General features: G+C 37.9%; 1 protein-coding gene across 1 annotated transcript; it reads right to left on the reverse strand.

Annotated features, from left to right (window-relative positions):
• Positions 1-7,458: 7,458 nt before the first annotated feature.
• LOC100728123 (melanoma-associated antigen B3-like) lies at positions 7,459-8,160 on the reverse strand. The gene has a single exon (XM_003466436.2). The coding sequence runs from the start codon at positions 8,158-8,160 to the stop codon at positions 7,459-7,461; it is 702 nt and encodes a 233-aa protein (XP_003466484.2).
• Positions 8,161-72,089: the final 63,929 nt, after the last annotated feature.

The raw sequence follows: 72,089 nt of genomic DNA on the forward strand, positions 1-72,089 counted from the left end.
TGAACTAGCACGGAAAAGGCCAAAGAAGCAATAGTAAATTAAAGACTGAGAGGTGAGAGGTCAAGGATGATCTTAAATTTATTGTGATACAATCTCTCCCACTATCTTGAATTAGTTAAGGAACTGGAGATATATGTCTCTTAATTTAAAAATTATGCTATAATATGAAAACAATCAAGCTGTGTGCTATCACTTATGTTTCATTTATCTCTCGCTTGTTCATGATTATTTACTGTGGTATTTCCTTACATATATATGAAAATAGTTGTTCTATTGCCACGTTTTGGTCACATGAATCATTAAATCAATTGAAGTTTTCTAAATTCACTTCAAAAGTATCAAAAATTTAACATAGAAAAGTAATAATTAGCAATAAATGTGTGAAGCATATGAATTATACAGTTAATTCTGAAGTGAAGGGAAAAGTCAAAGATCTTTGTATGTACAAAACACAACTGCAGGGTCCTCTCGTCCTGAGCTGTGTGTGTTGAGCTTTGATTAGTGTTGCACGCTTGATGGACCTTGACAGCTACCTAATGTTTTACACTTGGAAGCATCACACATCTGTTTGGAGCTGCGTCTTCATTGATAATGACTTGGATTTTCTTCATTATTTAGTTCTGAACCGGTTCCCATGCATTGTGTGAGGCTTTCTTTCCAATATGAACAATTTCATTAATTTTTTTTAAATCTACCTCATGGTTTACATGAATTTTGATTTAGTGGCTTTCTGATCAATAAGAGATGCCTTTAAAGAGCCACTCTTAATATTCTGTCCGTGGTGACTTTCTGTGGCTGTTCTCTTTCAGTCTTTCAGGTGGCATGAGTCTCTTGATGCCCCTAAAAGGACCAAAAATAGCTTGTCCTTTTGAGTGATTATAATGGTACTCACCATGCGAATCTCACACTTTAAACCAAGTGTAGCCAAGTGAAAAGAAAAATACTTGAGATGGACCTGATGATTTGTTGTCTAATTTCTTGTATATAATTGGAAAAAAATCCACTTCCTATGTTGGCCATTGGTACCTGGAAAATCTATGCTGAATGGGGAAAACTTCTCGCGTCAGAACTAAAGATGCTCTTCACTCATGTAATTTCTAGTAGTCTCTTCTTCTTCAGCAACACAGAACACAGTATTATAGTGTGGCAGTGTACTAGTCATTGCTAGATTTCTATCAGAAATATAAAGAGAGTGCGTTATAAAGAACAGCATTTCATTTCTCAAAGATCTGCATATAAGCAGTCCATTATTTAGGGATTGGCCTTTACTGATTGTGTTCACCTTAGAGCATATCATGGCAGAAGGCTCAAAGAGAGTAGAAGGAGGGAAGGAGGAAAGAAACAGAAGCAAATCCTAAACTCAACCTTTTATGAGACAGCTACTCCCACAATTACAGTAGCTTTAGAATCTGCTGTTTATGTTGACACTAATTCACACATGAGAACATCCTTCATAATCCAATCACCTCTAATATTTGTCTTTATGCCCAAGATTGTTCCATCTAAGATTAGGATTACAATTTATGTATTTGGTAAGGAAAGAATGAAACTATAACAGTGAGAAATAAGGTTCATTATGGAGGATTCCTGGCATCCAAAAATGTCCTTATAATCAGAAGACATAAGATAGAAATGATTCATGCTTGAGAACTTTAAAAAATTCTCATTCTGTGTCAGGAATATGTATACATTTCAAGGCTATGACAATGACTGTATATTCCTTGCTTGTGTTTACCTGAAGCTCCATTTGATCCATTGTGAGCTTGCCTGTCATCTGTTCCCCAAATATTCTTCTTTCACTAACCTAGAGAATATATTTGAGTGAAATTCAAACAAAAAATTCAAATTCCTTTGTATGTACAATAGCTCTCTATGAATTTTCATGTCAACGTTTTGACAGCTGGTCATTTGCTGAGTTTCTGTCACTATCATTACAGTAGCTGCATCTCTTTCCTTACTTCACAAAAGCCAGCTAATTTGTTTATTAAATTCAATGATAAAGCTTTGTAAATCAGTGGTGTTAAGAATAACTCAGTGTCACTGAAGACATTCTGTTAGTAGAGAAACTTCTTGGTGTTAGAACATAGAGAAATCCGAAGGAAGTTGACCTGAGCACTTCAGGTTGCTTCAGATATAGGGACCAACCAGATGGGGATGTTTTTCTGAGAAGTAAACCAAACACTATGATTTCCGACAAGGAAGTGTTCCTTGGTAGGTCTCAGAAAAATATAGCAGCCTATAGGTTATTGCTCAGCAGTGACAATAGAAATATTTCCAAGCTAGAGGGCCTAAACTTTAGAAATGACTCTTCTGGTTGAGGAGACACAATGTCACATGGCTGTAATTTAATGCAAAAAAGGTTTCTTTGGCTCAAGTTTCACTCTGTAGTCTCTGGATCCCAAGAAAAGCCAGCCATGGAAAAGTCATGGTGAAGAGAGCTGCTCACAACATATAGGACAGTAGCAGAGAGAGGGCAGGGCGGAGGCCAGGAGACACTAAATATTTCCAGAAGAATCTTCCAGAATCCTGTCACTTCCAATCAGGCCTCATCTCCCAACAGCACTTCTGTTCCAAAGCCTTCTAAGTTTTGCCACCCCAAAAAATGCATCACCTATTTTCACAAGAGGCTTTGTAGGGACATCTAGACCTAAATCATTAAAGCAATTAAGCAAGCAAGAAAAAGAGTAAGTAAATAAATAAATCCCCAGTGTTATTTGTGTAAAGGAGACTTCTTCAGCTTTTCCTAGTTGGCGCTTTTGGGGATTTGTGGAATTGTGCTTCAAATAATTAATCATAATTCTACCAGGTTGATCTGCTACATTAACCTCATTACTAAACTCTAAATGCATATATGGGCAGTAGAACCACACCGAAATCTAAGTACTACTTACTGGTGACACGGGCCTTCTTGGGAGATAGCATGGCCCTCAGGAAGATGGCATTTAAACCAGTTCTTCCCTCCTGGTGTGTCATGGTCCCTCATTCCCCACACTCCAACCCTTGTTGACCTGTCCCCCCCCCCATAGAATAGATATGATCCACTTTGCCTTTTATAAATTAACAATTCAGAATGAATTTTGATGAGAGTTTGAGAGGAAGCAGAAAGGCTTTGTCCAACACAAAATTCTGCCCCCTCCACGCAATTTAAATCAAGTCATCCAAGTGACAGAAAAACATGCAATGGCTTCAGAATGTATTACCAATAGAGTGAGTTTTAAGAATTGAAAACCATAATGTCAGAGTGTAAGAGGGATGGTGTTGCGCAAAAGAATGAAACCTGACTACTAACTCGCCATTTCTAGAAAGGATGCAGATGAATGACGATCTCCTTTTGAAGCACAGAATCCATGCAGTGTTTAAAGAGCATGCTGAAGAAAGCCCCTGTACCTCCAGGCAGGCCAGATCACTGGAGCTCAGTGCCACACAGAAAGTAGGTGAGCATGAGTGTGCGGAGTCTAAGTCATACTCTGCCTGCCTTTGCAGTCACTTTAACTGTACTACTCTCTCTTTTGCCTGAATTGATGCGGCGCGGTTGAAAAACCCTTGTCTGTGCCATGGAAATTAAAAGGTTCTGCGCAGGGAAGCCTAGAAACCAATAAATTTGGCAGCTCCCCTATGCCCACCAAAAGTTTCATTCAGGAGCTACCTAACACTTAGTGCAGTGGTGTTTCACATTAACTAGACGGGCTACTTGTTGAACAACTTAGGTTTCATGCGACATGAAAATAATTATGCTGTTTTCATTTAAAATTTTGAGATTCTTAATTATTTTATTCCACACAGTTTTACAGACATTTAGGGGATCACAAAACAATGTACTTTTTATGAAATGTATTTTGCATTGGATTGTTTTCTAAACCTTACCATCATAATGGAAGTTATATAACTCAAAGATGAAATCCTAAAAATATCTTGTTAAGTGAGAAGGGTGACAGAAATATTCATATCTCCATATGTAGACATAGATACAGAAATCAGAAAGATTTCCTATCTTTTCTTCTGGGTTCTATCTTAAGTTACTTGAGCCATGATGTAAAAAAATGTGAGTTCTGCACACAAGAACATTAGGTCTAAAACTCAATGATGCCACTTTGACTGTAATACAAGTATATAAGCTCTGAAATTTTCACAAAATGACAGATGCACTCATGTTGAGAATATGTTTAAACTATCTAGGAAAACTAATATTCATATTATTAGAAGAAAGGGAGAGAAAAACTGAGGAGTGAAGAATGGACAGACAGACAACAGGCAACTTCACTCTGTCTCATGAAGAAGAATATAAAGACACCTTGCATCAAGGCTGGAGGACATGGCCATCAGGGATTTGGAAAGCTCTATTCAGAGAGAGGCCACAGAAAGCTGTTGTACTGAGAGCAGAACGTAGCCTACTGTGCCAGATGCAGAGAATAGCTGGGCACCAGATCAAGTTCCAGAGTAGAAGCTTACAGGAGAAAATGCTCAGGTGAAAAGGGCTCCAGTTCTGGAAAGGACTCTGTTAGCATAAAACTTCAGCACAGGAGCAATGTTAGATTTAAGGGAAAATGGCTTGAAGTAACAGGCTGAATAAAATGAAAGTCAAGAAAAATTAGTACTTTTTTCTTTACCCACTCTTAATTCATCCATTTCTATTCCTTCACCTTCACATGCTTTTATACCTACTGAGATCCAATTCATAACACTGAGAAGACAATGAATTAAAGGAGAGGTCTGCATCAGGTGGCATTAGTTCAACAATGCAAGTTGGAGAAAATTAGAGATTGGGCTCCACTTCTGCCTCCTACCAGTTGTGGTAACTTACAATAATTTTAAATCAATCTTTTGCCCTTTGAATTTAAGGAGCCGTAAGCCATAATGAGACATGAGTTACATGTACACTATACGGCAAGAAGAGTGGAAATAATTCCTGATATGTAGATACTGATAGAAGTTATTACTACTTGATCCCAGATAAAATTATCCAGCATCTGGATCTATAAATTTGCAAATTCTTGTATTTCTAGTACAGAAGCCTTATTATCTCATAAAGAAAAAAAAATAGAAGTGTAAAGCATTCACACCTGCTGAATAAAACCACACATCTTTCAGTGCATAATTGTTCTCTCAATCTGGTTGCAACTCAAGCTCCAAGAATCATTGTCAAGACACAAATTCTTCAAACCCTCCCTGCTGACCTTACAACCACCATCTATTCTATATTTCTTCTGTATAATCTCGACAAAATCTATCACTCACTTAAAGTCTGGAGAATTGAATGCACCCTAATGAAAAGGCCCTTTTATTGGGGTGGCATGTAGTTCTCCCTCTTCAAGTAAAATGTGGCAATACACAAGATATGCAAGGATCTGGGTTACACTCCCCAGTTCTGGGTGATGAAATGTGCCTGAGTAGTGGCTTCTGTAAAGCTCACCTGAAGGCATTGCTTCCTTCATTTCCTGTAACACCTTGGAAAAAATGTTCAACATCTGGTGAACCCAATGTATTCAGCATCACTGAAAACAGAGGCCAAGATACCTTGTTTTCCTGCTCAGGTACAGATTTGTCTCTTCTTACCCACTATGCTACGCTTACTCCCAGCAGTTTTCTATATTGTCTTCAGTGATCTTGTCATTTTATCACATCTGTTGAAATCCATATGCTAAAGACTTCATCTTCTATACCTGCATGTATGTTTAAGTGTGTAAGGTAGGTAACTATACTACTAAGTTTTTGTTGGATCATTGAACAGAATAGTTTGAACTGTCATTGTTTTACTCTCCACTTTTTATGCTTCAGTTCTGTGACTTGAACAACTATTTCTAAAATGACAATAGGTAACTTATCAACTAATGTTTTCTTAGCATTGATGCTTTTGAAATTCTGTACTATTTCTACCATTTTCCTGTCTTGATTTTTTTCTTTAACAAAAAATGACTTCATTCTTTCTCACCTTATGGTAACTGAAGGTTGGTCCTTTAGGAAGAGAATGTTGGGTTATGAGAATGTGTTCCATATTCTGATTTTTATCCCTTTGAGAGGTGAGGCAATCTCCCTCTTTCTCCCTCTGTCTCCCTCCTCCCTCTCTTTCTGCTCTCTCCAATTTTGTCAGTGCTGGTCCCTACTCCTAATACTTCTTGACGTTGCCTACAAGCTTCTCTCGTTTTTCCCACTCTCTCACTCTCACTTCCCTTCTCCCTCATCTTTTTCCTCCCAATGTCCTCCTGTTTGCCCTTCCCCATTTCTGTCCTGCTCTGTCCCTCCCTCTCAAAATGCTCCATATTGATGTGAGGAAACAAAAAGGAGATAAGTGATCCACTGGTTTTCCACAATCCCTTGAATAGATATGCTTCTCTGTGACAACATTATTGGAAGCATTACTATCTAACTTGACAGTAATTCATGGTGAGGCTTTGGACACACAATTAGAGTTTGATGAAACTTTGGGAATGGGTGGGAGTGCATGCTGTGATTTATAGAACTTTAAGATTCCAAAAGTGCAGTATAAGAAATTGCTAGTCTTCATTACAGCTCTTCTCTCAAAAAATCTTAACAGAGAAGCTAAAACTCCTTTTCTTCACAATGCACTATTAAACATCATGCAAAAAATCAAAGGCATGACTAATGTGTGTAGAAAATAGTAATGAATCATAAAAATAATTCACAAAAATTTTATTTTGACTTTCTAAAACAAGCTGAAACCTCATATAAAAATTCAGTTCCTTTAAAAACACAAACTACTTAGAGAATTCAAGAACTTATCATGTTTGAAATGTTTCCTACACCATATTATTCTGCATACAGTAGGGTTAATTAACATTTTCATGAAAAACTCTCTATAGTAATATTCTATTTCTAAACAGGAAGTGTTAAAAATCTGATTTTTAATTTTTCCACTATGAAGTGTTTTGTCCTACTTGAAACATTCGATTTAGAGGAATGGGTACCACAATCTTGACTCCAAAAGGATGTAGTAGCATTAAATCAGCACCTCTAACTTTAGCCCATCTCATTATTAAACGAAAATTATATCCCCACAAAAACATGGATTTTCCAAAGTCCCACATTGATTCTTTAGGAAATTTCATGTCATTGTGCTCAATGACACCTTTGATGGTACAAAAGAGACAACAAGAAGTTCAACAAATTTACTAGAAGGCTACCAAATCTAGGCTCAGAATTTCTAGTGGAGGAGACTGGGTCTCCATCATGTGAGTACAAGTGGACTAACAGAAAGATTGCCTTAGGGAATACAACTAATATGTGCTAAGTTGCACTCAAGAGGTATAAGGGCAACCTAATAAAGATTTAAGCACAAAGAAACACTTTAAAACACTGAATTCCATAAGTGAATGAGAAAAAAAATGAACATGTCAAAAATGATTTCTATGTGGCATCACACATTACTGTGGGGTTCTTTAACTTTTGCAGGAAAATTTCCTATAGTAAAGCCTACTTTCTTAACCTGGATGTGCTGAAGCTTCAGATATCAAAGGGCTGGAAACCGGTAGCATAATAAGTAGCTGAGGCAATTGGCCGAGTTTTGATAACAGGGATTGGTTTGGCTGAAAGCACCATTTGGAGTTTTACAACCACCTCTCTTCCAAAGTCTTCATAAAAACGTGAGAAGTAGCTAGGGCAATTCTTATTCATCCTGGTCAAAAATTTCATGATTTTCTCCTTGGTGGTCTCTGCACTGGCTTCAGGACCACACAGGAACTCATAGCATGGAGGAACACTGCCAGGCACCTGCGTATACTCCAGGTATTTTAGTCTCACAAAATCTTGTGTGAGGAGCCTCTTGGACCCTCCAAAAATGTCGTGCTTCTTGCCGGGATACACTTGCATCCTTTTCAGGAATTTCCAGATCTCTTCTCCAGCAACACAGTAGTCCTTTATGATGAGCACAGAGAGGATTTTTACCAGAAATCCAGTCTTGTGACAGCCCCTGCTAGGGCGAATCCTCCCATTGTTGGCGAGGCTCAGCATGCTGAAAAAGTTGTAGGAGTGAAGAGTGGACTCAACTTCTCTCACTTCCACTGCAAAGACCACCTCCAGGTGGTCACAGACCTTCTTGAAGATATCAGGAAATTGATATCTGTATGGTAGACTAATGGACTGCACCAAATCTTGCCTGGTAAAAGGCTGCCTCAAGTCAAATTTTTTGAGTATGCACCACTCCATCGCCTCAATTGGTCAATCAGGACCTTCTGAGAAACACTCAATGGAGAGACTGCCCAGAGAAAGGCCCTCCTCATAGTCACAACTGGAAACTTTGTCAGCACTGACAGAACGACCAGAAGAGAGACCACCAGGAGATGGTGGTCTCCTCGGAGGTGTCAGGGGAGGCCTGCAGGAAGCAGCACCACTTGGGCCCTCAGTAAAAGAAGACTCCTTTTCCTCCTCTGGTTCTTTTCTTCCTGCAGCTGCAACTGCTGTTGCTTCTTTCATTGCCGCTTTCTCTACAGCTAGTGCCGCTGCTTTCGCTGCTGCTTTCCCTGAAGCTAGTGCTGCTGCTTTTGCTGATGCTGCTTTCGCTACTGCTGGTATTGCCAATTTCCCTGCCCTTTTCCCTGCAGCAGCTGCTGCTACTTTGACTGCTCTGGAGGTGACTGCAGCTGATGCTACTGTTTTAACTGCTGCTGCTGCGGTTGCAGCTTTTGCTGCTGTTTTCACTGCAGCTGGTGCTGCTGCTTTTGCTGCTGCTGATTTCACTGCAACTGTGCTGCTGTTTTGTTGTCTTGCTGAGGCTGCAGCTTGTGCTGCTGCATTCCCGGCTGCTGCTTGTGCTGCGTTTGTGCTGCTGCTTTCTGTGATGCTGCTGTGGATGCAATGCGTACTGCTGCTTTCGCTGCTGCTGTAGCTGAGGCTGCTACGTCTGCTGCTATGCTACTGCTCTGGGTGTTCTTGCTTCCTGTGCCACCTCAACACCCTGCATGTCTTTGGCCTGTGGGCGTTTCTGACAAGGATGACGTTTGCTCTTGTGACCATAAGGCATGATGAATCTGCTTAGGCCCAACAGGGAGGAACGTGAGGAGGAAAGCTTGTGCTGCAAGCACCTGGAGGAGGGAAAATGAGATCGTGTTATCAGCTTTGGCAGAGAGATCTCTCTGGAGTTAACCGATGCTGCTCATGCAGGTGTCTGTGAGAGTGGTGCTCTAGGAACCAACAGTGAAGCTGTTTTTTTCAAGTGTGTCCTTTCACTGGCGTTTAGGAGTGCTAAAAGGATTGCATATTGGTGTCCTGTGTTTATTGTGTTGGGTCCTGTTTGATCACTAGCACAGGTATAACTAACTACCCAGAGGTCCTTTATTTCTCACTTCTGATTTTCAGAGCCTGACACAATCTCAGCAAAGTAATATTCTGTATCCCACATCCATAGGGAAAGAGTGGAAAATATTCTAAGGCAATCACCATGTGATGCACTCTGCCCACTGAGATTTATGGGTAGCCATCCCTCTCTCTCATGGGCTGAAAATGTACGTACTTCTCATTCAAAGAAATCTCCTCATGTCTAGGAACTGCCTGTTACTGCTGCATAGTATTTGAATCTTCTCACCAAACACGCTTTTTGCAACATTTCCTATGCTGCAGTGACTAAAAGAAATAGCCTGGCACGTGTTTCTTGGGCTTGGGACGCTGAATGTATGGATCAGGGTGTGGTTCTGTGATGCCCACTCAGTCAAGGGAGGTCCTTTCAACCACTCATTTGACCTCTGAAACCTTCCTTTACCTGGGACCTCTGTGGTGCTGCTGTTTTCAGTGAGACCCTCTGAGACCATATGACAGCCACATTTCCTTCCTATATTTGTCAAGTTGGAGTAGGAATACATTGTGTTGCCTTAAGTTCTCTCTTCTCAACTAATTATATGTATTGATATATTACTTCCTATTTTCTCATTCAGCTTCTCACATTAGAGACACTACATTAGGTCTAATTTATTTCTCTTATGAGTATGGTCTCTGCTTCATCCCTTTACCTACAAAAGTTTCAAATTCATCTTTCTCTATAGCTGAGTAGTGCTACAATTCTTAAAATAACCACATCTCTTTATCCATTCCTGAGTTCATAGGATTTTCATTGTTACCAAGTTTCAGGTATTATAAAATAGAAACTGTGATGATGAGGGAAAGGATCAAGTCAGAATTATAGAATAAAAACATATATAAATCTATATATATACACACAAGATTGCTACAGTATGTACACTGCTACTTTCTCTTGCAACATTTAAATAAGGTTTTAACTAATACAGTTTGATCAAGATATGTCTCTATTTTGTACCTGGAGTAATCATTCTGATGACATCAGTGCACCTTGGGTTAATTATTTTTATTGTTAATTTGTCTTCAAATTTTGCATTTGTTTTTTTCTCTTTTCAGAATAAAATAAGGAAAGTATGGATTTTTATATAATGGAGTATTGTGCTCTCATAAAAAAGGATTGGTGTGACTTTTTTTTGTGAATAGATACATCTTGATAGCAAACTGTAAAGCAAAGCATACCACACACTCATATTTCAGTATAAAAATATCTGAGAGAAAAGGACAGATGATTTTGTAGTTAATGCTTGGTTTTTCACACTGATCTCAGCCTATTCCTTCTCTAACTTGTAGGAATGTTGAGAAATGCTCCTATTGTGGACTTCAGGCCAAGCACTTTAGAAAAAGTCCCTCCCCACTATTAGCAACACCCCTATCCCATATCATGGAGGAAATTAGTGTGAGTCACAAGCCTATTTCTCATCCTAGGTTGTCAAAAGCCATAGGTTGCCTGGTCCTCATATGGGTTTCTCAGTGACTCCTGAATAGCTGGAAATCTCCCTCATGCTGACTTGAAGGTCCTCTGCTCACCCTGAGACTCTCATGACCCTGTTACCCTCCTGGTAGCAAACAGTCTGATGGACTGTGGACAAGCTGTGACCATCAATCTGGTTGAAACCACAAACCCTGAGAACTGACAGGTGCTCCTGTCCTCTTGTGGCCTTGATTACATGATGGTTCTTACTGTACTGACCCCAGCCCTGGTCCTCGCTAAAAGGCTTTCTGCTCTTGGATCACACGAGACCTCAGCTCACTCGTGGAGCCCTCCATTTTGACCTCGCTGCTCTGGCACCATAATGGTCTCCTTGGCACCTAAGAGTAGGTTCTATGGACTTTGGAGTTAGCAGAGGCCTCTTTTCCTTTGCTGCACTAGAATACCCACTCGTCTTTACCCTGGTAGGCCCCAGATCTCAGACTGGCAAATACCAGCTTGTCTCAGCCAACCTGCGCTCTTGGGCGCTTCCCCCCCCAACCCCAAGAACACGCGGAGGCTTTGTGAGGCGGGGTCCACACCCCCTTCCCAAGGCAGTGTTTCTCCCCTCTCAGGAGAGTACTCACCTCCTCAACCACAGCCTGGGTCCTTTTGCTGACTTTCCCTGGGCTGGCAGAAGTGCGCAAAACCCCTCCCTTGCCCAGGTCCTCAAAAGGGAGGAGGTGCTAGCACCTCCCCTGTTTAAGGCCCTGGAGAGAGGGCAGCAAGAACAGCTTCTCTGGTGCCCCCTCCCTGTGGGTATGCAGGGCTACCATATTCTGACAGGCGATTGGTCAGAGTCATGTGGGTGAGAGCTTCTGGCCCCTCCCTCTGCCACGCCTCCTATAAGGGCGGACCCACACTATGGAGAACTGCTTTGCTGAATTAGCTTGTCTTTTGGACCCAGTATGCTGAGACCTGTCAGTCAGTGAAGGAAAGACCCTGCCTTAACCCCCATGTTACTGAATTGGGTTTTCTCAAACAGCAGATTTCAAAGTCCCAGGCGTCGCACTTTACACTATAATCAAAGGATTTCTTGAAAATGCAGAATCCCTGAAAAGTTTTAAGTATTGCTTCTTTTCAGATATTAGTACACTAGCTCTGTATCTCAAGTCTGATATTATTTGGGAAACCCGCAATACAATGTTGCATGTTTGGTATCCCATGTGTTTGTCAGAAAAACACATACTAACCTTTTCATTTATTTATCCTCAGGCTCAATGTTTATATTATTTTTGCTCTGCAAGAATTAGTTCCTAGTGTACATTGTCTCAGAAGGGTAATTTGAGACCACATTCTTTTAAGAATTACTTACAGTGCTTAGGTAAATTGCTATATTGTTAACAAACATCTTTTTCTTGTTCTTTTATACGGATTCCCTATATATTTATGAATGGTTTTACAATTTATTGCGATATAATGTTTTAGATATGACACATTTTTGTTAAATCATGTAAGAAAATTAATGTGCATGCATTTATGTATCATTGCATTCTGTATAATAAACATTTGCTCATTGATATTTATGTGTATATTTTAGAGTATTTATACATAAAATGAATGAAGCAGCACAACTACTCATTAAAATTAAAATTTTATAATTATCAATATTTCTGGGATATACATTTCTATATAATATTTTATTACATATTTATATTTATGTGTATATGTTTTAGAGTAGTAAGCAATAAGATAAAGTTGCTCGGTTCATTTTCCTTTATAATTGTGGATTGTTGTAAACTCTAGATGAATGTTCTTTGTGGAACTTTCTTAGCTCTGACACCACCTTGAGAATACGAAACTATTAGTGGTTGTTTCTCAGTCCATTTCTGTTAACCATCTTGTATGTGCAGTAAGTATTCTTGTCATTTGAAATTCCTATGTTCAAATACTTCCACTTATAATGCCTCTGTTATGAAGTAGAATGTTTGATATCTGCTTATCTTTGGCTGAAATCTTCAGAGACCACCCAAGGTAACACAGCTCTTCCGCTTATAGGAAACCAGAAGGGAAGTTTCTCTGTCTCTAGGCTATGAGGACACAGCAGGAAAATACCAGCTTCCAGTGCACACTTCAAAGGGATCCCAAAATCCTGATACCTTGATCTTGAAATTATCAACTCTAAATCAATAAGCAATAAAGTTTTTACTTAACCACCCAGTGAATTTACTTGTCTTCTTTTTTTTAAGTGTACAAGTAATACAGAATTTCAAGAAAAAAAATATACAGTAAGAAATCACTAGTTAGTAGATCACACATTGTCATCTTAGAAATAGTTGTTCAAATTAAAAAATTAAAGCATACAAATTGGACATTCAAACAATGAGATTGCAAACAGTTCTGTTCAATGACCCAACAAAAACTTAGTAATATGTATTCTATCTTATACACTTAAATATACATGAAGTTATAACCTTTAGATCACTTTCTTTTCCTCTCTTTTTTACAATAACCATTACACATTTTGGGTTTTATTACTCCCACAGCTCTTATTACATGTTTTGGAGAGAGAAAAAAAAAATGTGACAAAGCAAAACAAAGTCAGTTAGAAAAGAAGGATGGGCATAGTACATGATGTAAAAACAGAATACCAGGGGATCAACAATAGTTACCGTCATGCCTCTTGCTATCTTTGAAAGAATTGCCTATATCATCAGGTATAATAAAATTGAACAAAACAGTACAGAACAAAACCAATCAAACCTAAACATTGGAGACCTTACAGGATTTCCAAAGAAGATAATACTCAAACCATAATGGGCATCATAGTAAATCGTATTGCCTTCAAAGTGGGTGCCTATACCCTCAAACTTGATACTATCAAATAAAACAGAATCGAGTAAAATCAGTCAAAACAAGATGGGGAGAGCAATACAGGGGTTCAAATCAGGTTATTAGGAAAGCAAAAAAGTTACTGTGATATATCCCGCTATTTTTAAATTTATTTTCCCTTAATTAAAAATAATATGAAAAAATAAATTATCTTTTTAAAAAGGAAGAAAAATAATGGGGAGATTGAGATAAAAGAGGACATAACACAGGTTAGAATAGAACAATTTAAGCATCATAGTATTTCACCACCAGATAACCTGACATAATAGTAGTTACCATAGTGTCTCTTTCCTTGAAATATTTGAGTATATTTTCGTATATTATAGCATCATCAATCAAATTATCTTTTATGGCCATATGTGTGTGTGTGTGTGTGTGTGTGTGTGTGTGTGTGTGTGTGTGATGTGTGTGTGTGCATGTGTGTGTGTATGTCTGTGTGCACATACATAACCTTTTGACCAACGAATATTAAGTATTTCATGAGTTATTTTTATACCGATGTTTATACAAATAATTGCACCCTTCTCTATAGTTATTACTTTAATTCAAGCTGTGTCAAAAAAGAATTATATTCAAAGAAATCATTTAGCCTAAATTCTGCTTTAACAAATAAAATTAACACTTTTCATCAAGGTATCTGTTACTTAATTTGAAATTTGGGTGTCCATTCCTCCTGGATACAGGTCAAATCTGCTAGAATATCGTCAAGTTACATCCCATTAGTGCTCCAAACAGCACTTCCTGCCTAGCTGCCTCTAATTTCATTCATTTCTTCCCCAAATATACAGACTTCCTTCAAGCTTGCAAATTATACTGGAAAAGAATTAGAATGCCCCCTTGCGCTTGCTCCTCCAGTTCAAAGCTGTATACGGCAATACGTGGCTTTTGTGCATCACTTTAAAAACTTCAGTCATATTTTTGCTGGCAGTGCCCACTAGCATCATAGCTGAAGAAGTCAGGCCCAGACATCTCACTGAGGGATCAAAACGGGGTTGCAAAGGAAAGTAGGGAGGCAGAATGGCTTGGCAATTGGAGAGTGATTCTTACAATGTGTGTCATAGTGAGCATCCATGAATTATAAGGACCAGATGTCTCTGGGAGCTGTAAAATAAACTATAGTTTACTGGAAGTCACTTGGGAAACAAAGGCGGAAGTGGGGGTTCTACCATGACTTTAGAAGTTCCAACCACAGTTACATCAGGTTAGGACTGTATTCAGAGGCTCTTTATTTAAACAATATTTGCACAAAGTCCAATATAGCCCTCTCTAATATAATATGAACTGTTAACCCTTTCAAAAAGGCATTACAGTGAACAATGAGACGTAAGAATGTGCACACACTGAGGAAAAATCAGGTAAAGAGAACATGAGAAGACAGCACATGCAAACCAACTAGAGATATCTCAGTGAAACCCACCATAACTAACCTTGATCACAGAACTGCAGCTTGTGGAAGAGTGAGAATCTCGATATGCAGTTTTCAGCTACCTCAGAATAGAGTATTTTTAAAGTATTGCTAACAAAATAATATATGGTCCTTATCAGAAATTTCCTATTCTAGGTCTATTCTCACTACAGATGAATTTTAGGAGTGATTTCTAGAGATTTATGAGGTATGTTGATAATATTTTTATTGGGATTGAATTGAATCTGTATAAAGTTTTGGGAGAATAGACATTTTCACAATATTTATTGTGAGCAAGGGATGTCTTTCCATTTTCTGAGATTGTCTTCCATTTCTTTTTTCAGTGTATTATAACTTCCCTTGTATAGCTCTTTCACTTCTTTAGTGAGTTTAATTCCTAAATATTTCTTTTTTTTTTTTTTTGGTTGCTGGTGTGAAGGGTGTGGCTTCTCTTATTTCTGTCAGTAATTTTGTTGTTAGTGTATAGGACTGTTATTCATTTTTGATTATTGATTTTGTATCCAGCTACATTACTAGGTTTATTTATTATATTTAAGAGTCTTTCAATGGAGTTTAGGGGGTCTTCTATGTAGAATACAGTGTCATCTGCAAACAATGATAACTTAACTTCTTCTTTTCCTATCTTTACCACTTTTATTTCTCTCTCTTGTCTAATTGCCCTGGCTAGTATTTCCAGTATTATATTAAAAAGGAGCGGTGATAAGGGACATCCTTGTCTTATGACTGATTTTAAAGTAAAGGCCTTCAATTTTGGCCATAGATTATGATGCTGGCTGTTGGTTTGTCATAGATGGCCTTTATTATATTGAGATAAAGACTATCTATTCCAATTTTCTGTAAAGTTCTTACCATAAATGAATATTGGAACTTATCAAAGGCTTTTTCTGCATCTATAAAAATGATGTGATTCTTACTTTTGGCTTTATTGATATGATGGATTACATTTATTGATTTACATATATTGAACCATCACAGCATGCTGGGATGAATCGCACTTGGTCATGGTGTATATTGGAAGACAAATTGGTAAAAACCTTGAAGACATTGGTGTAGGTAGAGAATTCATGAACAGGACTCGAACCACACGGGAAATACTTCCCAGAATATATAACTGGGATCACCTCTTAGTAAAATGTTTCTTCATGTCAAAAAAAAAAAAAAATCTCCAGCATAGTGAAAAGAAAACCCACATACTGGGAAAAAATCTTAGTGAACTCTTCTTCAGATAAAAGACTTCTGTCTAAAACATATAAAGAAAAAAATCAGACCCCCAAAATTCAAAGATCCAGTCCAAAAATGGGTATCTCATATGAATACACACTTCTCAGATGAAGAAATACAAACGGTAAATAAATACATGAAAAAAATGTTCATCATCATTAGTCATTAGAGAAATGCAAATTAAAACCACACTGAGATTCCATCTCATTCCTGAAAGAATGGCCGGGATCAAGAAAACCACCAACACCAAATGCTGGAGAGGCTGTGGGGAAAATGGAACTCTCCTGCACTGTTGGTGGTAGTGCAGACTGGTGTAACCACAATGGAGGTCTGGAGATTTCTCAAAAAGCTGGGATTGGAAGTCCTTTTTGTTCCAGCTATTCCACTTCTAGGCATATTCCTAGAAAAACTGAAAGGATCATACCACAGTGATATATATGCACCCATGTTAATAGCAGTACAATTTGTAATAGCCTAATCCTGGAAACAACCTAAGTGTCCATCAACTGAGGAATGGATAACAATGTTGTGGTTTTTTGATACAATGGAGTACTACTCAGCTACGAAGAATGATCACATTGAGATATTTTTAAATAAATGGGCACAGCTTGAGATCATACTCATAAGTGAAATAAATCAAACTCACATGTATGAATACTGAATAATTTCCCTAGTGTAACAAATGATAAGAATACATAAAATATGTGGTAATTATGATTCCCCATTAAATTGGTTTGAAGACTTATAATGTTTTCATTCATTAATTTGAATGGTTTTATTCTGGGGTGTTTGATTTTATTGTCGGTGATAGTATGAACAGCTATTTTGAAGAAAAGACATCATAATAGCTAGTGCTGATTTAATACCATCTTGTTTTGAAGTCCCATAAGCTGTTGTTCTTCTGTCTCCATTGGTTTTATCATGTTGTATCTTATTGGATTTTATTATATGTGAGAGCAGAAATAAAAATTTTTATAGGCAAAGAGATAATATAGAAAGCATTGTTCGTTTTCTGTTAGCTGGTTCTAAATATAATACTTTCATCCTCTTGAATGGTTTCATACTGTCTTGATATGTTTGATGCCATAGTATACAGTTATACTCAAATATTTCAAGGAAAGAGACACTATGGTAACTACTATTAAGTCGGGTTATCTGTGGTAAAACACTATGTTGCTTAAATTTTTCTGTTCTTAACTGTATTGTTATGTTGTTATGTCCTCTTTTATCTTAATCTCCCTCTTTTTAAAAATGTATTCTTTTTTATTATTTTTAATTAAGGGAAAAATTCTAAAAACAAAATAGCAGGATATATTACAGTAACTTTTTTGATTTCCTGTTAACTCGATTTGAAGCCCTGTATTGCTCTCACCAACTTGTTTTGACTGATTTTACTCTATTGTGTTCTCTTTGATAGTATCAAGTTTGAGGGCATAGGCAACTACTTTGAAGGCAATCAGATTCACATTGATGCCCATTCTGGTTTGACTATTATCTTCTTTTGAAGTCCTCTAAGGTCTCCAATGTTTAGGTATGATTGGTTTTGTTCTGTACTGTTTTATTCAATTTTATTATACCTGATGATATAGGCAATTCTTTTTAAGGTAGCAAGAGACATTATGGTAACCATTGTTGGTTACCTTGCATTCTGTTTTTACATCATGTACTATGTCCATCCTTTGTTTTGACTGTTTTGTTTTACCACATTTGGCTTTATTGTCTTCCAAAAAAAAGTAATAAGAACTGTGGGAGTAATAAAACCCAAAATGTGTAATTGTTATTATAAAAAAGAGAGGAAAAGAGAAAGTGCTCTAAAGGACACATCTGCAAGTGTGTTCAGGTGTGTAAGATAGATGACCATATTACTAAGTTTTTGTTGGATCACTGAACACAACTGTTTGCAGTCTCAGTTTTAATGTCCACTTTGTATGCTTAATTTTGTAACTTGAACAACTATTTCTAAGATGACAATATGTAATCTATTAACTAGTGATTTCTTACTGCTTTTTTTGAAATTCTGTATTACCTGTACCCTTTTACTGTTTTTTTTTTATTTAAATACAATTTTAAAAAAAGAAATTTCCTTCTAGTTCAACAGTGATTGAAAAGTGAGGTTTGAGAGCATGCCTCTACATTAATGATGGAAGAATTCCACTATATCTTCATGTGGTATTGAAGCATATGGCCCTTGCAATGAGCAACAGTTTATCACATATAATCACAAACTCACAGCTTTGGGAGCATCACATCATGGTGTTACAGTCAGATCAGAAAGCAAAAAGAATCTGAGCCAGGAAAAATTGTTAGATCTGGAAAGAGAAGTAATATGTCTCTTCCTTTTGATGACCAGATTGTTTTTGAATTTATCCAATGGCTGGATTGGCAGTGATAGTCAAGACATAAATATAAGAAATTACTATACCTAATTACCTTAATAAAATTTATTATTCAATGGAATCTCATGTGAAGGTACACATTACAGAGGTGAGGTGCTAGTTAGGCCATTGGAGGATCTTCTGTTTTTACCTAATGTCATGGCTCACATCATATTGGACATTCCTTTAGGCCTTACCCTGTGATCACTATGATTCAGTGTTCTATTCTAGAGTATTCTTAGCACTCTGGTGCTTCTGAGGCTCTAATTACTGTTAAGGACTGTACATGCCCTCTACAGATTTATTTAGAAAACAGCATCACAGTGATTGAGCTGAAGTTCTCCACTACTCACAGAGCGTTGCCTGGGGAAGTTTTGCCTCCATCTCAGTTATCCTCTCACTTTCCTGTTATACAGGATATGGCTTAGTTATTTTTCTCATTGCTGAATCAAAGTACCTAACAGCCAAAGTTGAAGGAGAATATGTTTATTCCAGAGCATAGTTAATAGAAGTTCCTCTTCATATTCAGCTTGATCCAAGGCAGGTCTAATGGCAAAGGGTCATGAAAGAAGAGAAACTGTCCATGGCAAAGCTGGGCAGGAAGAATGCTGACATCACTGAAGTAGCAAATGTCAAGCACCAAACTGCAAATGATAGCACCAGCCTTCCTTCTGTCCCTTATATTCTGCTCAGGGTACTCACCTTAGCGTGGGTAGCACTCACTCTCCAGGGTGAGGAACCCTTAATCATAACATCGCATTATAAATCCCAGCATCACATTGTTAATTGCATCATAAAGCACACTAGACTCAAACACCTCTAAAAGGTTTCAGCTGTGATCTCAAGAGAGTTTGGAATGACAACTTGATATAAGAAATAATGAGATATATCGTCATTATTTTCATATTAATGTAATTTCCAGATTCTAGTATCCTAAGGGATAATGTAGGTGTTTATCTGAGCATCACCAGTTCTTTCAGTATCCAGTAGCAGTTATAAAAAATATGTCCTACATTTTCCCACTGCTAACTCAGTGCTCATTTCTAAACAGCAGGTACTCAGTGTATATCTGGAGAACAAGAGTGACCATGTTCTTGATGGTCTCAATGTGAAATGTGCTCCAAGATTCCTGTGGTAGTGGTTTGGGTGCCACTGAAGAAAGTTTGGAAAGGAATTGGATGTTGAGTTGTCTAACTTCATAAATGGAATAATCCAATGGCTTTTCCATATTTTTATGGCATCACTGAAAAATAATTGGAAAGTTAGGAAGTAGAGCCTATGGTAAGATGATATCACCATGAAGACACTAAGCTACCCTCACTCTTTCCTTTCTGTCTCTTTCTCTCAATCGGCTTCCTGGTGGCCATAACTTTGGCAGAGCTGTCTTCACACCCCCATGCTGCTCTGATATTCTACCTCACATGAGACACAAAGCCGTGTAGTCAGAAGAATGTAGAGTGTAACTCCTGAACACACTGGGCCAAAATAAGTCTTTTCCCTATACTTTGGATTTCTAAGATATTTTGTCACACTGTAGAGGATAAATAAATAGAGTGACCAATAAGTGCACCTTACAAGTGCACCTTATGAAAAGTTGGTCTCCTGTAGGCTATGAGGAAGTGCAGCACACTGAAGCTTAGATGATTTACTGTATGTCAAAATCATTAAACCAAACTAAATGAAGCTCATCATGTTTTATTGCATTTAACTAAACTATCACCACAATAATTTGTTGTCACATCTTTGTACATTTACAAAAGTACCTATTTTCAATGTCTACATTTCTGGGGTAAAAAAGCCTGAAACATCAGCAGAGATGGAGGCATGTTTGGTTGTGGCTATGAAACATGCATGCCCATGCCAGTAGTGCTGGTAGTAGCCGCAGATCTGCTGTGGGCTCTCTCCATCCCTCAAAAATAATTTATGTCCTGTATCCAAAATACTGTGAAGGTTATCACTGATTCTAGTGAAAAATTCATGGACGTTCATCCTACTTGACTCAGAGTCACTTTGGGAACCACCAAGCAATTCATGGCATACAGGATCAGATTTGGACACTTGGTGGTAAATCAGTTGTTTTCATCTCACAAAATGTTTGGCAATGAGCTGTCTGTGGTCTCCTTAGATGAAATTCTTTTTTAAAAGACCCATGGAATTCCCAGAGAGCTTCCGAAGTAGGACAGGTGACCTTCATTAATTTCACTTCTAGGAAAATGATTAGGTGCCCAGTCTTGGGCCACCTCCTGTGAGGATGAATCTTTGCGTTGTTGGGGAGGTTCACGGAGCTGACAAGGCCACATATGTGACTTCTTGAGCTATCTTCCTATATGTCAACTTCACACTCATTCATGATGAGAGCAGAAGCTCTTCTGAGAATCTCAGTAAAAGGGCACTGACACACCTGACTGAGAGTCTTCAGTATGTCTTCCCTAATAATGGGTTGATTCGCTCTGTGATTCGTGAATAGGAATAAAAAGAGTATCAATAAAGACAAGAGAGGAAGATGAAGGAAGCCCTTGTTTCACTGTTGCACTGTCCTGAATATCTGTTTGATGTCGGGAGTCATTTTGGGCATAGTGGCATTTCTCTAGAATGTGTACATTTGTGATTAACATCTAGGCATGCAGAGAGAAACAGCATGCAGGGTGTAAGAGGCAATGGACGCTCCACTGGAAAAGATAGGGGGATGGCCAAGTGTACTTTCAGTATGGAAGTAACACTATTGGGCTGAGGAAGCCTATATCTACAGTTTTCTGTGAGGGAAAGGCTCTGGGAATCCAATGGACTTATGTGTGTGATCCCGCTGTTCTTCTGGTGGACTGTGGAAGAAGTCAGTGAATGTTAAGCTGGGTGCTGACATCACCTCCTCAGATATTTTGGAAGTGGCACCTGAAACTAAAGTTTTGTTTTCTAATTTCAAAAATATCATGTCCCCTGGTGAGAGGTTATGTAAGATACACTTTCAGTGCCTTTTCTTGTCACCATGCATGAAGTTGGAACCCAATAGAAAGGAAATAAATGGTCACTTCAGTGTGGAACTGCTTTATACCTGTCTTACTACTTGGCTTCTGTGGCTTCTCTGCTCCAGTGTGGACGAAATCACTGAGGCCCTCAGCACTAGGTGTCTGTGTCTTCTTGTCTGACCATAGCTACCCATGGCCCCAGAACCCTTAAAGTAGGTGATGGTTCTGTGGTGTGTCCACTCTCACAATACTCTATGGGAGTGACTGACTTAGTCCTGAGGGTACTCACTGTGGTCTATGGATAACTCTGGAAATCCTCCAACTGCTGCTCTTAGGCCATAACTAAAAATGAGTTTAGTTTGTCCCTTGTGACATCATAGAAGCAAATATATCAGTCATGGCAACAATGCCTAGTTACCCCATTCTGCCAGTAAGTGTGGGGCTTTGAGCGGTTTTCTAAGTTGTAAAAGTGGAGAATTGCCTTTATCTATCCTCAGGACAATACCCACCCTCCTGGCTGGGCTCATGACTCCTTCAATTGATTAAGCACTCACCTATTTAACCATAGCACTCACTTCTCTGAGAATTTTCTTGCTGATTACAATCCAAAAAGTCTCTAAGATCCTTTTAGAGCAGACTGCATGGGTTTAATATGGGGTTTCTCATCCTGTGACTCTATGCTGCTCTTGGTATCACTCATGGCTTTGCATTTTATTCCCTAGCAGTAAGTGTGTCTTATTTCTCTGCTTTCCTATGTGGCAAATGCTTTAACCAATTTCCTACTCCTTATGGTGCACAGATAATTTAAAGAAAGCCACAATGGGGAATGTTTTCTCATTTCTCCCAGGAATTACAAGTTTCAGATAGTTGTAACTTTCTGTACTTGGATCAAATTTGTGGTATCAGTCCTGAATTAGCATTCTAATTAAGATTACTATTAAGACACTGAGTTTCCTTTTTTTGTTTAATTTAATTGTACATATTACACATGCGAAGCATTTTCACTACTTAATATTATTTGGTGTTTTTGACTTAGTGTGATTTATGTCTAGATGTTCTCCTAAAGTATCCTGAGCTCCTGGGTGGGTAATCTCCAGGGTGATGGATAACAATTGTGTGGAACTTCTCAATGGGATTCTCCATCTATCTGTGTACAACAAAATATGCTGCTGAGGTGAGAAGCCTGCTTAGAAAAGATGGGTCACTGAAGCTCTGGACAGGCAGGGTCTATTTCTCTCCATTTTTGCCTGCTCTCTGTAGAAGAGCCATATCATAAGCTGTTTATCCTCTGCCAAGCCACTCTGACCTGGTGCCCTGTGGTGTAGATAAGAGATGTATGGACTGAAACATCTACAATGTGTAAACCACCCTCCTCCTTAGAGCTCTTTTGGTTGAGATTTGTTTCTGACCTCAATAAAGTAACTAAGGTAGATGTATGTATGCAGTATGAAAGGTTTAAATTGTCTTATATGCTACTATCAATTCAAACATAAAGTTTTCTTTGAAAAAATTATTTAAAAGCTGTCCTATGGGCATTTTGTGACATGTACTATAGAATTGCGGCCTGTAGTCAACCTAATGTACCAAAATACACCAGAACTTCTTACTTCTCTCTTACTGTATTAATACTCATTGACTGAAAGTTTGTTCATCCATCCACCCCAAATTTTCCTAGCATCTAGCAACCACAATTACACTCTCAACTTTTATATGATCGTTTTATTAAATATTCTACCTATGAATGAGGTGATTGAAAATGAGCAGGCTTGAATAGGCTCCATTTGGGGATGCCCATGTAGAACAAGTTCCTTATATTTCTGAGAACCCTGTATACAAAGCAACAAGATAGTCTACCCATAGCCTTCATTTAAAATTTGGCACTGACAGCAGTCATGAACTGGTTTCCCTGTTTCCACTTATGGAGACACAATTTTCTGTTCAGTTTTGATCCTTCAAACTCTTCATTTTGGCTCCTAGCCTGTCTACAGGATGCCTCTGGGAAGCTGTTTCAATATTTCAAATCTTATTTCTCCTTTGCAACTTGTGCAGAAGATAACCTGTTTCCCATGAGTGAAGTGAGGTGGGACAAATCATCCCCAAGCAAGGAGCCCAGAGCAAGTACACTGTCCAAGTCGAATCGTGCTGCTCAGTGCCTTCTCTTCATCAGCCAGACTTAGCTCTTGCATTACTTCTGTTCAGATACACATATTTTCCTGTGGCTGTTTTACGTTGTCATCACCAACCTCTTGTGGGAACCACAATTACACTCCCAAAGTTTGTAAGATCAACTATTTAAATTCCACCTTTCAGTGAGATCTGTGGTGTAAGCCAGTCACAATGACTTACTGGGTTTCAGGTTGTCTGTGTGAAATAGGAAAGTGGAACCCTTGATAATTTGAGGTTTAGTAGTCTCAGATTTATAGATAGTGATGATGTCATGCAGTATCTCTTCTTCCTTATTACTACCTCACATTACTTTTGGCATTTTAATTGCTTTATTTTGGCTCTACATATGAAAACAATATATGCATTTGAAGTTTGGATGTAGTCACCTGAAACATATTTTGAAAGAATGAGCAGAAAATGACCGAGTTGAGAGGTTCCTCAGGCTTAGAAGAGAATACCAATATACACTCTATGAGGACTGAATTCCAGTATATAATTCATCTTGTTCCCTTCACTGTCTTCTTTAAGTTGACTAAACTCCAGTTCTTTCTCTGCAAATGAAATGTGATCCATAGCCATGTGTTACAGTTTAGAGAAATCTGTAATGTATGTAAGACCAAAACCACAATGGGAGACAAATATTGGGATTTTAACAAATGATGTTGATAATTATTACTAAAGTTATTTCTGTAGAAATGACAATCATTCCACATATACTTTTATTTTTAAAATATTAAAAAATTTATAGTTCAATGACATAGAGCCATACAAATGAAATACTGCTGAATAAATAATGCTAGTATTTACATACTGCTGCCATAGTTATTTAATTTGGGTGTGCGTTTTAATCCACTGATAGGCAACTTTTATGGCCTATTTCAGTCAATGACGAGCAATCTCCCTCTTGGGTGTCTTTTCTTTTAATATATCCCATTTTTATTCTCTTCTGTATCACAATCTATTGACCTTTCTGCTAGAGTCTAAAAGTTACATCCTGAATAATATTAATACATTATCTCTGTAATGAAACAATATCTGAATCTGCATTCTATGATTAAAATGAAAGTTCACTGGATTCTGGGAATTTCACTGCACAGGAGCAGCACAAATGCTCAGTGGCAGCTGCATGGACATGCTGTCTCGATTGTACATGGGGCTCAACTGCATAGGAAACACCCTAATCCTTCCATTGCTGCTAGTTGGTGAAGATATTTTTGGGTGCATTCACAATTCCAAAGAAAATGTTGAAATCGTTATGCCATTTCCAGTGGAGTCTCTCAAATCTGAGGTGGAGCATGTGAGGGCCTGACACTAGCTCACCCATTCCACAGCCTCATGGAGCCCAACATGCAGCCTGAGCTAAACTGCTATCCACTGAAGGAATTCCAAAATCCTGGTGCACCCAACTACCAAAATCAGATCATTTCTATTAGGCTATCACCTCATATCCCCCCATGTCATTTTCTTGTTTGTCTTTTGTTTTAGGTAAGAATTCACCTTACTGTTTATAAAACAGCTGCTGTGAGGCTGTGACATCACCAGGACAATGGCTGGATCCTTTATTCCCTAACATCTCCAATACTACCTGGAGTCTTCCAGAACACAGATGCTCAATTAATGCCTACTGAACAACCAAATGACAAAAAATAGAATAAAAGAGTCAAAAGTGATAATTAGTTTCAGTTTAATTACTCATATGGCTTGGATAAATAAGTAAATTGAGCTCACTGTATGTCATATAACCATCAAAATCAATGTAATTAGATCCAGCAATAAGTTAATCACAATTTTTTTTCACAATTTGGTGATTGCAACAACTAATGCCTGCAGAAGTTTTTCAGTGATGTTTAGGAAAACCACTTTTCTAAGTCCTTGTATATTTATGTTCTAGTAAAAAAAAAGTGCCAAACATTTTTACATATATTTAAATATAACAAAACTCAAAAATGAAAAATTAATGGAAATTAACACAGTCATATGAAAATATATTAGTGAATAATTTTATATTAAAAGTTCCTTCATCAAGGTTAAACAACTTTCTAAATATTTCATTTGAAGAAGAGCAATAGTATGTTTTCCTTAATGTTAAAAATATGTACTGTAAAACAAAGTATATCAACTAAAGAATGTTTAAAAAACAAAGACACTATACTTACTCAGATCAAAAACAAAAAAGAATTCTAGTATTTTCATTGCGTACAAAATCTATCTACCCCAGTTTAAAGACTGACACTTATTCAGCCTCATGTGAACATTACTTTAGAAAAGCCGGTGTGGGAGGGTTAGGAGAGACATCTGTGAGATGAACCCTATCTTTGGCCACACTACTTGTCACACCTCTGGGATTGTCTGCTACTTGTATTGCTCTTGTCTCTAAGCCCCTATTAACAGAGTCTGGAAGAAACTCAGGATACTATAACTGATCATTGTCTCAACATTTGCAGCTTGCTTCTTGATGGTTATGGCAAAGAGTCTATGTCGCCGAAAGGAATCCATAGCCTGATAAATCACTGTGGGGCAACTGGCAATGATCCAGGTATATTTCCTGCATCAAAACATGTGTGATGAGCTTATGGGGCTTCCCTAGTTTTAAGTGCTTATTCCACTACATATATCCCAATAACTGAGAAATTCTCAGTTTTCTTTCTTAGTGGCATGGTTGTCATTATACAGATCATGCCCATGGGCACCATCCAGAAACCCTTCTTGTACAACACCCTACTTTTGTTCAAGCTTCCCTCAGTGGAAGGCCCCAGCTTGCTCAAGAGGATGTAGCAAAAAATTCTGTAATGGACTTCATTCAGACTCACGGTCAGCATGATTCAAGCATCAGGAGAGCTAGTACACATGTTACTGACAATAGAGGAAGAAAACGCCATCTCTACTTCCTCCTTTGTAATGACCTGCACACTTCTGAGACCTGGGTCTCAACACAGGCTTGCTGGTATTGTTATAGAATTGTAGCTTACTCTTCCGATTTCAGAGAATGGGGGCTAAGGTGAGGGACAGCAAGCAGGAATGTAGGCAGGAAGTCTGGCAAGGCAGGAACCTGAATAGGCAGATAACAAGAAATAAGCATGACCATTAGTACATGTTGAATGAACCCAGAGCGCCTCTGGGAATTTCTGAGAGGGCACTGTCTACTGTCTAAGAACTCCCAAGTCACTCTTGAGAACGCTGTGGAGGAATTTGAAGTCTCAGGTCACTGAATTAGAGCCCAGCTTGGGGTAACTGAGATGTCAGCAGGAACTGGCCTTGGAGCCCCAGGATTCAGGTTTCATAGTCCTCTGAGATCACATGCAGCGTCACAATATCCACTAGTGTAGCCAAGGTCAAGAACACCATTCTCTTTACTCTCACACAGGTAACAGAACTTTCACCTTTCTGAGGAGAAGGAATTCAAAGAACAACTGAGGAGAATGATTTGAGGGTATTTTTTAACAGAGTGATTGGCTCACACAGCCATCTGACTCATCCTTGCTCTCCTTGTGTGACTTGAGAGTATTGGCTCTTGGCAGGTTTTCATCCTATGAGAACCAAGTTCTCGGTCACCTGATTCTGCTTAAGACCAAGTGAGGGAGCCCTTCAGTTTTAAGTCTTTCCCATGTCATGGATGGAGTCCTGGTTGCCCTCACAACCCGGTCTTGAAGAATTCACCTCCATGAAGGTCCTCGCTTTAATTCCAATGGAGCCAAAATTTTCTCTTCTACTGATCTGAGTGCACTTTCTCTAGACCTAGGGCTTCATTCCCTGACATCTCAGGTTAAGATAGGTGACCTGTGGTCCTTATAGCAGGTCTTCTGCCTAATTGCTGGACACTAGACTTTTAGTTAAATGAACTCATCTCTTTAAACCCTGATGCACTCTGTGTCCTTCATCTGACTACCACTTCCTGAAAGCTCCTATACTGACTTCCTCCTGGTAAATTTTGGTGCAGAAAGGAAAGGGGACTGTGGTTCTTGTTTGTTGTGTGGTTTTAAGTTTCTTTGTATTCACTCAGGTTCCCACATGACTGATGCAGGGCTTGGCATTTCAATTGTGTTCCCTCCCTCAAAACATTGCCTATAAAAGCTCTAAGAAGTGACGTATTCATTGATATGAGAAGTATACCTTAAGCCTTCCTTAAATGACTTCAGTGGATATTTATAAATCTGAGCAATCTATTTCTATGCTTACTTCGTGTCATTCATTGTGATATTTACTCTTCTTCATCTATCCACATGTTTTGTTGTACCAAGATAATGATTCACAGTCAACCCTCAACCATTAATAATGTTTGATGTGGTTATGTATAGAATTTGTGGACTCAAGAATGTCTCAACTAATTCATACTTTTTTGTTGTTCTAATATTTCCCCGTGGAACTGGCCATGGCTACTGCTGCCTCACATTAGTTAAATAAAATTGTTAAAAATGCATTGAACCATGAGAGTAGAAGAAAAAAAGGGCTACAGAAATTTTTCTCTACACATTGTTTTCATTTGCCACCATTTCAGGGCATAAACTTGCTTTATCTTCACGGCATGCCTGTATTAAGTGGACAGTAACACAGGGTCTTTTCTTTATGCTATACTGTTTCTTTTTCTTTCTTTCTCCTTAGCTGTCTTAAGCTTGATTTCAGTCATTGGAAAGATCCTGAATTTTGTTGTCATCCTCACACCAATATTCATCTCAACAAAACTTTAAAAATACAATAATATTGAACATTTTCAATATATTTCTCTTTAAAAAAAAAAAAAGAGGATACTGCTCTACTGGAGACTAGGGTTACTTTTCATGAGTCTATTAATTATTTTAATAATTATTTCTATAATCCACTTGTGAATTCTGCTATAATTTTGAATTGAGTACATTTTTATATTTTTAACATTTTCAGTGTTTGATTTCATTGTAAATGTAATCGTTTACTCATTGTCATTTTCTAGACTCCTAAATTTCTTCTGGGCTTTTTAATGCAAATTTTATGAATTTCCTTGCACATATCACTATTTTACACACAAGTCACTTTAAAAAAAGATCAGACCATATTATTAGTAGTTTTATCGCTTTTCGTTTGTCTTTTTCATTTATTTTAATTTTTTTTTTTTTGCAACTTAGCACTATGTTTTCATCCTGCTGTTAATAAAACAGTTTCCTTTGTAGGTCTTTGTGTTCTTCTGCATTGTTAGAGTAATGCTTACAGTTTTTTTTCATGGTAAATGAATTGTAGAAGGTAAAGCTACTAACATAGTACACTTCCATTTATCGTGATTAATTCCAGGAGATGAAATAAATACAGTACCAAAATTCATGAGTAACTCCAAACAAGTTGTTTTGAGTCACAAAACTTTCCAAGTATGCATCAACGTTCAAGTAGGTTGACACATAACCAGCACCAAATACTAGAGTCAAAACAACTTCCAAAGTTCAAGAGTCAAACCAATCACGTGCAACAATATACAATATACAGCCACCACTCTGTAATGTAGTCCTCTCTGCTCGATTTACATATTCCTCCCTTTATGTCCTGAACTCTTTATCATCTAGTATCCTCTTCTTAATTTACGTATTATGGAATATCTTAGAGTTAGAAAAAACACATTATATAGTTTTCTTACATTGCTATTTTGCCAAATAAATTTCATTTTGGTTTTCTCAAAAATTTTTATGTATTGAAACCTCATTTTTTTGCATATACATTATTCTATTGTATGGGTGTGCTATCCTTATTGGTTCATTCATCTATTGAAGGGCCTATTGGTTTCTTCTATGCTTGCATAATTATAAGGGAAGCTTCTATGACCATTTGTGTGAAGGCTTTCATGTGGACATTTTTTTTTCAGATCATTTTGGAAATATCAGTACAATTACTGGATCTCTGCTCCATTTACTTATTCCTGCCTTCATTTCCTGAACTCTTTATCTTCTAATTCTCTCTTCGTAATTTACATATTCTGGAACATCTTAGAGTGAGAAAAATTCAGTATATAATTTTCTTACCTTGGCTACTTTTACAATGCGAATTTCATTTAGGTTTCCTCCATGTTTTTTTTTTTTTTTTTAATGAATTGAAACTTCATTTCCTCTCAGTACATGCATCATCCTGTTGTACAAATGTGCTATCTTTATGTGTTTATTCGTCTGTTGAAGGGCATCTTGGTTTCTCCTGTGATTCCACAATTATAAGTGAAGCTTCCATGAATGTTTGTGTGAAGTCTTTCATGTGAAGATTTCTTTCAGATCACTTTTGTAAATGTCAGTGCAATTACAGGATCACAAGCAACATACATGTATAATTCTGTAAGGTGCTGCTAAAGGATCTGCTAATGAATCTATGTGTTTCTGTATCACTAAAAGTACTCACGAGGCATCTTGATATTTCGTGTCTTCTCTTCCATTTAATGATTTTTTGGTGTGGGGAGTAAGACCAGAAATGGTTGTGTAGGTCAGGCTGACCTTGGACTTACTGTGTAGCTCAGGCTGGGCTAAAACTCAGCGCAGTCCTCCCGCTTCAGCCTCCCAAACGTTGGGATTGCAGGGCTGTGCCACCTCATCCCACCAGTTTCATTTTATCTTGTTTGTGTTTTGCAATTTAGTCATTCTGATAGTTGTATTATCAAGTTCTCATGTGCTAACTAGTAGAAAATTGACATCATCTTTAGTACAATTCATATGATGTATGGTACTGTAGCTGAAATCTCAGACCTGTGAGAGACTCAGGCAGAAGCTTGCACATTAAGGTCAAACCTGGTCAATCTAGTGATTTAGTGAGACCTTCTGTCAAAAAGTAAAATCATTTGAATTCACAAAAATATTTAGTGAATTCATTCACTGGTTTGAATTTTGGGAGATATTTACTATTCTAATTTCTTTCGTAGTTCCAGTGCTACTCAGGTGTACTATCTCTCCATGTGATATGTAGGAGTCTTTCAAACATTTGTTTTATTTTTTCTGGATCACTAAATTTTTGTTCATACAGTTATACATTTTGCTTTATTATCTTATTTGTATTCATGGTATCATATTGATGACATTTCTTTGATTTTTGATGAAAATAATATTTTCCTTTTGTTAATGAGGCTGAAAGTTTTTCAGTTCTTTTAATCTTATCCACTACATCACTTTTCAACATCTATGACATACCAACAACCAACATCGTATCAAATGGCCAAAAACTGAAACCCTCTACCCTAAAATCAGGAATAAGGCAAGGTTGTCCATTATCACCACTCTTATTTTATATAGTGCTATAAACACTAGCCAGTCAGCTCTGTAAGACAAGAGAGAGAAACAAAAGGAGTGAAGAAAGGGAAGGAAGTAGTTAAATTTTCATTATTTGAAGATGACATGACACTCTACATAGAAGGCCTCAAAACACCATTAAAAGACTCCTAGATATAATAAATAAATTTAGTACTGTAGCTGGATACAGAGTCATCACTCAAAAATAAATAACATTTATATGCACTAACAACAAAATCACTGAGAGAGAATGAAGAAGCCACACTCTTCACAATAACATCCAAAAAATGTAATACTTAGGAATCAATCTAATAAAACAAGTAAAAGATCTATTCAGTGAAAATTATAATACCCTGAAAAAGAAAACAAAGGGGATCTCAGAAAATGGAAATACATCTTTGTTTGTGTGTAGGAAGAACAAACATTGTGAAAATGAACATTCTCCCAAAATTGTTACACAGATTTAATGCAATCCCAATCAAAGTATCAGCGGTATAACTCACTGATCTAGATAAATCACTCCTAAAATTCATCTGGGACCAGAAGAGACCTAGAATAGCAAAGACAGTTCTAAGCAACAAAACCAAGGCAGGAGACATCACAATCCCTGAATTGAAGTTATCGTACAAAGCTATTATAATAAAATCAGCATGGTACTGGAATATAAACAGACCTAACGATCAATGGAATAGATTACAAGATACAACTACAACTACAAATTCACTCAGCCACCTATCTTTGACAAAATAGCCATATATGTCCATTGGAAGAAAGATAGCATCTTTAATAAATGGTGCTGGAAAAATTGGCTCTCCATATGCCAAAAACTAAAACTAGACTGATTCCTATCACCTTGTACAAAACTAAAGTCTAAATGGATCCAAGATCTAAATATTAGAACAGAAACACTAAATCTATTGGAAGACAAAGTAGGTGGAAATCTGGAAGACATAGGGGTAGGTAGAGAATTCATGAAAAAGGATCAAACTGCACATGAAATATCGCACAGAGTCCGTAACTGGGATCACATCCTATTAAAAGAGTTTTTGCACTTTGAAAGAAATTTCAAACATACTCAAAAATCTCCTAAAATTGGGAAAATTGTTAGTGAACTCTCCCTCAAATAAAGGACGTCTGCCTAGGACATATAAAGAATTAAAAAAATGGGTATCTGAGATGAATACACAGTTCTCAGATGGAGAAATACAAATGTCAAGTAAATACATGAAACAATGTTCAACATCAATGTTCATTAATGAAATGCAAATTAAAACCACACTGAGATTACATCTCATTCCAGAAAGAATGGCCTTTATAAAGAAAACTACCAACAACAAATGTTAGAGAGGCTGCGGGAGGGGGGGGCTCTTCTGCACTCTTGGTGGGAGTGCAGATTGGTGCAACCACTATGGAGGTCAGTTCCTCAAAAAGCTGGAGTTGGAACTCCCATTTGATCCAGCTATACCACTTCTGGGCATATTCCCAGAAGAACTGAAAACTGCATACCACAGTGAAATATGTTTATAGCAGCACAATTTGTAATGGCCAGAGCTTGGAAACAACCTAAATGTCCATCAACTGAGGAATGGATAAAAAGATGTGTTATTTTTATACAGTGGTGTTGTACTCAGCTATAAAGAATGATCACATTGAAATACTTATAAGTAAATGGATGCAGCTTGAGACCATACTCATACGTGAAATAAATCAAACACACGTGTGTGAATACTGTATACCCTCCCTAGTGTAAGAAATGGCAAGGGTACATAGGATGCAAAATAATAAATACAGTGATAGGACAAGAAACTTCTTAAAGGGAAAAATATATCTCCGGAAAAATGAGGAAAAGAAAGAGGAAGGGAAAAAGACATTTAAAATTATATAAACACACTTAGAATAACTAAGATGATTATTCTATAAATTCTATATGTTCTTGGCACAAAATGTTAACATTCATGGGATTAGAACAACTGTGCATATTATGTATGGTATGGTGGTCTCAGAAACTCTTGAAGATCATTATGTAACATCACAGCAATATTTATGCTGTTACCACCTTGTTTGGAAAGGCCTATACTGTCAGTATTTTGGGCTCTTTGCTATTGTTATGTTTGTCTTTTTTGTTTTGTGTTTTTATAGGAATGTGATTTCTTTTGTTTTGTTTTGTTTTTCCCTCTAATACAGAAATGATAGATATACACGTAGAGACTCATATATTCATAGGACTTCTCCTAAACAATTTATGAAAATACATTATATGATTTAATGATGAAATGAACAGCTACTTTGAAGGAAAAGAGACACTATGTTATCCAGTGCAGATTCCGTAGCATCATGCTGTGCAATCCAGCAATACTATTATTCTTTCTTCAGAGTGATGTTAGTCTGTTATGTATTGTTTAATTTCAACGTATGTGAAGGTATGGGCAGCTATTTTGAAGAAAATGAGAGACTTTATGGAAGCTATTGCTGATTTCCCTATTGTCTGGTTTGGAAGCTCTATAATGCCTTCATCACTGTGTTCTGATCATTTAATACTATTTTGTTTTGTATGAATTCATTGTGTGTGAAGATATGGAGAACTATTTAGAAGAAAAGAGACAATACGATGAGAAATCATGATCTCCTGTTTCGTTGCTTTGAAATCTGTGTTACTTAATTGTTTTCTTCTGATCTGCTTTGTTCTGTTGTGTTATATTTGGATTTATTCTCTTTAAAATAAAATGTAAAAAAAAAAACTTGTTTTTTGTTGTACTATTTTTCTCTATAGCTGGTTTTCATTTAATTATTTGCTCTATTCTTTCTTTGTTTTTATTTGTAGTTTTTCTAGTATTCTAAGTAGAAGTTTATATTAGTAGACATTTTTACTTTTCTAAAATGCATTCAGTGCTCTAAGTTTCTCTTCAGGCGCTATTTTTACTGTGACTCACATATTTTAATGAGCTTTATGTTCATTTGATGTATTTAAAAATAAAGTAGTCTCAAGATTTTTTGTTTGCCATACGTGTACTTTTGAAATTGTTTTTTTAGTTTCTAAATAATTTGAAATTTTATTACTACTTTCTGTTACCAAATTGTAGTTTTACTCCATTATTTCCTTTCAACATACTTTGAATTATTTTTATTCCTTTACAATTTGTAATATGCTTTAAAAGGACAGAATATTATCTATATTCAGTGATGTTACATGTGAGCTCATAAATGAAGTGTCTACTTCTAACGTTCAGTATTGCATAAAAGTCATTTGAATCTTATCTGCTGGTTGTGTTCTATTCAATTATATGTTTGCCCATTAGCTGCCTTTTGGCTCTGTTAAGTACTGATAGAAGTATGCTGATTTTTTCAATCATAAGAGTGGTTTATTCTTATTGATTTTTTACTAATTGACGCATTTTATCACTGTGTATAGTACTTTATTGGCTGCACAATAAAGATCGCTGTATTTCCCTGAATAATTGAACCTTTCATCGTCATATTATGTCTATGTTTCTCTCTGATCAGTGTCCTTAATTTTAAAGCTGTTTTGTCTAAAATAACTGTGACAACCTCAGCTTTCACTTAATTTGTGTTGACTGCTCTACCTGGAAACATCCAGCCAGTCTGCTATCGGTAATTCATGGTGCCAAAAAAAAAAAAAAAAAAAAAAAAAAGAAAGAAAGAAAGAAAGAAAAGAAAACTGTGGGTTCTGTCTGCTCTGTGGATTTGAAGCTCTCTGTATTCACTCAAGCTTTCATTTTGCTCGCAGGAAGCACCTGGTATTCCACCCTTTTCTCCCCTTCCTCCAATCATTGCCTTAAAAATCTATGAGAAGAAAGAGAGATGTTCAAACACATAATCAGGATGACTCAGTCTTCTGTGTTCCTGACCCACAAAACCATAATGAGACATCAGTCTCCAAGAGGGTCCTCATGTTGGATGACTTCAGTGAAAGTATTCAAAATTTTCAGAAATAAATTTCTTCCCTTACTACCTGTTATTCACTGTGATTGTTACTGTTCTATTTCAATACCCTGTGTTGTGCTCCATTAAGACATTGATTTGTGGTCAATCCTCATCCACTAATGATGTTTCCTGTGGATACTAATACAATTTGTGGACTTAAGAATGTATTATCTAAAAAAATAGCATAATTATGAAAAAATCATCTATGACTATTTGTGTGTCTTTTTTGTGTAGACATTTGCAGATCATTTGGCCAAATAGCAAACATTGCAATTACTGGGTTACAAGGTACAAGTGTATATAATTCTGTAACGGGTTGCCAAAGTGTCTCCAATGAGTCTGTGCCAATTCCACTTTGTGAACAGTATTCAGTGAAGTATCCATTGTTCTACATCTTCTCCTTCATATGAGTTTGTCAGCGTTTTAGCATTTAAACTTTCTAATAGTTGTGTCATGCAATGCCATTGTGTTAATTTGTAATTGCCTAATATTGCATGGTCATAGGACCCTTTATGTGTAGTCTTTTGTAGAAAATTAATATCATTTCTTTTGAAGTCTTCAGGGCATTTTAACTGGGGATGGCAGTGAGAAATTCAAATTCTGGTACTCTGAGAGGCTGAATCAGCAGAAGGTAAAGCTGGACAACATATTAACTCAGCCAGATCCTCTATAAAAAAAAAACAAAAACAAAAACAAACAAAAAAAAACAATAGAGTGCATCTAAAGACGTATTGAGTTCAATTGGGAGTCTTGTTTTCAGTTTTTGGAATATGATAAATTATTATTTTAATTTCTTTTACATATGTATGGTCTCCTCATATGCACTAACTCCATGAATTTATGTAGCTGTCATTCAAAAATTTGGTACATTTTGTGTTGTTTATTAAATTTTTTTCATACTTTTACTCATGTACAGTAGTATCCTATCATTGTTTATGAAACCATACTGGTGGACATTCTTTTATTTTTGATAATTAATTTTTCTTTTTTAATGTAGCTGAAATTTTATAAATTTTGTTTCTCTTATAAAAAACTGGAAATATTTTGTATTTATTTTCTTCATAGGTCGTTCATCTTTACTTTTCTTTTTAATTTAATGTATTCTTTTTCTGGTTTTGTACAGAAGAAGTTTATATTGCTAAATTAGAATTTCTTTTTAAAGCCTGCATTCAATGCTATGAAATACTTTCAAGCACTGATTTTGCCATAACTCACATGTTTTAATTACCTGGAGTTTCATTTCATATATTTTTAAAACTAATGTTTGTCTCAAGAGACCTTGTTTGACTTACATATTTTTATGTTTGTTTTTCACTTTTTAAGTATTTTATATTTCACTATTATTTTTTGCTACCAATTTATACTTTAACTTCATTGTGAACTTTGATCATATAATAAATTGTTTATTTATATAAGAACATACTTTATGTGAGGCACAATGTGATTTGTCATGGTGAATGTTCCATGTGAACTTGAAAAACATAGTTTCTAATTTAATATCTTCAGTATCACTTAAAAACCATTAAAATATAGTTCATTAATAGTTATATTTGCTTCTACAGCACATTTATTGATTAGCTGCCTTTAGGATCAGTCTGCTATTGGTAACTCATGTGTTGGAATCCTGAATTGTAACAATAGATTTCCCTTACATTATTTGCCACAGGGAGGTCATTTTAAAATGGCTCATTTCAGCGAAAACACAATAAAGAATGTTAAATTTACTTTCAAAATTAAACCGTTTATCATAATTAGGCCCATATTTATCTGTGATGAATTTCCTTAACGATCACAGGTAGTTAGGCATAATGTGTGTTTTTCTTTGACTGAAATAAATACAACTACTTGGAATTTCTTTCCATTTTTAGTTAGGTTCGTGTATCGTTTCCCATTCATTCTCATTCATTCATTGATTCATTCATTTGACACTGATGGTTGAACCCAACAAATGTTGTGCTATATACTAGAGGTTTGCCAAATTTGTTTATGCTCTCAAAAAACCAGTTTTTTGATTTATTAATTCTTTGTATTTTTTTAGTTTCAATTGCATTGCTTTCTGCTCTAACCTTTATAATTTCCTCTCTTCTATGAGATTTGGGTTTAACTTGCTCTTCTTTTTCTAGAAGCTTGAGATGAAGCATTAGGTTATTTGTGCTCATTTTGTTTTCTTGATATGACAATTTATTTCCAAATATTTCCTCCTTAAGACGACTTTCAGTGCATCCTGCATATTACAGTACGTGGTTTCTGCATTTTCATTGATTTGTGGGTATTGTTTTATTTCTTCTTTAATTTCATCTGTAGCACACTGGTTGTTCAGAATGTTGTTATTTAATTTCCTTGTGTTTATGAAGGTTTAGCAATTTGTTTTGCCATTAATTTCCAATTTCAGTGTGTTATGGTCAGATATTAAACGTGATAATTTAAACACATTTGCAGTTACTTAGGAAAGTTTTATGGAATAAAATATGGTCTATTTTGGAGAATGTCCCATGTGCAGCTGAGAAGAATGTGTATTCTGATGTGGTTGAGTGGAACACTCTGTAAACATCTGCTAAGTCCAATTGCTTGCAGGTATGATTCAGTTCTATTATTTCTTTGCTTATTGTCTAGTTGATCTATCTCTCTGTGACAATGGGGTATTAAAATCCCCTCTTATAAATTTTTTCTAGTGTATTTGGTTTTTCATGTCCATTAATATTTGTCTAATATAGTTGGGTGCTCTTGTATTTGGTGCACATATATTTATAATTGTCAGTTCTTCCTCTTTTTTTCAACTAACAAGCATGTAGTGACCTTCTTTATTTCTTTTAATCATATTAGGTTTGAAGTTCACATTGTCTGCAAATAGAATATTTACCCCTCATTTTTTCTGGGTTCCTGTTGCACGGAATAGTGTTTTTCATCCTTTGAATTTTGATCTGTGAGTTTCCTTTTGGGTCCGATGTATTTCTTGTATACAACATATTTTGGAATCTTGTTTCTTTATCCATTTCTCAGCCTACTTCTTTTGTAAGCTGAATTGGGGTCATTTACATTTATAGATATAACTGATATGTTCTGGCTCGACTTTGCCATGTTATGTCCCAGTTGTTTTCTTTCTGATTTTCCCCCTTGTTTAATTGCTTGTCCTGCCTAGTAGTTTCCTTATGCTGTTGTTATTGAGATTGTGGTCTGTATCTATTATGTCTTTCAATGCTCTTTCTAGAGTTGGTTTGGTGGACATGAATTTCTCCAGTTGTTCTTTGTCATAAAAGTATCTTGTTTCTCCATTAAATTTAAAGAGAGTTTTTCTGGGTACATCACTCTCTGTTGAAAGTCGTTTTCTTTATGGGCTTGAAATACCTCACTCCCAGCTTGTCTTGCCTTAAGGGTTTGTCCTGAAAAGTCTACTGTGATTCTAATGGGCTTTCCTTGATGGTGAGTTGTGTCATTTCTCTAACAGCTTCTAGTGTTCATTTTTATGCTGTATGTCTGAGATCTTAATTATTATATGTCTGATTGTAGAGCTATGTTGGTTATGAATGTGTGGCATTCTACCAGCCTCACTTATCTGCATACCAAAATTTCCCCATATTTTGGAATTTTTTTTCTATTACTTCTGTGAACAACTTAGTTATGTCATTTGTATTGATTCTTGCATCCTCACTGATGAATATTAATCTTATATTGTTTCTCTTGGCATCATCTTAAAGCTGCTGGATTGTCATTTCATGCTGCTTTGTTATTTTTAAAAGTTCTATGATCTATAATTGCAATCCTGTCCTCAATGTCTGATATCCTATCCTCAGCTTCATTTAAACAGTTTGCCAGCTTTCAATAGAATTTTTTGTTTTGTTTTGTTTCTTGGATGTGTCTTTGAGTTTCTTTCATTAATTCTGCTTGTTTTCTATATTGTTCATTCAGTGTTTCAATTACTTTCTCATGCTCCTGTACTTTTTTTCTAATTCTTCTGTAGCTGCACTGGGCAACTCCTTTACTAAGGTTAATTTTACTGTCTTTACAGGAGACCTTACTTCTAACTTGATTTCCTCTATAGCCTCATGGAGTTTTTTTCTTTCTTTAATTTCACTCACTATCTTTTCAGAGATTTCCATTGTGTTACTTTTCAAGTCCTCTATTTCAATGTCTCCTGTGATTTCTCCTGATGGACTACATGTTTGAGATTTCATTTTGCATTTTTGTGTTGCCATTTTCCACTTTTGAGTTTATATTTAGTCTTTCAATCCCAATATTGTCATCTTTTGTTAGTATCTTGGAGTCCTACAGTAGGGTGGATGTTTGTCCAAATGGTGGGTCCCACAATGAAGAGGTGGGACAGTTACCTGACTTCCCCCTGTAGGACCTGTTCGGTGAGTCTTATATTCTTCCTGGGCTGACAAGCCTAGTAGTACTGATGTAGATCAAATTTTAGCTCCTGATGTTACTTTATCTTCAGGTTATTGCAGCTCACCAAATCTCTCTGTCTATAATATTTGTGTCAGCTGAGGCTCTACTGTGTGCCTGTGTGTCTCATAAGTGCTTTTGATTTTCTCCAAGTTGGAGGAGTCATTACTGGCACACTCCTCATCCAGCCTGATGTTCTCTGTGCATAAGAAGGAGTCACCCACACTCTTGCCAGACTCACCAAAGTCTTCCAGTTAGTTGTAGGGAGCTTCCCTACTGGCCTACTTACCCACTGTACACCTCTATTTTGGGGACATATATCCCACACTGAATGAAGACTTCTGAGATCTTCTGTTTGGGTGAGGCAGCTACTAAATGCCCCATCAAGCTAGCAGAGTTAATCCACTACAGTCCAAGGTTATGGGAAAAAGTGTGGGTGCTGAAGATGAAAAGCAGTATTAGGTCCAGGAGGTAGTGAGTGTCCCTTAGGGGCCAGCAGTTTTCCAGGATTTAGGTGTCAGCTGGGCATGTGGGAAGCACAGCACAGCCATGTAGGTGGTCCTAGGCTGAGGGGCAGGCTTGTGGTGTCACTTCAGGCATCTGTGAGGTGTGCAGGAAGCACAGCATAGCAGCGTACACAGTCTTGGGCCAAAGGCCGGACAGTTGGTGTCACTCCATGAATCCACAGGACACTCAAAATTATGGTGCATTGAATTTACGTGGTCCTGGGCTGGGGATGGTGGTGGTGGCATTAGTCCAAGCATCAACAAGGTGCTATCTTGTTTTAAAGTCTTATATCACTTTTGTGACTTTGTTCTGAGTGGGTTCATTCTGTTTCATCCTGTTTGGTCCTATTTTAGTTAGTGACGCTGTAACTTCAACTGGTTGTTGAAATTGTAGGACAAATGCCAGGAGAAGCACAGGAGAATAGCAATTGGACCCTGCTAAGGTCTTCTATTTGGGTGAGAGGTCACTGAGTCTCCCTTCAATTCAGCTTAATCCAATGCAGTTTAAGGTTCTGGGAGGAGGAGTGGGAGCCAAGATCAACTGCTTACTCCAGGAGATGGGGAGGGTTGCCAAGGGCAGTGATCCTTGGAGCGGAATTCCTCCAGGCCAGCAGAAGTCACACAGGAAGTATGCAGTGGCACGGGGAAAGTTCCAAGGGTGGCGTCATTTTCCTAAATGCTGGTGGGTAAGATTCTTGATGAAATTATGTTTGCCAGTATCTTATTGGGAATTTTTCAGCTATATTGATTAGAAATATTGGTATGTAGTTTGTTTGTTTGTTTGTTTGTTTGTTTGTTTTTGGTAGGGTCTTTTTCTGGTTTTGGTAGTAGAGTAATACTAGCTTCCAGGAATAAGTTAAGGAGAATTGTTTCCTTTCAATTTCATTGAATAGCTTTAAGAGTGTCAATTTTATATGTCCCTTGAATTACTTGTAGAATTCCACAGTGAATCCACTGGGACCTGGATCTTTCTTTTTTGGCAAGGATTTAATAATATTTTCAATTTCATTAATTTAAATTGCATTATTCAGCAGTTTTACATCTTCTTGATCCAGCTTTGATGGTTTGTATGTTTCTAAGAATTGGTGCATTTCTTCTGTGCTATCAAACCTACGAGAGTAGGGGTTTTTGAAGTAGGTACTGATAATTTTCTGTATTTCCACGGGGTCTGTAGTGATTTCAACCTTTTCATTTCTTATTACATGCATTAGAGTTTTTTCTCTCCTTTTTAAAATAAGGTTGGCTAAGGGCTTATCTATTTTATTTATTCTTTCAAAGAACCAAGTCTTTGATTCATTGATTCTCTGTATTCTTTTCTTAATCACTATTGTGACGATTAAAACTCTGATCTTTATAATTACCTCCCTTCTTTTGGGTTTGGGCTTGAATTGCTCTTCTTTTTCTGGATATTTGACATGTAGCATCCAGATGTGTATTTGTGTTTGTCCAGTTTTTCTAGTGTGGGAATTCACCACAAAAATTTTTCCTTTGAGGACTGCTTTCATTGCATCCTACAGGATCTGGTAAGTAGTTTTTGTGGTTTCATTTGCATTTAGATATGATTTAATTTCTTCTCTAATTTCCTCTGTGATCCACTGATTGTTCAGGAGTGTATTATTTAATTTCCATGTGTTTATGGAGTTTTTGCAGTTTCCTTTGTCATTAATATCTAGTTTCATGGCACTACAACTGAATAACTTTTATGGCATAATTTCAGTTCTTTTGCATTTACTTAAGCATGTTCTGTGGGCTACTACACGGTCTATTTTAAAGAATGTCCCATGTGCTGCTGAGAAGATTGTATATTCTGGTGTTGTTCAGTAGAACAATCTGTACTTGTTCAATAAATCAATTTGTTCAAATGTGTGATTTACTTCTGTTATCTCTTTGCTGCTTTTTTGTCTATTTGATCTGTCTCTCTGTGTCAATATGGTGTTAAGGTCTCCCATTATGATTGTGTTATTACTTGATTTTTCATTTCTGTTAATATTTGTTTTGTATAGCTGAGTGCTCACAAATTTGGTATATATATATATTTAACATGGTTATCTCTTCCTCTTGAAGTTTTGATCTAACTAGTATGTAGTGACTTTCTTTATCTCTTTGGATCATTCTTGGTTTGAAGTTTACAGTGTTTGCAAAGAGAGTATCTGACACTGCTTGTTTGGGGGGTTTCTTTTACATGAAGTGTTACTTTTCATTCTTTGACTTTCATTCTATGACTTTCCTTTATGTTAGATGGGTTTCCTGTATATAGCACACGTTTGGATGTTGTTTTTTAATCCATTCTGTCCGTCTGCTTCTTTAATTGGTGAATTGAGATCATTTACTTTAATATACATGTATATATATTGATTTCATTTTGTCATGTTATGTTTCTTCTGTTGGTTCTTTACGTTTCCCATCTGTTCAACTGTTTATGTTGCTTAGTGGATTTTTCCTATGTGTATCTAGATTGTCTTTCACTATTCTATGCAGGGTTGGTTTGATGGTCATGAAGTTCTGAAACAGTTCTTTGTCATGTACATATCTTATTTCTCCATCAGATTTGAAGGACAATTTTCCAGGATACCTCAAATATGTGGTGGATTTTCCTTTAGGATCTGAAATACTTCACTGAATGATCTTCTTGATTTCATTTTATTGAGAAGTCTGTTGTAATCCTGATAGAGTTTACTTTATAGGTAATCTCTCTCTTTTATCTAACAACATTTAATAATCTGTTATTATGTTGAATTTTTGGAACATTGATTGTTATATGTATGGTTCTATTTTTATTTTGGTTATAGCGATTTTGATTATTATATGATTCACTATTTTGTTATAGTTTCCATTCTCATGTTTGGGAAATATTCAAGCTATTCCTTCTGAAAATAGTCTTTTGATTTCATTTAAGTTGTCACTTTTTCATTTTTACCTATCAATGTTATGTTGTTTTTCTTTGCATTCTCTTGCATCTGTTGAGTTATTATTTACTTATTACTTATTATTTTTAAAAGATCTTTCCTGTTCACTAGCTGAAATCTTGTCTTCAAGGTCAGAAAGTCTATCTTCACTTTGATTGAGGAAGTTTTGCCAACTTTTGATGAAATTTTTGATTTCCTGAATGCCTATTTGCGCCTGTTTCATGCTTTCTGTTTGTTACTTAGATTGTTCATTCAAGGTTTCCATCTTTTTGCAGTGTTCCTCCAATTTTTAAACTATGTATTCTTTAGTTGTATTCAGCATTTATTTCATTATTTTATCATTCATTCTGTAACCTGTGAGATTATTTCTGATCTGCGTTCTTTTATATCTTCTCGGAGTTGTTTCTTTACCACAGTCACTATCATGGCAGGGTTTTAAGATGTATGGCTTACATTTTCTTCCATGTATCCTAGGCATGCTTGGGATGTGTTGGAGGTTTGAGTTTGCACTTCACTCTTTCATTTTTTTTTAATTTTCCTATATTTCCTCAGGGAAGCTTAAGTTAAGGACTCAATTTTTTTGGGGGGTTGAGAATATCTGTCCTTACTGGAGGGAGTTTTCCCAGTTAAGTGGAGGTTGTTTGGTAGGCATTAAAAGGTGAATCCCAGCGACTTGGTGTCACTGGGTAGGGCCCAACTAGGCCAGCATGGAACTTCTTGTTGGTCTTTTAGTGATGAAAGATGCTGGGTGGTGCCCTACCAGGCTCCAAGCAATGTTCCAGTGCCTTATTATGGAATGGAACTTCTACTGCAATTTTGACTCCATTGGTGGAGTACAGGTGGCTCCAGGATACTTGGGGGTCACTGCGTGTGGCACAACTAGGCCTGCAGTGAACTTCTTGGTGGTCCTATTGAGACAATGCATGCTGAGAGAGGTCCTACTAGCCTCAAAGCAGCATGCTGAGGCTGTACCATGGGATAGAACTTGAAGCACACACTGTTGGCTCACGAGGTGGAGCGCAGGTGGTTCCAGGACATTCTTAGGTTGCTTGACCTTATTACCATGTTTTAAAAATGATCACATGTTTGGAATGAGACAGCACCCACTGAGGAGTGGGCTCTTTTTTCCAAGATTTTCCATCCCTTCAACACAGTTGCCAAAGTTCCCATTTCCAAATTGTGATGCCTTTCATTTTTCTGAGAGCTCCTGCACTTCACTATTGAGTGCATCCTGAATTTTTCTAACAAGATAATTCTGTTGCTTCACTCTAGTGCAACCTGGAAAATACTTCCATGAAAAAAAGTCATTGAACCTGCAAAATTACTTTAAAAAATAACACGATGTGTTCTTTATTTCAGCCTCTGGAGCACTCATACCCAACCCTGTGATAAGTACCTTAGCCAAAATTCAATCAATTTCATCCATAGAGTCCACAAGTTCAATTCACTTTACAACATCAGCTCAAATGTTACATTTCATAATTTAAATCAGGTCACCCTGATAAGGCATCACCTGTGTTATAATTGTTAAGTGTATTAACTGGACAAGATCTTCCTTCCTGTGTAGACCTGTGAAACAAAGACAAATAATCTGTTACAATTATGGGTTCATGAAGCATAACAGCTATAGTCATGTTTGCATAAATATAAGCATACCTGAAGGTACAAGGAATAAGTACACTGCAATTGCTCTAAAATCACAATGAGTAAATATAATCAATGCTTTCATTAGATGTCAAAGCCTAAAAATACTGACTTGATTTCATCCTGCAAGTGTGGCTCCACTTTCCTTTTGATGCTCTCTTCTTTACAGAGAATAGCATTTACTTGTAGTTGAGCACTTAAAATGAATACTTACCAGATGCACTAAGTCACATAACTGGAACTCCTTTCTTGCCTCCCCAAGAGTAAGTTGTCCTCCAGTTCATCTGAGATTCAAAATGAATAGTTAGGAGGCTTGTTGCATTGTACACTTTAGCCCTGAATCTCAGAAACATACACCATATGAGACTGTGGTGCCAGTTTTTATCTGCTACAGCCTAACCTCAACAGCAACACTGCTAAAATGGAACATCACTTCCGTGAAAGGACTGCACCTGCCAAATTTCCAAAAAGCTTACAAATTTCCAGACAGACTTGTCCTAGACACTTACACTAAATTTTCTTAAATAGATTCATATATTGTCATCTTTCAATGTTCTTCTGGATTACAGTTGTGCCCTAATGATTTCCAAGTCATCCTTTCATAGAAATTGTAGCATCACCTACAACGAAAACCAAATACTCCATCACTGCCCATAAAATAAATGAGCTGGGACTGGGGATTTTGCTCAGCGGCGTAAGCGCCTGCCTTGCAAGTGTGTGGTCATGTGTTTGATCCCTGGTACCGGTAGAAAAGAAAAAGACAAAATAAAATAAAATAAAATAGCCAATGAACATTTGATTGAAATATTTGTTTCCACCTCATTTTCATGTGGTGAAATCCTAATGCCAATGTGATATTATTTTGAGGTTAGTACTTGGAAAATAATCTTTGCCATAAGCACGGAGCCTTTATGAATAAGATTAGGGTTTGTTGTGGTTTTGACCCTCAACATTTTCCAAAGATTCATGTGATGAAAGCTTGTTCTCCAATATGGTAGTGTTTAGAAGTAAGGAAGGTGATTGGTCAAGACAATTGCAATCTAACCAGTGTGTTTATCCCTCAATGAATCCATAATTTGATGTCATTCTTGGGAGGTTGTGGATACTTTAATAACTGGGCTCCACTTGGGGAAGTAGGTTCTGGTGGTTTGTTGTAACAGCTGCTTTGTCACCTGAGATTTCTCCTTTTTCTCTTGCTGTGTTTACGTGCTAGATGTTGTGAGGGGGAAATTTTGCTCCACCATGCTCTTCTCTAGGAAGCAATGCCTCACTACTGGCACCAAATCAAGCAAACATTCACTGAAACTTCAAATATGAAACAAAATGACCAGAACATTCTTAAAATATTTGGCTCAGATTGTCTGATGCAGCAGTAGGAAGGTAAAAAACGAGTGGCCTATCATTTGCAATGTTAACATGAGGCTATCCAACAAAGTATTAGCAAATTAGAGTGAAAGTGAAGAGAAATTGAGGCTTTCATTAATTTACACTGATGTCCTTTTTACCTGAATCTTAAATATATTAAGAAATCCCATGTATATGACTCTTAATTTAATGAAAGTTCTATAAGAAGAGAAAATATCATTTACAATTTATTTATGTTCTTAATTGCTCATATATTTTACTGCATAATTTCCTCACATTTATATGAAATACTTCTATTTCTAAGTCATTGAACCCCAGAATCCTTAAAAATAGGTTGATATTACTAAATTTGCTTTATGAAATATTAAAAATTGGAATGATAAACCAGATAATTCCCAATAAATGCATGATATAGTCTTTGTTGTAGTTGTGCAGAGAACATTTAGAATCAGGACATGGAGTTTATAATATTATTTTTATAATAGTTACCCAGAGTTAACACAAGAAAATGCAAGATCTATCCACAACACTAAAGACATTGAATATTTAGCCAAGGGCCTGAATTCCACAGCGATGTCCCACATGAGTCCAGATGAAAACTCAGAGCTTATGACAATGCCTCCCACAAGTTCAACTGGAGGTCTAAAACCCACAAGAATTTACACTAGTCTCTTTTATGGATCCATACTGGGAAGGCCCAAAGGTCAGCAGTGGAAGCCAGGAAGTCTTTTCCAGCAGGGTGAAGGAGCTTTGCTGGTAGGTTGAGGGTTCCATGCTGGAAGTGAGAAGTCACACTCATAAAAAGGCCAGGTCAGTCCTGAAAAGCACCACAGCCATCCTTAGCTACACAGAGGCCCCAAGTTCCTCTGACAACAAGCATAGTTCAGTACATCAGGAGACCAGAGTGTTTATCCTGGAGACCAAGGTGCACCCATCTTCCTCTCTGGAGCCAGGAAGCAATGCTCAATATGAGCACCAGAGCTTCTCCAGGAGAACCAACGACTCAAAAAGCAACTTGTAGGAGAACCCACAATGCCTCAATGCCTCAAGAAAATAATGTTTCAATGCATCTCCTTCTCCTTCTTGTCTTCATTTATGCTGGCAGCCTTCTTCAGTTGAAACATCTATGCTCAGCAGCGTGATGATTCAATTCTGCTGGTGTTAAGTTGACTACCAATTTTTAATCCAAACAGTTTTACCATTGAAGTAAGTCAATATTTAGGAAAAGTCAAAGATGATAAATCAAATTCTGAAATATTCTTTACAACTGAATACATAGACACATTTTTCCACAAGACAAGAAGAGAGAATTGGTATATTACCTTTTTTATGCTATTGAGTAATATCAGATTATTGTTCTCTATCCAAGCTTTAAAGGCTTTTAATTTTCATCTTTGTGAGACTTTTTGTTTGTTTCTTTTCTAATGACTCTAACTTACATGGGGTGCATTTTGTCCCTTGATCATAAAAAATACACGTTGAGACCCAGCAACAGGAATTCACCAGGTAAATTTCAGACTTGCATGGAGAATCTCTTGTTTCAGTCTTCTCTAAACACATCCTGGTCTAGAGGTATCAAGGAAACTGCTTAACAGGTCAACAAAACAAACAGCCATCCAAAGAAACAAGCAAATAAAAGTTATTTTTAAAAACCTTTTCAGGACTTAATTCATTATGTAAATTCACCTATACAAGTGGCATTTTTTTCTTTTTTTTTATCCAAATGAAAAACAAAGAAACAAAAAAAAGTGCCCTTCCAAAAGCTGTTCTCTAGATGAATGACTTCACAATCAAAGGTAAAGCAACGAAATTTAGGTGCCAAATATTAAATTTTAGTGTATGCCATGACTCATTTTCCATAAGATGAGTTGTAGGATCATTAAAATTGTTCAGATCTTAGATAATGTACAGTATATTGTTTTATATTTTTTCTGCCTTTACTTTTTTTTTTCATTTGAAAAATACTCAGGACTCCTTTTTTCACTTCAGAAACCTACCATGCCACGAAACATTTGAGATACGCATGCCTAGCCACCTGTCAATCCTGAGGTTGCCATAATATTTCTGGCAAACCTTGCCTCCCATACTCTCATAAGTGGGAGAGATATTGACAGTTCAGGACGCAACTCAGAATTACTGATACTTCATGAGACAGTATTTATTCATGAATCCATGAACAGAATTGTCTAGGTAGGAAATGATGTGCAAATTTGGCTTCCCTAACTTCGCAGAAGTGGAAAGTCACTGTTGCTTGATCGATTATTTGCAATAATATTGCAACCAATCTCTTTGTTACCTGTGGTCTGTTATACCAGAGGGTCTATAACTTTCATATTTCTTTTTTCTCCTTTATTATCCATTATTATTTAAACTTCTTTCAGAGTGTAGGCATACACAGATTAAAATCTTGTCTTTCTGTTAGTTAAAAGGCTTTTACTTTAGGGAGTGGTGGAAGATCCTCTGGGTTAAACACTACTCCTTGAGTTTTGAGGGTTGAGCTTTGGTTACAGGAGGACACTTGGTACACCTGACAGTTGCTTTAACATTTTGGATGCATTTGGAAGCATCATGCATCTTTTTGGAGTTTCACCTTCACTGATAATGATTTGGGTTTTATTCATTAATTCAAACTGAAGCAATTCTTATGTGTCATGTGAAGCTTTATTTCTAGTGTTATTGATTATTTAAATCGATTTAAATCTAATATTATTGATTATTTCTAATGTCATTGATTATTTAAAAACCTCTACCTTAAGTTTCACATAAATTTTGATGCAGTGACTTTCTGATCATTAGGAGTAGTATTTGAAGATCTATCCATTTGAAGACCCATATTTTGTCACTGTCTTTTTTCTTGGCTTTTATCTTTCATTCTTTCAGGAGGCATGAGTCTCTTGGTACCCATTAAGTGACCAAAAAATAGCTTGCTCTGGTTGAGAGACTATAATGGTACTCACATTGCAAAGCTCATGATTTTTCATTTTTCATATTTTAAACCAATTGTAACTGAGTGGAAAGAAAAACACTTGAGACTGGGTTGAGGTTTTGCTTCATCACAGAAATACTGATTAGAAATAAAACTATATAATTATTTGGTCATTAGTACATGAAATATCTACCATGGCTGGGAAAGACTGAATAGAACTAGCGATGGAAATAGTCCTCATTGCTGTAATTTATCGTAACTTTATCTTCTCCAGTACAACAAAATACACTATTACACTGTCAGTGTATTAGCCTATATTGCAACTGTAACAGAAATATTAAAACAGAGTAATCTATAAATAATTACATTTTATTTGTCACTGATATGAATGTTAGCAGTCCATTATTTAGTGGTCAGTTTCAAGTGAGTGTATTCATGCTACATAATATCATGGCAGAATTTTTAAGAGGGTAGAACGGAGATGGAGATAAAAGAAAACAAAGGAAGCAGGTCCTAAATTGAATTTTGATAAGAAGCCTCCTCCCATCATTCTTATCTGTTTAGAATGCACTTTCATTACAATGGCAATATTCATTTTTGACTGCCTTCATAAACTAATCATCCTCTCATTGGGAATTTCTTCCTAAGACTGAATTTTCTGGATAATTCCAGCTCATCTCTTTGGGAGGCAATTTTCAACAACACCAATGAGGAACACACTTCATAATGGACTAACTCTATGACTTGTAATTATTCCTTATGGTCAAGCCAGTGAAGGCTGAAATGGTTCTTAGGATATCTGAGCAATAGTTTATTCTGTGGGAACAATGTGTAAACCATTGCAGACTATGAAAACCATTGGAGTCTTTTCATGATGCATATTCATCTCTCATGCTTGGCTGAAGCTCTTTGTAGAGTGTCTTATATTCTAACTTAACATGTTTTAATTGTTTGTGAGTCTACAGATCACTAGTTTCCCAAATTACTCTCTTTCACATGGGCATTAAGTGCAGTGAACTGAAGCTCATACAAAGAATGAACGTTCTTATTTCTGTGTAATCTCTCACCCCCATTTTATGTCAGTGTTTTGACAGATGATCATTTGGCTAGCCTCTTCAATATCTTGTACAATAAATACCTTCATCTAATGCATTAGTTAATAAATCCAATATAATGGGCTTATGAAATTGCATTGTAAATTTAAAGCCATAAAAGTCAGTACTAAAAAAGAAATTACTGTAAGAATGAAACATCTTAATGTTCTGACACAGGAAATTTTGTGTGAAGTTAATCTGAGAGTTTCAGATTGTTTCATATATGGGAAATGGAGAGGCCCATGGTGGTGATGTACCAGCAGATAAAGCCAAGTAATGTGATTTTAGTCAAAGAAATGTTCTCTGTAGAACACAGAGAATAAGGCAACTTGTAGGAATTGCTCCACAGTTACAATAGTGACAGAGAGCACAGGCCTAAACTTTAGAAGTCACTTTCCTGGTCTCTGAGACATAGTTGCATACAGTTGTTAGTTAATGCTGGAAAAGTTGCTTTTGTTTCCTGTTCCAGTCCACAGCCAATGGACTCTAACTCAGTGCACCATGACAAAACACATGGCAGAAGACAAGAGCTCACAAATATATGAGGGACAGAATGTAGAGAGACAGGTGGCAGGCGCACAGGAGAGGGTAGACCTTTCCAAAGCAATCTGTGAGAGCCCTGCCACTTCCATCCAGGCCCTATCTGCTAACAGCAAGGCAGCTCCAATGCTTCACAACCACACCACCAGCAAATACTGCACCTAGGATCACAAGAGTCTTAGCAGGAGCATGTAGCTGTAACAGACAACAAAAGAAAACCACGAGTCAAAAAATATAATTGGATTTCTGTACAGGATATCTCAATTATTCCCACTTGGGGATGCTAGGTGCTTTGTGACTTGTGCTTTTATATATTTGCTCATAATGCTCCCAAATTGCTCTCACAGCTAAACCCAACTACAAAATTAAACATCCATAGATCTGTAGTCAGAACTAAGCTAAAACGAATTGTTGGTTATACAGGCTTGCACAGAACATGGTATCACACTTAGAAAGGGAGAACTTAAACCAGATACTACCTCCCTCTTTGCCATGGTCCCTCAATTCCTGCAATCCTCCCCATTCAGTCCTGTACCCTAGAGAAGTATGATTCCTGTTGCCTTTCTATGAGGTAATAATTCAGAGTGAGTTTTGAAAGCAGTTGGAGAAGCAGCAGAAAGGCTTTATCCAACAAAGAATTTTCTCCCCATCAGTTTAAATCAGGTCTTCATAGTAGTAGAGAAACATTCAATATCCTCTGAGTGTATTTCTACTCGTGTATTCAGTTCTAAGTTATGGAGTATTTAACCACGCAGTAGAAGAGGGATAGTTTAAGAAAAACTTAAACATCACAAGTAATTCATTGTAACGGTAATGATGCAGGGTGTATGCATTTTTAGATAAAATAGAGATTGCTTTCATGGAAACCATAATCTCATAGTGTAAGAGGAACAGTATTCTGGAAACACTAATATATCAGAAACGTGCCATAACTGGGAGGAGTCGATGTTGAAGACCATTTCCTTAGGAAGCAGCGATTCCATGCAGTGTTCAGAGAGCATACTGAAGAAAGCCCCTGTACCTCCAGGCAGACCAGAGCACTGGAGCTCAGTGCCACACAGAAAGTATGTAAGAGAGTGTGTTCAGGATCCTAGCCAGACTTCGACTGCCTTTGCAGTCATTTTAATTGTAATTTTCTCTCTTTTGCTTGTGTTTATGGCGAGAAAGTGAAGAATCCCTGTCTTTACTGTGGAAGCTCAAAGCGTGTGGTAAGTGAAGCCTAGAAATTGGTACATTGGTGGTTCCCCTACATGTATCAACAATTCCATTAAAGACCTGCCTTACACTTGGGGCCATAGTGTTTCTGATTACTCAGACTGTCAGTCTCTTGGCTAACTCAGACCTCATGCAACCTGAAAACAAATATACTGTTGTCAGTTAAAAATTTGAGAATCTTAAATATTTCATCCCACACAGTTTTGCAGACATTTAAGTAGGGTTAACACAAATGTAAATACTGAATTAGGAAATAAATGTTACATTTCGTTGTTTGGTTTCCAAGAATGGTAATTACAGATTATGCTGCTATAAACATATGCACATAGAGCACTGTCCACAGTGATATTTTGATATTTTCAATTCTTCTGGGAATATGCCCAGAAGTGGAATAGGAAGGTCAAACCAGACTTCCAATTCCAGCTCTTTCAAGAAACTCCACACTGATTTCCACAGTGTTTTTTCCAGTCTGCACTCTCACCAACAGTGCAGAAGAGTTCCTTTTTCTCCATCTGATCTCCAGCAGTTGACATTTGTAGTTTTCTTGATCCTGGTCATTCTTTCTGGAAAGAGATGGAATACCGGTGTTGTTTTAATTTGCATTCTTCTAATTACAAATGATGCTAAATATTTTTCCATGTATTTATTTTTTCCATTTGTATTTCATCTGAAAATTATGTATTCATCTCTGATGCCCATTTTTGGATTGTATCTTTGAATTCTATGGGTCTGATTTTCAAAAATATTCTTTATATGTCCTAGAGAGCATGCATTGTCTGAGGAACTGTTGACCAAATTTGATTCCCATTTTGTGGGTTTTAATTTCTCTATGTTGGAGATGTCTTTTGATACACAAAAACTATTTTAGTAAGATGAGATCCTAGGTACAGATTTTGGAAAGAATTTCTTGTTCAATCTGATTTTTGTTCCAAAATTCTCTGCCAACCCTTATGTCATCACCATTTTTACCTATTTTGTCTCCCAGAAGATTTAGTGTTTCTCTTTTAATATTTAGTTTTATATTTAGTTATCCATTGTGTTGCTTTGTAAATGGTGCCATTATCCTAGAAGCTATGTAATTCAAAGAAGAAAAACTTAAAATGTCTTCTTAGAAGTGAGGCATGACAGAAATATCCACATCACAATATAGAGTCTTACATACACAAATTAGAAATATCTCCTACCTTGTCTTTTGGGTTGTGCCTGAAGCTATTTTGGGCATGGTGTAGAAACAATGTGAGCTCTGCATGCAAGAACATTAGGCCTCCTACTTAATGATGTTCTTGTGCCAGTTATGCAAGCCCATAAACTCTATGAGCTCTGCAAAATTTCTAATATAGTCATGGAGAGAATATAGTTAAACCATCTAGTAAAACTAATATTTACAATATGATGAGAGAAAGGGGGAAAAAAAAACAAGGGAGCAAGTAAGGGAGAGACAGAGAACAGTCCAATTGCATCCCATCTCATGAAGAATGACATGAAGATACCTTGCATCCAGGCTGGAGGACATGGAAACCCAGAATATTGATTGTTCTATTCATAGATGCCATAGTAACTGTGCATTGCACTGAGAGAAGAATGTGGCCCACTTTGCAGGAGGCAGAGAAGATCTGGACAACAGGTCAAGTTCCAGAGTAGCAGCTTACACCTGAAAATGCTCAGGGGAAAAAGGCTACTGTCCTGAAAGGACTCTATTTGTGTAAAACATCAACACAGGAACAATGTCAGGTTTAAGGGGGCATTGGCTAGAAGTAACAGGCTGCATAGAATGAAAGTCAACGACACTTACCATTCTTTTCATCTTTACCTAATCTAATTCTTCTGTTTCTTTCCTTTGACTTCACATGATTTTATACCAACTGAGATCAATTTCCAAATATTGAGAGAAAGGAATTAAAGGAGAGGTCTGCACAAGGTGGCATGAGTGCAACAATGTGTGTTCGAGTAAATTGGAGACTGGGCTCTGGTTCTATGTCCTACAGATTGGGTAAATTTAGGATAATTTTAAGTTGATCATTGTCTATGTGAATTCAGGGAGCCCTATCTTGTAATGAGACATGAACCACATGTACACCGCAGAGCAAAAGATGTACAAAGTTTCTTGATATTTAGAAACTGACAGGTGTTAATATTATTTTGATCGCAGAAAAATTTACTCAAAATTGGGATACATATATATTTAAATTCAAAATATTTCAAATCCAGAAGTCATACTCTCATGTGAAGAGCAAAGATAAGTGTTAAGTGTCGATGTCCGCTCCCGGCCGGCAGGAAGGACACACGACAAAGTCTGGTAGTGGACAACCTTTTCTTTTTATTTTTCTTTCTCCGTACAGCCTGCCCTGGGTTCTCCCAGCTGAAGCCTCCTCTGGTCCGCTCCCCGCGGCTCCTTTTGTGCTTCAGTCTGCCCCAAAGCCTCTACCGGTCCGCTCTCCGCGGCTCCTTTTGGGCTTTTACTTCTGGGCTTCTACCTGGCTTCTTCTTCCGCCCAGGGGTGGCACCGGTATATATACGGGTACAGTGTCCAATCATGTTAAAGTAAGCAAGGCAAGCTGATTGGCTAACATCATCAGTTGCCAGGCAGACTATATTGTTGAGCGGGTTGTTTACGCGGTAAGCAGGAAACTAACATATTCGATGGGAGGGGTAATCTACCTCAGGCTTTGCTCTTTACCACAGGCCGCACGTCCACCGCGCAAGGCGAGCTATCACAGACGCGGCTCCCAACATCTCCCCCTATTTTATTTTTTATGAATGTGCGCATCGTAGCCCTTCCTGGACTGGGTGCAGAGGCTTATGCCCTATGTGTAGGCCCACCGTAGGTCCTTGGCTTAGACCCTGGTTGGCCATGCCATGGTCTGCCAAGGCCCTGAGGCCCTCGTCCTTTTTCTAGGGCCAGGCACAAACTGGACGGAACCTGGATGCACACAAGCTTGCACTCATTTCCTCTCCGTAAAGAAATCCCCTCGGAGAGAAATTTAGACCTGGGCAGCATCTAACAGTCCAGCGGCTTACGTGCAGGATGGGGTAGGGCCTGGCTTAGGTCGAGTCGTGCTGGGGAGGCACGCTCTTACCCGTCATTGACTCACCTACCCTGCTGTGTATTGTCACCTTATGGAGGAGAATGAGGGATGCCCGCCATATCTAGACTCGGTCGTGGGCCAATTGAGCAAGCCATGCATATGCCTGAGGATCTTCTTGTCCATTTCGGGCTACCGCTATTTCTATTCATCTTATTGGTTGGTCTGTGATGGATCTCCAGTAGGGCAGGTCTGATCTTCAGTCGAGGGCTTTGTTGCCCGTGTCAGTCTCTCCGGTATCCACAGTGGTTCTCGTCCCGGTTCCTGTGGGAAAACACAAACCGCGCCTCGGTTCCAGCTGACCACTGGATCCGGGCCCATCCATTGTCATGCCATAGATAACCGCGCCTTTGGAGGCAGGCCTTGGCTTACTCCCCCTTTTTGTTTTTTATTTTTTATTTTTTATTTTTATCTTTTTCGTTTTTTTTTTTTTTTTTTTTTTTTTTATTGGTACCAGGGATCGAACTGGCGATTGCCTGCTTACAAGGCAGGCGCTTATGCCGCTAAGCTAAATCCCCAGCCCCCGTTTCCTCGATTGGCGTTTCTCTCAGCCTGCTCTGCAGAGAACTCTGCGTACCAGGCTCGCCAATCCAGGTAACTGCCCGAGGGCAGACACGCCTTTGCCAGCTGAATCCAGTCCGCGGGGGTGAGGGGCCCAGAAGACAGGTTCTCCAGCATGGCAATGGTGTAAGGCGCAGTCGGCCCAAAGGTTGTAACTGCATTTTTAAGTTCTCTAATCTGCTTTATCTCAAAAGGCTCCCATACATTGCGTCCCTGGCCCATAGCTACTTGTACAGGAAATATCCCGTAGGGGCCACTATCTATCCCAGGTGGATGTACCTCATGAGACAAGCGTCCCCCCTGCCAAAGCCGCCTGTAAAAATACCGACCCGCCGGCGGCGGAGCATAAGACAGCGGCCGTGATTGGGCGGAAAATGGGGGCCCGTGCATCACTTCCTGTTCTGGCGAAAGGGGAGGGAGCTCCCAGGCGGCCGCCTCGTGGCGAGGGATCGCCTCCCTCTCGCGCCGGGGAGCGCTCAGGAGCTCTCTACTCCTCCGCAGACCAGGTTGAGCAGAGCGCAATTCGCGGGGCAACGCTGGAAAAGAACCCTGCGACTCCTTATTGAGCGACTTAGGCTCCTGACAGCTGGTCTCTTTGGCCTCCTTGCCATTCAACTTTCCCTCGTCCTCGGAGTCAGACGACTCCGAGGCTAGAGCCCCGTCCTCCTCCTTAGCATCCTTGTTCCCCTTGACGGACCCCTCTCGGGAGCTCAATGACTGGGCCTGCTCAGATACCCTGCGTACTTTTGTAAGCTCTTGAGAGCTTTCTCCACAACCACCCTCGCTCTTAGTGTTGCTACCTAACATGTTTCCCATCTTTTAATATGTTACTCACCGCGTGAGGCCCAAGGAATCCGCCACTTACGCGTGAGCCTGAGGGGAGTCTAAAAGCCCTGTAGGTGCGCGCCACCCAGAGCCCAGGCTTATCCCCAACTCACCTGTCTCGCAGCTCTGTACTGGAGCGTTGTCCACTTCCACGTCTCGGGGGTGATCAGTCCCCGGGCGGGCCTCCAAATGTCGATGTCCGCTCCCGGCCGGCAGGAAGGACACACGACAAAGTCTGGTAGTGGACAACCTTTTCTTTTTATTTTTCTTTCTCCGTACAGCCTGCCCTGGGTTCTCCCAGCTGAAGCCTCCTCTGGTCCGCTCCCCGCGGCTCCTTTTGTGCTTCAGTCTGCCCCAAAGCCTCTACCGGTCCGCTCTCCGCGGCTCCTTTTGGGCTTTTACTTCTGGGCTTCTACCTGGCTTCTTCTTCCGCCCAGGGGTGGCACCGGTATATATACGGGTACAGTGTCCAATCATGTTAAAGTAAGCAAGGCAAGCTGATTGGCTAACATCATCAGTTGCCAGGCAGACTATATTGTTGAGCGGGTTGTTTACGTGGTAAGCAGGAAACTAACATATTCGATGGGAGGGGTAATCTACCTCAGGCTTTGCTCTTTACCACAGGCCGCACGTCCACCGCGCAAGGCGAGCTATCACAGACGCAGCTCCCAACAGTTAAGTAGTCACACTTACAAAACACAAAGGTAGATTTTGAGTGTATAGTTGTGTTCTGAAACTGGCTGCAATTCAGCTTCCAAGAACTGTTGTCAAGAAACAAGCTCTTAGGCCCTCCCTATTCACTTTACAACCAAACCATCTAGTCTATATTTCTTATGTATAACCTAAAAAAAAAAATCTATCGCTCACTTAATGTCTGGAAAATCAAAGGCAAGGCAACCTAATGAAAAGGCCTTCTTAGTAATGGGGCACTTAGTTCTCCATCTTTAAGAAAAATTCTGCAGGCTCCTCCCCCAAAATGGTAGATAGATAAACAGCAGAATACAGAGGCTCCCTGATACCAACAACTCAGATGCCAGAATATAACATTGTGGGGAGGTCTAGACAGAGGGAGATGGATCTTTTTGACCTAGTAAGAAACTAAAGGGAAAAGAACTTGCCAAGCATGCAGGCCTGGGGCTACCATTGGAGCTAAGATTAGTGGTCAAGCTGATCTTGCTGCAGTGCCCAAAGTCATGTGGCTGCAACTCCCAGAGCTGTCCAAACTATTGGCACTTAGATCGAGCTGACTGAACTCCCTCCATTGCGACTCACTGGAACTGAGTTCATGCTGAAGTCAGAGGTTGGAAACCCCAACAGAGAACCAAGCCAGCAAGAGACCTGTATTACCTGCAGTGAGTGCTGGGAATAAGACTCTCCCAAGGAAAGGACCAACCAACTGGAGGGCATGTTGGAATTGGGCAGGACTGGCAGGAACAAGGAACAGCAGTCACTTCAGTCAGTTATTTCCTTCCCAATCAGATTGTTGGGATATGCTTGGCTTGGGTCATGCCTCTGGTCAGGTCACAATAAGTCACCCCAAATCAATTCCTTATGTGGAGCACACAAATGCAATGAAGGCCCTCCTAGATTGACTGACTCAGAGGGGAGGGGCCAGCATATACTGCCTCTGATTGAACCTCAGTGATAAATAGGAAACTGGAGAGGCCAGAAAACCCTAGCCAGCACACTTCAAAAGAACCATAACCAACAATGAAAGGGGCTGGGACCTCCTCTGTACACCTGTTTGGAAGAAATCAAAAACATGACAAGAGAAAGAAACAAGAAAAGTCTCCACACCCCAGCCCTGAGAACACTGATCTAGGAGAGTTAAATACAAAAGAGACTGAGGGCAGAAAACATGCATATCAGACACTGCATCAGTGGATATAAAAAGATATCTTCAGAACATCATAGATGAGCTCAAAAGTGAAATATTTAATCAAATAAAGCAATATATAAGTAGATTAATAAAAGAAATGCTAAGCATTTCTCTAGAAGACACAAATGGAAGAATGGAGGAACACAAAAAAAGAAAAGAACCATTCAATGAAGAATATTAAGAAAATCTAGAACACATGAAGCAGGTCGAAAGAGATTACGAGGAAATGAAAACCTCCATTGAAAGCTGGCAAAACTGCTTGAAAGAAATTAAGGATAGACTATCAATACTTGAAGACAGTTTTGCAGTGTGTGATCATGAAAGGAAAAATCTCTTAAAAACAATAAGGAAACAGGCAGTAACAATACAAAGGCTTGGAGATGACAAGGGGACTGATAACAATAAGGAATGTGAATAAAGAATCAGGAGTAAAAACAAAGGAACTACAAAGGCTATTCACAGAAAAAAAATGTGTAAAACTTCCCAAGCATAGGAAAAGGAAATGATATTCAGATGTTTGAGTCATACAAAATTCCAGCCACCTACAACCAAAGCTACACCCAGACATATAATAATCAATATCCCAGAAATTCAATATAAGAACAGAATATTAGAAGCCATCAGAGAAAAGAAACAGATCACCTATGAAGGAAAATCCATCAAAATCATGGCAGACTTCTCAAAAAACAGACAATTAAGTCAAGAAGAGCTTGGAGTAAAGTATTATAGGCCCTAAATGAAAATAACCTGCAGCCCAGATTGATGTACTCTGCAAAACTGTCTCTAGAATTTAACAGAGAAACAAGATGCTTCCAAGCCAAAGAGGAACTGGGGAAATTCGTGACCACCAATCCAACTCTACAGAGAATACTTAAGGGCATTCTAGGGAGAGAAAAAAAGTAACAGGATTTCAGGAACAGAGGCAGAGAGGCCTCAATGAATGAGGCAGAAAGTTGACTGAAGGAGAAAAGCAGACAACTAATGGCAGAAAAATAGCACAACAGAAATAAGGCAGAGAATGTTGGCTATAAACTCTAATATAGATGATCTTGATACACTAAAACAGAAAAAAAGAAGAAAAAAAAGGAACACAGGAAGAGTAGATCAGGAGGCAAGGTCCACCTAGATGTTCTATATAGGAAATATAATTAACCTGAAAAAAGGTTTACAGACCAGAATCAAATATGAGAAAGCTATGCTCTATGTGACAAGGAACCAGAGAGGAATAGGGGCAACTTGACCGACACGTATAGATAGATTGGAAAGACAGGGTTTGTAGGTAAAGGAATACAACTTGAGATCAAGTCCAGGAGGTAGAAGGTTCAGAAGCACTTAGGTAAATAACAGGCTGCCACCTCAATCTAAAAACTGAGGGAGGTGGTGGGACCCAAAAATGCACAGTGCACCCTGTGGGAGTGAAAGGGGAGAAATAATCTAAAGAAAGAAAGCAGAGGATATTGTTAATAGTGTATCAGGATTTAAAACCCATGTTACTTACACCACTCTTTTTAGATAGATCATATTCTGTCACAGTCTGTCTACTTGCACTAGATCTGAGGGCACAGACAACTATCCCAAAAATAGCAGGATATAGTATGGTAATCAGCCTTAATTCCCTATTAACTTAAGCTGAAGCCCTGTATAACTTATACTGTTTTACCATGACTGATTTTAGTTGAATCTGGTTTGTTAGATTGCTCTTTGGTATCAACATATTTTATTCAAAACAAAAATTATTGTTGATAGTATCAAATCTGAAAATATAGGCAACTACAATGAAGATGACTAGATTCACGACAATACCCATTCTGATTTGATTATTACCTGCTTTTGAAGTATTACACTATCAACAATGTTTTGTTTTGATTAATGTTGTTATGTACTGCTATATTCATATAGCAGTATATATTCATATACTATGTCGGATGATATAGACAATTCTATTGAAGATAACAAGAGACAACACAATAAACATTGTAGAACACCTTGTACTAAGGTTTTATATGCCTTTTCCATTTCATGTGTTTATAGAAATATGTTTGTTTTGTCTTGATTTTTTTTCTTGCTTTAATATAGAGAATATAGAAATACATGTAAAAACTCATGCATGCATAGAACCTATAAACATTTTTGAGAACTTCTAACACATGATGAAAGTAACAACTACTTTGAAGAAAAAGAGACACGAAAGTACCCACTTCTGATCCTGTAGTGTCATGATGTGAAATCCAGCAACACTATTATTCTTTGTTCAGAGTTAATTTAACCTGCTTTGGTTTAATTTCAGTGTACATGAAGATATGGATAACTGCATGTATGTTTAAGAGTATAGGATTGTTAACCATACTACCAAGTTTTTGTTGGATAGTTGAACAGAACTATTTGCAATCTTGCTGTTTGAATGTCTACTTTGTATGCTTCACTTTTGTAACTTTAAACAAGTATTTGTCAGAAGACAATATGTAATTATCAACTAGCGATTTTTACTGTTTGTTTTTTTTTGAAATTATGTATTATTTCTACCTTTTTCTGTTTTGTTTATTCTCTCTCTAAATAAAACTTTAAAAAAGTAAAATACAGCAACATAGTTGATATGAGTTACACTCCCAGTGCTGGGTGATAAAATGTGCCCGAGTAGTGGATTCTGTAAAGCTCACTTGAAAGGTCTGCTTCCTTAATTTCCTAAAACACTCTGGAAAAACTTTTCAAAGAACACCTGGCAAACCTAATGCATTCAGCACCACTGAAAACAGATTCCAAGATAGCCTGCTTTCCTGCTTAGGTCCAGATTGTCTCTTTACTCACCATGCTAATGTTACACCCAGGAGTTTTCTATAATGTCCACAGTGGTCCTGTCTTTTTATCACCTTTGTCAAAATCAATATGCTAAAGACTTCGCCCTAACTTTATGGTATCTGAAACTGTGTCTTTTCTGAATTGGATGTTGATTTATGACAACATGTTGCCAAATTGTCATTTGTATCACTGTGACGGGGTAGGCAATCACTCTCTTTCTCTCTGCCTGTTTCTACCCCATCCTTCCCTGTTTTTCCTCCCTCCTACATTGTCCTCTCTACTCCTCTGATTCCTTACACCTGCCTCTAAGATACTCTTTGCCTACTTTCCCCCCTCCCACATACACTTTCTCATCTTTTTCTTCCCCATCTCTTCCTCCCCTTTTCTCTTATTTCTTCCTGCTCTCTGTCTGTCTCTCTCACAATCCTCCATATTCATGCAATTAAACAAAAAGAGGGAAAGTTTTCCATTAACCTTTCATAATTCATTGACTATTTCTTCTTCTTTGCGACACATATGAAAATCATAAACTGAAGCCCTAATAGCTAATGCGTTGGTATATAATGGGACTCATTAGGAGCATAATTAGATTTTGATGATATTGTAGGAATGGGTGGGTATGCATGGTGTGACATATAGTTTACTTAAAAGTTCAGAAGGGTCCTCTAATGCCTTACCAGTATCATTGTGGCACTGCTCTCAAAAATTCCTAAGAGATATTTTAAGACTTTAGATCACCATGCAGTTAGAACAGTACATCATGCCAAAAATCATGGGCATTACTAAAGTGTGCAAAATAAGACTCAATAAACATGGAAAATAATTCGTAATCTTTTATGCTTGCTTCTATCAACAAGTTGAATTCAAATATAAAACATTCAATTATTTTAAAAAACAGAGTAAAAGCACTAATAGAATACAAAAAAAAAAAATTATCATGTTTCAAAGTTTTGCTCCACTGTATTATTCTGTATATAGTAGGGTTCTGTAGCTTTTCCACAAAACTTTCTCAGTGTAATGTTTTTCTTTTAAACAGGAAATGTGTGAAATCTATTTTACTAATTTTCACAGTCTTCAGGTTTTTTTTTTTTTTTTTTTTTTCTAGTTCACTGAATCCATTAACAGGAATGGGTATCACAATCCTGGCCCACAACTTGGAATATAATGGCATTAACTCATCATCTCAATCATTTAGCCCTCCCAAAATCAAATAAAATTTTATCCAGGCAGAAATCTGAAGTTTCCAAAGTCGTACACTGCTTCCTTCGGAAATTTCAAGTAATTCTTTTCTATGACACTTTCATCTCATTCATTCCTTTTATGGTAAATAAATTTCAAAAGTAACTCAGCAAATTCATTATCATATTCTGAAAGTCATGCCCCAAAATTTCTAGTAGTAGGGACTGAGTCTTCATCATGTGAGTACCAGTGCACTACCACAAAGCTTACCAAAGGGAAAACAATAAATTTATATGTGTTAAATTACACTAAAAAGCCATGAGGGGAAACTGGTAAGGATTTAAACACAACTTCTAAGAATGTACCAAGAAACAGTGTAAAACGTTTAACTTTTTCCAGCAATGAGAAAAGCAAAAAATGAATATATCATAAAAGTTTTACCACTGCAATAGCAGCTGCTTTGGGGTTCTGTAACTTTTGCAAGAAAATCCCATATAGTAAATTCTATTTTATTAAACTAGGTGATCTGAAACCTCAGACATACAAGGGCATGTCAGGAGCAGCAGAATGCGTGACTGGGGCAACTGCCCTTGGTTTGCCAGTAGAGACACTCTTGGTGGAAGATGAAGCTTGGAATTTTTCTATCTCTCTTCCAAATTCTTCATAAAGATATGACAGGTAGCAAAAATCTTATTGATCCTGGTGAAAAACTTCATGATTTTCTCCTTGGTGGTCTTGCATTGAGGACCACAGAGGAACTTACGGTGTGGAAGAAGACAGCAAGGAACCTGCCAGTACTCCAAGTATTTTAGTCTCACACAATCGTGGATGAGGATCTTCCTAGCATTTTCAAAAAAGATGTGCTTCTTCCCGGGATACACTTGCATGCTTTTCAAGAGTTTCCAGATGTCTTCTTCAGCAGCACAATAGTCCTTCATGAGGATCAGAGCGAAGATTTTCATCAGCAGCCAGGACTTAGGGTAGCCCCTGCCAGGCGAACCTTTGTCATTGTTGGAGAGGCTCAGCATGCTGAAAAGGTTGTAGGAGTGATGGGTGGACTCCACTTCTCTCACTTCAACTGCAAAGATCACCTACAGGTAATTAGAGGCACTTTCGAAAATCTCAAGAAATTCATGTTTGTACATTCGGTTGATCTAATCGAACAAATCTAACCTGGTAAAGGTATACTACAAATGAAATTTTTGGAGTATGAATGACTCCAACATCTCAGTCGGGCACTGAGGGAGTTCTGTCATACACAAAGTGGAGAGACTGGCTTCAGAAAGGCACTTATCATGCTCACAATTAGAAACCTTGTCAGAACTGACTACAGATCCATCAGCAGATAGAGTACCACCAGATGGTGATCTCTGAGGTGTTAGGGGAGGGCTAAAGAAAGCAGCACCAGGTGAGCCTTGGGGAAAAGAAGACTCCTTTTCCTCTTCTTGTTCTTTTCCTCCTGCAGCTGCTTGTGATCCTGCTGCTGGTGTTTGTGCTGCTGCTGCTGCTGCTGCTGCTGCTGCTGCTGCTGCTGCTGCTGCTGCTGCTGCTTCATGTGCCACCTCAACATACTGCTTATCATCTCTGGCATGTGGGCGTTCCTGAAGATCAAGGTATTTGCTCTTGTGACCAGGAGGCATGATGAATCTGCTTAGGCCCAAGAGGGAGGAGCATGGGGAGGATGGCTTGTGTTGCAGGCACCTGGAATTGGGAAAACAAGATTTTATGAGCATCTTCACAGAGCTCTCTCCTTGGAATTAATCAACGTTGCTTCTGCAGTTCTCTTTGAGAGCATTGTTCTAGGAACCAACAGCGGCCCTGGTTTAGGAAGTGTGTTCTTTTATGGAAAAACAGAGTGAGTTAAAGGCCACACCATTTTGCACCTTTAAGGGGTGATCTGGAGTGGTAAAAAGACTGATTATTGGAGTCCTATGTGGGTAGTGTTGCATTCTCTTTATTTCCTGCACATGTATCTACACAGGGGTCCTGTACTTCTCACTTCTGCTTCTCAGGCGTTGAATTCTCAGCCTCAGAAAAGTAACATTGTGTATCTCACATCCATAGGGGGAAAAATGGAAGAGATTCTATGGCAATCATCATGTGATGGGATTTTCCCACAGACAGTTATGCGGAGCCAGCCTCTCTCTCATATGCTACTAAGGTGTGCACTTCTCATCCAGAGAAATCTCCTGACCTCCAGGAACAGCCTGTTACTATCTCTGCTGCATGGTAGTCAAGTCCTCACTCTAAAAATGCTCATGGCAGCCTGACATCCTTTACTTGGTCATGGATGCTCAATGTAGGGATTAGGTATCCATTCCCTGATGCCCACTCAGTCATAAGCTGTCCTTTCCACCTCTCATTTGACCTCTGAACCCTTCCTTTCCTTGTGTGCTCTGTGGTGCTGCTGCCCTCGCTGAGACTCTCTGGGAACATGTGCTAACTCCTTTACCTTCTTACATTCTCCCACTGTACATAAAACTACATGATACTGCTTTCACCAGTTTCTTCCCAAATCACACTATCCATTGATATATTGGATCTTACTTACTCCTTCAGCTTCCAGCACTAGTGATACTAACTATATAATGTTTAAATGTGTGTCACATTTGTTTCTCTTGTGAGTGTGGTCTCTGCTTACATTCTTTTACCTTTAAAAGTTTCAAGTTCACACTTTTTATAGATGAGTAGTTCTTCAGTACATAAAACATCTGTTTTACCCATTCCTCAATTGATGGGCCTTTGGATTCTTTCCAAAATTTAACTTTTGAAAAAAGTAAAACTGTGATGATGAACCAAAGGGAAACGAGGAATTGCAGAAAGGAAAAATGTATGTATACAAAATTGTTAGCATATTTACACTGCTAGTTTCTGTTACAACGTTGAAAATACAGATTTAATAATGTGTGCATTTTGTGATTTGAGTAACACCTGTAACGATAACAGTATACCATATATTAATTATTGTTACTCTCTCCTATTAGCTCATACTTAAACGTTATTTTTTCTTTCTCTTTTCTCAAAAAAGGAAAATGTGTATTCGTATACAGTGGAGTACTACATTGCCATAATTACAGATTAGCATGGCAACTATTTAGTTAAATGGCTATATCTCTAGACGATAAGTTTTTTTTTTTTTTTTCTGATCTATTCCACACAGGGTTTCAATATGAAGTTCCTGACCTTTAATATGAAGTTCACTTTTTAGCCCAGACTGATCTCAAACATTCAAAGATACTCATGCCTCAGCCTCCTAAGTAATAGGATCATGGGACTGTGCCATTACACCCAATTGGAGACTATAATTTTATGTGAAATAAATCACAGGATCATGTTTAAGTACAAAAAAATAGATCCATGATTTTGTAGTGCCTACTTGGTTTTTGCACTCATTTAACGCTTTGGAATTCCTAGAAATGCTCCTATTATGGACCTCAGGCCTTTCTCTTTAGACAAAGTCCTTCCCCACAGTTAACCAACACTGCCTAACATTAATCATGGAAGAAATCAGTGAGAGTCACAAGTTTATTCCTCATCCCAGGTTGCCATCAGCTATGGGTTTCTGGTCCTCACATGCTCAGGATGACTCCTGAGCAGCTGCAAATCTCCCTTATGCTGACTTGAAGCCCCACCCCTCAGCCTCAGACCCTCACACCTCTGTTTCCCTCCTTGTGGTAAACAGTCTGATGGGCTCACTAGCGTTCCCCCCAAACTGACCACAAGACAAGCTGTGCCCATCAGTCTTGCTGGAGCTGCGATCCCCTCAGCACTGCTTGGCGCTCCTGTGCTCTTGATTCCTTGATTGCACGATGGTCCTTGCTGTGCTGATCTTAGCCCTGGCCCTCACTGAGAGGCTTTCTGCTATCAAACCATGCAAGACCCCAGGTCACACGTGCTGGCACCTCCATAAGGGGCCGTGCTGCTCTGGCACCGTAATGGTCTTCTTGGCACCTAAGCCTAGATTACATGGACTTTGATGTTAGCGTGGGCTTCTTTCCGGTCTCCTGCACTAGAATATCCACTGGTCTTTACCCTGGCAGTACCCAAGCCTCAGAGGTGCAAATACAAGCCTGTCTAAGCCAATCAGAGCTCTTGGGCGCTTTCCCGGAAACCCCCCAAACAACGCTGAGGCTTTGTGAAGCATGGTCCTCAACCTCTTTCCAAGCCAGTTTCTACCCTTCTCAGGAGCGGTTCTCACCTCACTCAGTCACAGCCTGGGAACTTTGGCTGACTTTTGGAAGGCTACCAGCAGTGGGCGAGGCCTCCCCTTGTGGAGGTCCTCAAATGGGAGTGCTAGTGCTTACTCAGTTTATGGACCTGGAGACACGGACCGCAAGGACAACTTCTCTAGTGCCCCTCTTGCTGGGTTCAGTGCTACCTCAGTCTCACAGCTGATTGGACAGAAGTATTCAGAGCTTCTGGCCCCTCCCACTGCCACGCCTCCTGATAGGGCAGCCCTGCACTGGAGACCCTTAGTGCAGTTACAATCCCTTGCTGGTGTGGTGTGCCCAGACCTAACAGCTAGTGAAAGGAAGACCCTGCCTTAACCCTAGTTTACTACATTGGGTTTTCTCAGTCAGTAATTTTTAAAGTCTATGTCTTTGTAGTTTTCAAAATAAAAGAACAATTTCGTGAAAAGGCTGCATCCATGTAAATTCTGAATATTGCCCTTTTTCAGATATTGAGAAACTAGGTCTTTATGCCATATCTATTATTACATGGAAAAGCTGAAATACAATCTTATGCATTTGGACTCGCATGTCTTTTTCAGAGAAAGTACGTATTAAACTTTTCATTCTATGTATCCTCAGGTTCAATGTTTAAATTACTTGTGTTGTGGAAAATTTAGTTCTTAGTGTGAATTGTGCCAGATGGATAATTTAAGAATACGCCCGTCTTTTAAAAATTTCTTACAGAGCTGGGGTAGATGGGCATATTGTCAGCAAGTAATTTTCTTCCTTCTTTACACACATTTCTGATATTGTCATAGGATTTGCTCTTAAAATTGATTGCAATAAAACACTTAGGCACAACACTTTTTAAATCATGTAAGAAAAATGCTGTATATATATTTGCGTATTACTATATTCTATGTAATAATTATTCTATACTCATGTATATATTTTAGAACAGTAGCTACTAAAGTGAATGAAGCTACTCAATGTCAAATTCAACTTACAGAATTGTATATATACATCAATATTTGTAGGATATGTACCTATAGTTTTATAATATCTTGTTATATATTTATATTTACATATATGTATTTTAGAGTAGTAAGTGGAAAGATAAGGACACTAAGTCCATATTCAATTTAGAATAGTTGAATATTGTAAGCTATTGATGATTTCTCTTTATGGAACTTTCATAGCTCTGACACTTATTCCCTTATGAATATGAAAATGTTGCTAGCTTTTTCTAAGTCCATTTCAGTTCACCATCCTGTATGTGTCTGAATATTCTTCCCATTGAGATTCCTATGTTAAAATCCTACCACTTATAATGTCAGTGCTATTAAGTGCAATGTTGTATAACTGCTTACCTTTGTATGAAACCTTGAGAGGCCACCCTAGATAACACAGGGGCAGTGTTTATAAGAAACTTGAAGGGAAGTTTCTCTCCCTCCACCCTATGAGGACACAGCTAGTTTCCAATGCACCTCTCAACTGGAAACCAATCTCCTGATACCATTTGCTTGCATTTCTTGTCTCTGGAATGAAACCAATAAATTATTTTTGTTCAGCCACCCAATGTATTGAATTTTACTCTACATGAGGGAAATAAGTGAAGTCAATTTTGGAGGCCCTGAAAAATATATATATATATACACACAAACACACACACACACACACACACACACACACACATATATATATATATATATATATATGAACATGTCGTCATTTCTGAGAAGTATTCAGTGTTTAGTGACTTGCATTTATGCTAGCATATAGAGAGATAATTCCACTCTTCTCTATAGTTTTTTCTTAATTCAGGGTATATCAAAGAGCATTAACTGTTTTCAAAGAAACTGATTCAGCCATACATGTCCTCTGGCAAGTTAAACTAACATTTTTTTCATTAAGGCATCTGTTATTTATTTAGAATTTTGGGTATCCAATCCTGCTGGATACAGATAAAAGTTCTTAGAATTTCATTAAGTAACAACATCTAATAACCCCAAAAGCACTTCCCACCAAGCTGCGTCTAGGTTCATGCATTTCTTCCCCCAAAGAAATATTTAGCCCTGCCTTCAAATTTGCAAATTACACCGCACAACCTATTTAGAATATCCTGTGCGTGCTTGTTTTTCCAGTTCAAAGTTAAATATGACAATACATACCATTTGTAATCTCTTCAAGAAAATACAGTATTATTAAAAAAATTTAGCAGTCCCCAATAGGACCATAACCAACAAAGTCAGGCCAAGATAGCTCAGGGAGCTAGGATATAATGGGGTAGCAATGACACTACAGAAGCTTAATGGTTTGGCAGTTGGGGACAGATTCTTACAATCTGCTTTACAGTGACCAGCCCTGGATTACAGTGACTTCATGTCTCTGTGAAGCAGAAGTAACAGGAGCTGTAACCTGAACTAAGTTCCCTGAAGGTTACCTAAGCAAAGAAGGAGGGTGCTTTCTGCCATAATTTACCCAAGCTCCAGCCAGAACTACCTAAGTTTGAATTTGTATTTGGAAGTATTTTGCTTAAAAAAAAATGTTTGAACTAAATCCATTATGGTCCTTTTTACAGTAATAGGTAGTGTTCACCCTTGAAGACATTAGGATGAACAGTGAGACACAAGCCTGTGCACACACATAGGGAAAATGAGGTAAAGAGAGCACAAGAAGATAGCACTTTCAAATCAACAAATGATGTCTCACTGGAAACCCACCATACTGAACCTTGACCATGGAATGGCAGCCTCAAGAACTGTGAGAATCTCAATTTCTGGTTTTGAGGATCTTGGTGTACAAAATTTTTAAAATACTGCAGCAAACAAATACATGCACCTGATCAGATGGACGCACACTGTCCTCGGAGTTCAGCCTATTTGGAATCCTAGCACCATCTGGGTGCAGTGGAATGGTTGGGCGGGTCTGGGGCGCCTGCATGTGCCTCCCTGAATGTCTGGAGGACTGTGGATTTCTAAGTAAGCAGGCGACCATCACCAGTTCGAGAGGCCCTGCTAGCGGGGTAAGTGCCCCTTGCACTCTCCCCCAAGCCCTAACTGTTTGGGACACTCTATCCTTCTGGGTGCAGTGAAGTAGCTAGGCAGGTCAGAGGGGCCTACATCCGACTCCCCATTCTGGCTGCACTTGGAGAACTGTGGAGCTCCAAGCAAGCAGGCAGGCGCACACTGTCCCTGAAGCCCAGCTTATCTGGGACTGTGGAGTTCTAAGCAGAGAGGCTAGCACCATAGGTTCCAGAGGCCCAGTGGCCTGGGATTGGGTGCCAGATACCCAGGAGCTGCGAAATTAGAAGGGGATTTCCAACAGACCCTGAGGAAGCTTTTGAATAACACTTGAAACACAGAAACATAGGAAGATGACAAAATGAAAGAGCAAATTACAACCTGAAACCTCCAGCCCATCTCAAGAAACCCTAGGAGCAATGTATATAGAAGAAAATATATGCCATACACCTCAAATATTGGACATAATAGCTACAGAAATAAACAAGCAACTCCAGGAAGCTTTAAAGGAATTCAAACTCGAAATAATCTCTCAAGTAGAGGAAGAAATGATAAAAGAAATGAAAGAGATGTTGAATATATCTAAAGAAAACACAATTAAAAAATTGGAGGAACTAAACAAAAAGATAGAATCCCTAGATGAGCAATATAAAAAAAAAAAAAAAAACAAACAGAATACATAAAGCAGATGCACAGAGATATACAGGAAATCAAAAACCCAATGAAAGCTGTAAAAACCACCTCAATGAAAGTGAAGATAGAATTTCAGACCTTGAAGACAGGATTGCAGCTACTGAACAGAAAAGGAAAGATCTTTTAAAAATAACAAGGAACCAGGAAATAACAATTCAACAACTGCAAGATGACACAAAGAAAAACAAAATAAGATTGATAGGGATTAATGAAAAAGAAGGAGACAACATAAAGGACGTCAAGAGGATATTTAGAGAAGTAATAGCGGAAAATTTCCCAAACATGAGATCAGAAACTGCCATCAGGTTCAGTGAAGCCTATAGAACTCCAAATAGTCATGACCAAAATAAAACTACACCCAGACAAATAATAATCAACATCCCAGAAATCCAACACAAGTATAGATTACTAAAAGCTGTCAGAGAGATAAGACAGATCACTTATGAAAGAAAACCTATCAGAATCACAGCAGAATTCTCAGCACAAACGATAAAGTCAAGAGGAGCACGGAGTGAAGTATTCCAGGTCCTAAAGCAAAATGATTTCTAACCTAGACTGATGTGCCTGAAAAACTATCATTCAAAATCAATGGTGAAATAAGATACTTCCATGACAAAGAACAGCTGAAGAACCTCATGAACACCAAACCAACCCTGCAAAATTATTGAGAGACAGTTTAGATATACAAAGGAAAAAAAAAAAAAACACTAAGCAAAGCAGAAAATCAAACACAGCAGGAAGATAAAGATGCAACAGCAGACAGATAACATGTCAACAATAAACCACCATAAAACAGTTATAACCATTAATGTAAATGGCCTCAATGCACCAATCAAAAGAAACAGACTGGCAGAATAGATCAAGACACAAAATCCAACCATATGCTGATTAGAGGAAACCCAACTAAACCAGAAGGATACTCACAGACTGAAAGTCAAAGGATGGAAAACAATACTGCATGCAACAGGAATCCAAAAAAAAAAAAGCAGGAGTAGCCATTCTGTTTGCAGACAATGTGAACTTTAAACCAACAATGATCAGAAACGACAAAGAAGGTCACTACATACTCGTTAGGGGAAAACTCTAAGAGGAAGAGATAACTATCTTAGATATATATATATATATATATATATATATATATATATATATATCAAGTTCCTGAGCACACAGTTATACAAAACAACTATTAACAGAAATGAATAATCAAATTATCAGTAACACAGTTGTAACAGGAGACTTTAACACACCATTGACACCAAGGGACAGATCAATCTGACAGAAAATCAGCAAAGAAATAACACAACTGAATCACACCTGTGAACAAATGGACTTGACAGACATATACAGAATGTTCCACCCAACAACATCAGAATACACATTCTTCTCAGCAGTACATGGGTCATTCTCTAAAATAGACCATATATTAGCTCACAGAACATATTTAAATAAATGCAAAAGAGTTGAAATCATCCCTTGTATGTTATCGGATCATAGCGCTTTGAAATTAGAAATTAATGATAAAAGATATTGCAAAAATCCCGCAAACACATGGAAACTGAATAACACACTCTTGAGTAATCAGTGGGCCACAGAGGAAATTAAAGAAGAAATTAAACAATACCTACAAGAAAATGAAAATACAGATACAACTTACCAGAATCTGTTGTATGAAATGAAAGCCGTCCTCAGGGGAAAATTTTTTGCCCTGAGTTCCAACGTCAGGAAAACGGAACGAATGAAAATAAAAACCTAATGCTACACCTGAAACAGCTAGAAAAACAAGAGCAAGTCAAGACCAAAGCCAAAAGAAGAGTGGAAATTATAAAAATCAGAGCAGAAATCAATGCAATAGAGACTAAGAAAACAATCCAAAGAATCAACGAATCAAAGAGTTGGTTCTTTGAAAGAATAAATAAAATCGATAAGCCCCTAGCCAACCTTATTTTTAAAAGGGAAGAAAAAGCTCAAATTCGTGCAATAAGAAATGAAAAAGGTCTGGGCTGGGGATTTAGCTCAGCGGCATAAGCGCCTGCCTTGCAAGCAGGCAGTCGTGTGTTCGATTCTTGGTACCGGTAAAAAGGAAAAAGACAAAAAAAAAAAAAAAAAACCGGTAAAATCACTACAGACTCTATAGAAATACAGATTATCATCAACACCTATTTTGAAAACCTCTACTCTCAAAGGTTTGATAACACAGAAGATATAGATTCTTAGAAGCATATGAAGTACCAAAGCTAGATCAAGAGGATGTAAAACTTCTGAATAACCCAATCACTATTAATGAAATTGGAAATGTAATTAAGTCCTTACCTACAAGGAAGAGCCCAGGCCCAGATGGATTCACTGCGGAATTCTACAAGAAATACAAAGAGAACCTAAT

Source organism: Cavia porcellus, unplaced genomic scaffold, assembly GCF_034190915.1.
Source record: "Cavia porcellus strain 051 isolate PalLab524CR breed Dunkin Hartley unplaced genomic scaffold, mCavPor4.1 scaffold_33, whole genome shotgun sequence".
NCBI lineage: Eukaryota > Metazoa > Chordata > Mammalia > Rodentia > Caviidae > Cavia > Cavia porcellus.

Excerpts from the sequence above, each read along its gene's own strand:
- LOC100728123 (XM_003466436.2), bottom strand. The coding sequence starts at position 8,160 with ATGGAGTGGTGCATACTCAAAAAATTTGACTTGAGGCAGCCTTTTACC.